This window comes from Amphiura filiformis, chromosome 10 (genome assembly GCF_039555335.1).
Source record: "Amphiura filiformis chromosome 10, Afil_fr2py, whole genome shotgun sequence".
In the NCBI taxonomy this organism is placed as follows: Eukaryota; Metazoa; Echinodermata; class Ophiuroidea; order Amphilepidida; family Amphiuridae; genus Amphiura; species Amphiura filiformis.
Genome location: NC_092637.1, coordinates 62,999,565 through 63,071,653, shown reverse-complemented (window position 1 = coordinate 63,071,653; position 72,089 = coordinate 62,999,565). Strand labels below are relative to the sequence as shown.

Sequence of the window (72,089 nt, the reverse complement as noted above, 5' to 3'; positions counted from 1 at the left end):
GGCAATACCAAAGAACCATTCCATCAAAGTAATAAATCAATGCAGAAAGATGCTTCCTTTACGAGTTATCACTCATTGAAAGTGCTACTTAGCTATACTTTACATGGAAAGCGGCCATCTTAAAGTCGTCATATTTCCTTAATTACATAACTGATCACGCTGAATTCCGGATATATGATGCACAGTTGAAAATTAATTTTTAAAAGATTTGGTGACCTCAGTCGACCTTTGACCTTGTATGTGACCTTTGACCTCACAAAATTGGATAAAGTATGTAGATCAAACAAATTGGGTTTTGTTACTTCTAATGTTGTTAGAAGCATGCTTTGTTAAAACTTTCAAGTTCAGAAAATCATTGATCATCATCATCTGAATAAACAAAGTGGGAAAGCATCTTGTAGGCCTATACATATTTCTTTAATGTGCATGCATGGTGCGAAAGTCGGAAGTAAAAGGAGGTCCGAAACTTTGTAGGTTTATTCTTTTGCACCAATAGAGCTAAATAGTTAACTAAATACCTTCTGAAGACATAGCATTAGGTGGTTAATAAAAAATATTAATGTGCATGAAAAATCTGCAAGTCAGAAGAAAATTATTTCGGAAACCATCTTGTAGGCCTATATTAAATAATAATTATTTCTTTAATGTGCATGCATGGTGCGAAAGTCGGAAGTAAAAGGAGGTTGGAATCTTTCTTTTATGCCTATTCTTTTGCACCAATAGAGCTAAACAGTTAACTAAATACCTTCAGAAGACATAGCATTAGGTGGTTAATAAAAACATTAATGTGCATGAAAAATCTGCAAGTGGGAAGAAAATTATTTCGGAAAGCATCTTGTAGGCCTATTAAATATTTCTTTAATGTGCATGCATGGTGCGAAAGTCGGAAGTAAAAGGAGGTCAGAAACCTTCTTTTATGCTTATTCTTTTGCACCAAAAGAGCTAAATAGTTAACTAAATACCTTCAGAAGACATAGCATTAGGTGGTTAATAAAAAACATTAATGTGCATGAAAAATCTGCAAGTGGGAAGAAAATTATTTCGGAAAGCATCTTGTAGGCCTATTAAATATTTCTTTAATGTGCATGCATGGTGCGAAAGTCGGAAGTAAAAGGAGGTCAGAAACCTTCTTTTATGCTTATTCTTTTGCACCAAAAGAGCTAAATAGTTAACTAAATACCTTCAGAAGACATAGCATTAGGTGGATAATAAAAACATTAATGTGCATGAAAAATCTGCAAGTCGGAAGAAAATTATTTCGGAAAGCATCTTGTAGGCCTATTAAATAATAATTTTTAATGTTCATGCATCACCGAAAGTCGAGAGAAAAACGATGTAGGCAACCACTTTAACAGACCAAGAAAGTGGTCAAATGATACCAGTAATTCAGTCGGTAGTCTAATCTTGCAGCTGTTTATCTTTTTAAGACACAACATTTTATTATTTTGGTCAAAATTCTGAACTCCGTATTTTTTTTTGGGTGACCGTACTACCCGTATTTATCACGCTTTTACCAGTACAAAATACGGTGAAACCGTACTAGTTGGCATGTCTGCGTGACGCTCGTCTGGCAAATTCTTAATGAATAAATTCGCTTCACGTAATGAGTAAGTCGTACTTAATTAGTCAGTTTTACCTCCGAGTAATGAAAAACTCTAACATGATCATGATTGGTCAATTTGGCTCCACGGAGCAAAAAGTCAGCTACGCGTAGCAGCTCCACGTTGTGGCGGTTGCGGCCTACCATATCAGTATCCCATATGATATTTCTATTGCAAGAAAATTTTATTTGTTGTCAGGTTTTATCTTAAATACACTAACTGGAAATTAAATACACTAATTAGTGAGGACCTGTATTTTGCTGTGGATATGTTTAACTGCAATTTGCGGGTAAAAAATTTGAAATCCTGAGTAAAAATTTTGATCATATTCAACTCTTTGAGAAAAAATTTATATAAAAGAATGCATGTAAAATCCAGCTGCAATACAATGTACATTATTGACACACTATCACTCTCTTTATCTACGGCAATAATAGAATATCGATTTCAATCGAATTGAATACGATGCTCAGTTTTGAGTTTGTAGTTGACTACTGTTTACCTAAGCGATCGATTGCTAGCCAATCAGATAGAACTCCTTTTCTTGCGCTCGTGAAATAAGAGTCGCCCGTCGCTCACCAACGGAGTATTAAATTTATATTTATCGAATAGGAAGTCGACACTGTGCGTTGCCAGCTTGAAGGTAAAGATACTGCACTTTGCATGGATCACTGACAGAGCCTAACCCACTGGACACTACAGGTCATTTAACAGCATTTCTGATTGGTTGATAAATGCTCATTTCAATTACCAATTATGACTAGGCTTTTAACTATTTATGGTCAAACTTGCATTGGGTACACCTCGTCAGTCCAAAACACTGTCTGTCCAAATTTTTTAGGGTTCGGGTTCCTAATTAACCCTATAGTGCAGTCCCCTTGGACACTACAGGTCATTTAACAGTATTTCTGATTGGTTGATAACTTAAAATGCTCATTTCAATTACCAATTATGACTAGGCTTTTAACTATTTATGGTCAAACTTGCATTGGTACACCTCGTCAGTCCAAAACACTGTCAGTCCGCACTAACCCTAACCCTAACCCTAAAAATTAGGACTGATGGTGGTTCGGACTGACAGTGTTTCGGACTGACAGGGAGACCTCCTTGCATTTGCAGATGATCTTATTAATACCCTCCTTGATTGGTTCATATTTGGACACAATCTTCATTTTGGCCAATTGGCATGTAGTTCTCATGGGGTTAATTCATGCACATTACATTGTTTATTTTTTACAGGTCGTAAGGCTAACCTGACGGATGTGAAGAATCCAGACTGGGTGCCATCATTGTTTATGGGAGCGTCAAGTGATGACAAACAACAAGACAGGTAGCTATGCATGTGGGTTTGTGGGTGGGAGTAGGGGTGACGTACAGTACACTATTTTGAAACATTCAAGAATCTTGTGATTCTTTAGGCCAAAAAAAAAAAAGGTTTGTCTCAAAGCTCACGAGTGGTTTGAAAACAAATGCGAAATGCTTTTTTTTTTTTAAATAAACATTAATTTTCACCAGGTTCGCCGTCGCAAATAATAAAGGAGACAAGGAGAAAAAGTGATCCCGCCTGGGAATCGGACCCAGGACCTCAGGTTTACGAGACCTATGCCTTAACCACTTGGCCACGGGAGCTTCATGATTAGGCTGGTTGAAATTCGAACCCATAAGCGGTCACTTAAACTTATCTCCTCCCATAAATAGCCCATAGTAGCTAGAGCCTTTTTTTTTTTTTTTTTTTTTTTTATTCCCGACTTTTTTTATGGTATTTTGAGAAAAAAGTCTGATTTTCGCTGATTTTTCTAAAAAAAAAAAAAAAATTTTTTTGAAATAAAAAACATTTCCGCGTTTCTTTTTTGTCAAATCGTGTGATTTTACAAATGCGCGAGCTTTGAGACAAACCTTTTTTTTTTGACCTTAGGCGTAACTTTTTTTTGAGCTGCAAGGCCTTAGAGCATGTTTTATATGATTTTGGTGCTTTGTAAATTATGATTGATGGATTGGGTCCCCCCAACTTAACACAAAAGTTGGCAACCATGAGAATTACCATATAGCGCAGAAACAGGATACTTTTTTTACCAGTAGCGAGGGCCGCAAAACTTCCAAAATAGGGGGTATAAAATTTGCACTGTCTGGGAATTTGACCGGGAAATCTGCAAAATAGGGAGTATTTAATTTACACTGTCCATGAAATTTGGATAAAAGGGGTACTTGGGAAAATACGGTAATTTTATGTCAATATTTAGTGTCATTGAAAAGGCCTTTGGGGTGTTTGAAATTCTAGCCATTGAAAACCACAAAAAAGGGGTTATTTTTGGCCAAATTTTGTCATCGATTTTGCATAACAAAGGGGGGGGGGGAAATTTGGTGAAAAGGGGCAAGGGGGTCTTTAAAAGATTTAGTAACACTCATAGTTACAAAGTTTTGTGTTGAGTTGGGGGCCAGGATTGGGTGGAGGGATGGGATGTCATAAGGCTAACGTAACAAAAGTGAAGAAGCCAAACTGGGTGCCATCATTGTTTATATGGTAGCAGAAAATGATAGCAAAATATCAAGACGGGTATATGCTTGTAGGATAGAAGTGCGTGTGTGTGAAGAGATGAGGCTGGTTATTGTGCAGATTGTGATCTGACAGATGAGAACCCAGACTGCATGTGATCATTGTTTATAGCAGCTAAAACCCATTGACTATTACTGATAAACCCGCATTGTAGTATACATGTTAACATCTACTCCGTCATGACAAGGGCTAATAAAATCTCTTATGTTCTCTCTATCCCATTCAGTGAGACAATCACACTGATTAAAGGTTTAGTAGCAAAGAAGATACAGGAAAACCAAGCTGTGGTGCCTATTAATGATAAACCCATTGCAGTATACATGTTAACATCTACTCAGTCATGACAAGGGCTAACGTCTCTTATGTTCTCTCTATCCCATTCAGTGAGACAATCACACTGATTAAAGGTTTAGTAGCAAAGAAGATACAGGAAAACCAAGCTGTGGTGCCTATTAATGATAAACCCATTGCAGTATACATGTTAACATCTACTCAGTCATGACAAGGGCTAACGTCTCTTATGTTCTCTCTATCCCATTCAGTGAGACAATCACACTGATTAAAGGTTTAGTAGCAAAGAAGATACAGGAAAACCAAGCTGTGGGTGCCTATTAATGATAAACCCATTGCAGTATACATGTTAACATCTACTCAGTCATGACAAGGGCTAATAACGTCTCTTATGTTCTCTCTATCCCATTCAGTGAGACAATCACACTGATTAAAGGTCTAGTAGCTAAGAAGATACAGGAAAACCAAGCTGTGGTGCCTATTAATGATAAACCCATTGTAGTATACATGTTAACATCTACTCCGTCATGACAAGGGCTAATAACATCTCTTATGTTCTCTCTATCCCATTCAGTGAGACAATCACACTGATTAAAGGTTTAGTAGCAAAGAAGATACGGGAAACCCAAGCTGTGGTGCCTATTAATGATAAACCCATTGCAGTATACATGTTAACATCTACTCAGTCATGACAAGGGCTAATAACGTCTCTTATGTTCTCTCTATCCCATTCAGTGAGACAATCACACTGATTAAAGGTCTAGTAGCTAAGAAGATACAGGAAAACCAAGCTGTGGTGCCTATTAATGATAAACCCATTGCAGTATACATGTTAACATATACTCAGTCATGACAAGGGCTAATAACGTCTCTTATGTTCTCTCTATATCCCATTCAGTGAGACAATCACACTGATTAAAGGTTTAGTAGCAAAGAAGATACAGGAAAACCAAGCTGTGGTGCCTATTAATGATAAACCCATTGCAGTATACATGTTATCATCTACTCAGTCATGACAAGGGCTAATAACGTCTCTTATGTTCTCTCTGTCCCATTCAGTGAGACAATCACACTGATTAAAGGTTTAGTAGCAAAGAAGATACAGGAAAACCAAGCTGTGGTGCCTATTAATGATAAACCCATTGCAGTATACATGTTAACATCTACTCAGCCATGACAAGGGCTAATAACGTCTCTTATGTTCTCTCTGTCCCATTCAGTGAGACAATCACACTGATTAAAGGTTTAGTAGCTAAGAAGATACGGGAAACCCAAGCTGTGGTGCCTGTTAATGATAAACCCATTGCAGTATACATGTTAACATCTACCCATGACCGGTGGAAAGATGTCAAAAAAGAGCTCTCTTTGCAGGTATGTTTAACCCCCTGGACACTGGTCATCTAACATTTCTGATTGGTTGATAACTTGCAATGCTCACTTCAATAACCAATTATGACAAGGCTTTAAACTATTTGTGGTCTAACATGCATTTGCAGATGATCTTATTAATAACCTCCTTGATTGGTTCAACATTGGACACAATTTTCATTGAATCATCTTTATATTAACCAAAAGAAAAAAAAAATCAACATTGCGTGTGGTTTGTGCATGCTTTACGCAACTGGTTTGCACTTGTATTTATGATCCTATCATTGGTAAATCTGTATGACTCCTAGTTAAATTGAGTAAAGAAATTTGGTTAAATGTAAACGCGGGCAGGAGGGTGAGAGTTCATAGTGACAATGTCGGGAACCATGTCACGCTATTGTTCGACCTAGGCTACATCATTTTTAACGCATGCGTGTTCGTCAATACAGCTTTAGTCTACTCCACCTTAGCAACACGGTGCGTGGAGTGACTGGAATCACACTGACGGCGGAGGAGAATACTAGCTGGTCAGACAGTTTAATTCTATCAAGCATATAATGCCTGAACAAGCACCGTCATTTGATCGATTTACTACAGAATATATTGTATACTCAAAATATAATTTAAAAATTTTAAAACCTGTTTACTTATATATTTGTGTACTTAAGTATAACGACACATGAATAACAATCATGTAGGATACAAAATGGCCGCTAATGGCTGCCTATTGTCTAGACCTAGGCTACATCTTCCGGTTTCGTTACGTCATTTCATTTGCCTATCCCGACTATTGATCCCTGACGCAGGACTAAATTGCATGCAGGGCTGTCAACTTTTTGGAATTGCTTGGTGTGAGACACTGTCACACCGGGATGGAATTATTGTTTGCCGACTACAATGTTCACTTTGACCCATGATTATTTGAGCCACAGCACCGAGAATCTAAAAAGGGCGGGGGGGGTAGAGGGACACAACTAATTATATTTACAACATGTGAGATTTTACTAATTTTGTAGCTCTTGCGTGAGATTTACTACCTTGGCCTTAGATTATGCTCTACCTTGGCATGCATGAGACTGAGGAAGTGCCTGAATGTGTGAGAGTTGACAGCCCTGTTGCATGGAAGAAAGAAAGAAAAGGAGAAAAACAGATATAACAAAGAAAGAAAATGGAGATAGTTACGACAAAGGATATAAACAAGTGTTCTCTGATCATGTCAGACATATTTACAACCCCCTTTCCAAAGAAATTAACAGCCCGTTAGATAGCTGCTTCCAAGATTCTTTCAGCCAAACCTAATTTTTCCAAATCAAGATGTTAAGATTTTATGTTTTCAGGGTGAAAATCTAAAGAAGAGCTTTAGAGGAGCAGTATGGGCATTAAAGTTTTCAGACCTATAGCGAGTCATAACCAAGAAGAGCAAAAAATCACTCTTCTATATACCATTCAAGGGAAGCTGTTTAAAAAGTCTTAGCTAGGATTTGACAGGTGCCCGTCATTTTCATCAGTTTTGTAACACATCTTTGCATTGTGCATTTTACTGTTTTGTCCACATGCAGAGTGATGATGCAGTAGCAACATATTTGCTGGATCTGTTTGAAGCTGGTCTTCATCCAGTTCAGTCTAGTGGCCATCAAGTGCAAGCTGGTGTTCATACAGTTAAGAAGACAACTGCATTTACATCTCAAGCCATGACCCCTCAGGCATCAACTAATAGCAGAGACGGTGAGAAAACTAGGCTACCAGAAGGCGTAAAAACTCAGCTACCAGAAGGCAGGAAAACTCCCACAGAAGGAGGGAAGACTAGGTTACCGAAAGGCATGAAACCCCATCTGCCAGCCGACACCCAACAAGCAAGCACTTCAAAGGTAGCTGATCAAGTAAGTGCTTCAGAAGTAGCTGATCAGGAAGCAAGTGTTTCACAGTTAAAATGTGAGAACCATCACTGACAGATTCTTATTGCTGCTGCCCCAAGGTCAAAAAACTGTTAATTCTCGGAATTTCAAGAGGATCCAATGTTGCATATTGAACAAGCAATCTTGCCATTAAATCCTAAAAACTGATGGGTACCAACCATTTTGATACAGCCTGTACACCCAACTGCAGTGTTTGCCACTTTGCTATTATTTTTCCGACACTGAGTGTACTCCCGATTCAAGAAAAATACAGCGCTAATAATTTGGGATTACCCTGTTACATGAAACACCCCAATCGTAATATAAATACTATTTTTTTCCTTAACTGCATACAGGTTGATGTAGCATCTAAGAAAAATGAAGATGAGGATACTAATACCACCGCATCACCCACGTCAGTTTCCATGGCAACCAGTAATGCTAATGATGTCATAGACATTTCGTTTACACAGTGCATTGGGGTCAAGAAGGAGAACGATACCATCCAGGAGTCTGTAAACAAGTTAACAAAGTCAGAAATTGTAAGTTCGGGACCACAAGTAGAGCCTATTTCGCCAAACAAAACTCCCACTGACACTAATGACGATGACAAAGTCCGAGTAGAGTGGCACCCTCCTAATTTACCTGCGACAGCAGGGTCGAGCAATGCGGCCGGGCCTCTGTTTGTAATTAGCAAGTCGTTTCTTGCAAAACTCAATAAAAAAAGTGTTGCTGTCAGTAATAACATAATGAAACCAGTGCATTATATGTGTAACTGCAATAAGAGGTTCCCGAGCCCGGAGTTGTTAGAGGAACACAAATTAGAAGTACATGGAACCGTGGATAAATATAAATGCCGGCATTGTTGTCTCACGTATAAGACTAGGAGCGGACTCACAAGACACAATGTACGCGATCATCCAGGCCCGGGAAACAAACCTTATCCATGCGCCACATGCGATAAATCCTTCACGGATAAACAGTCTCTGATACGTCACCAGAGAATTCACTCCGAACACTCAAATTTACAGTGCGAATTCTGCCAGCGAAAATTTAAGGATCGTTACAAGTGGCGTAAACACAAGGCGGAAGTGCATGTTAGGAAGGAAGACGACATGAGCAAAGTGACAGGATTTGAATGCAGTCAATGCGGATTTGTTTATAAAACTCAAAATGCACTGTCGAATCACGAATCGTCCAATTGCGAAGGGTGGGCGAAATTGAGGAATACAATGTCGTGCATGCAGTGTAAAATGAGTTTTGAAGATTTTAAACTTCTGAAGGAGCATTTGAAAGATGTACATAAAGAAGAACTCAACTTGGGGGATACAGACGCAAAAGATGTGATGTCCATCTGTGGGTGCGGGAAAGTTCTTCACGGTAAAAACGCTGCTGTTATACACATTTGTCCTCAACGTCAAATGTGTCCGCATTGTGATAAAACTTTCAAGCATGCTATCAGCTTGCAGCAACATATTGCGTGTAAACATTCTGAGAACAAGCCCGAGTACAAATGCAAGCACTGCGACCGGGTATACAACCGCCTCCATAACTTGCGATCTCACGAAAGAACTCACACGACAGGAAGAAAAAGTTACCAGTGTAAACAGTGTCCTAAAGCGTACATCGAGTAAACAGTCACTTATGCATCATGAACAGTATGTGCATAAAGGAGTTCTGTCTTTGTGCAGTATTTGTGGAAAAGGTTTCACAACGCCTACGATTTTAAATCATCATATGAAGATACATAGTAAGAACATGAAACACCGTTGCTCGTTTTGTAACAAGGGTTTCTACGATGCGTACACAATGAGGTGTCATATGAATTCGCACACAGGGACCAAATCACTGAAATGTAAGTTCTGTGATAAGATGTTTGCGTACTCAAGTTCGCGGTCGCTTCATCAACGAACACAACATACAGCTGAACATTATGCTGATCGTAAGAAATTGTGTGCGACAACAGCAGCACCTGAGGAGGAATCAGAGAGCATGGTGGATACGGCAGTACCAGAAGAGGAATCGGATAGTATGGCGGATTTACAGGATCCGTCTCAGGATTCGTCTTTGGTTTGGGATATTCTGTCCAAGGATTTGGAGGAAAGCAGTAGTGCCTCAGCTAGAAATTGAGGTTTTACTATAGAATTTTTTACCCAAAGAATACCAACTCATAATTCCCCTGTGTGTATTGCTATATGGTAATTTTTGTATTGATATTGGGTTATCCCAGTTGAAATCCATACACCCTATGGAAGACATGACCTTAATCTCCCACACAGGGGGTGTAGATTTCAAATGGAGTCACCCATTCAGGTAACCCCATTTAAAATTCACACTCCCTGTGTAGAAGATATAAGTTGTATCTTTCATAGGGGCAATATAGATTCAACTGGAATAACCCATTATATGTGAAATATGTTAAATAGTGCAATAGAGGATAAGTCAAGTTAGTCAACATGTGTTATTTAATGTACCATATGTGACATGATCTGGTCCATGGGGGCCAAAGGCAGCAAATTTGAAATTGAGATAAAGGCAAAAATATGGAGTAAAAAACAATAAAAAAACAATAAGAAACTAGATCTGGTTGCGGTCGCCTGCGACCGCGAGCATGCACAACCGCCAGGTATTTTAGAAGGTATTTTGTTTAACACGGAAGTGACCCTCATAACCTTTGACCCTAAATAAAAATCAATAATGTAAACGAGATCTGATTATGTTAGCCTGCATCATGAGGATGCACAGCCAGCAGTGACAAATGAGTTATGACTCGAATCTGTGAGAACCGGAAGTGATCCCTTAATTACCTTTGACCCATAAAAATATTACATAGTGCTTAGGATGTCATAAGGAATATTCCTGGTGAATTTTCAGCTTTATCGGAACTTATACATGGATTATGATTTTTTAAATTTATGATTGACCTTTTGACCCCTTTAATGACCTTTGACCTCAATGAAAATAAAACCTTATATACAACGACAAAAAATGCATTGTTCCACTTTTAATTAAAAATTCTACTATGTTTAGTTGTTGAGATAAAAATTCTTGAAGTTATTTAGCTAAAACAGGAAGTTACCCCTTAATGACCTTTGACCCCCAAAATAAAAAATACCATGCATACACCATGTAACACTAATTCATGTATGATGGGTATATTACTCTGGTTTGTTTACATTTTGAGATAAAAAAAATTTAAACTTTTTTGATAATTTTGGTTTTTGACCGGAAGTAACCCCTTAATGACCTTTGATTCCAATTTTGTGGTATAACTTTTAGACACTGGCTATAGATGATGCATGTGTGTAAGTGACGTCCACGGTGCTATGTAATATGTGGGAGGAGTAGCATTTTAGTGAAAATCCAAGTTTTGGCCATTGACCGAAGTGGATGACATTTGACCGGAAGTTGATCATGTGACATCTGTGGCACCACCAAACGGTTATACTGACCAAGTATGGTCAACATGCCTGAAAGCATGTGGCTACGATGGCTGATCATAGTGTTGACAGAAGAAGAAGAAGAAAGAAAGAAGAAGAACGCGGTAAAAAGAATGCACATCGCCGATGGCGGATGTGCAAATAGACATCACAAAACTTCATAACTTTAGAACCAAGTATGCAAGATTGGTGTTTTCAGTATATGATTGATAGCCTAATGTTTTTATAAGGTTCAAATTATAGTAACTCAATTGTCAAAAATGCCTCCTTTGGCCCCATGGACCAGATCATGTCACATAATATACTTAACAAGGAAACAGCACATCTGGATTTATTCATAAAATGTTATAAGGAGTTCAACATTTTATGGCGAAACATATCCATGATAACTGAAGAGTCTAACTTAAGGGGGTATTACTGCCCAATTTTGTGCGTATTTTTGCATTTTTCTCAAAAATTATAGCGCATTTGGTGGTGACAAGTACGATATGCATATTATAGGGGCAACGACTACAGCTACTGCATTGCAAATTTGATTTCAGTACAGACAACAGTTGTGGAGTTACAGTCAAAAATGAGGGAAAACCCATATTTGATCAATAAATCAATAACTATTTGCCTTGAATTGCTGAATTTTCAGTTCAGTAGTTTTAGTCCTTGCCCTAGTATAATATACATATCTTACTTGTCACCAATGCGCTATAATTTTTGAGAAAAATGCAAAAATAGGCACAAAATTGACCAGGGGTGTAGTACCCCCTTAACTGTGTAAAAGAACATTGTGATATATGTAAGGACAAGGTCACCTACCCAAATCCTAGTACTATAAACATTTAGTAATTGATACTGCTACCTCCACGGCTAGTTGGCCTGGCCAACGATGTTGCCTCTTAAAGAACACATGAATATGTAAGGTCAAGGTTAATGCATGTGTTCGTAGGCTCTGTGTTTTGAAGTGCCAAATTAGATGCTATTCCAGTGGATATCAAGTTCATAGTCCCTGGAAGCAAGCAAAGATCCCTTACCATAAATGAAGGCCTTCAATTAGCTGTTTGAAAGCCTTCACTGAACAGCCTTCAGATAGTAGCTGTTATTTTAATTTAGCATGTACTAAGCCTTCAAAATGATGAATTATGTAAATTAGGTACAGCTAGTGACAGCCTCCACTAGCCTTCACTAGCTGTTCAATAATAGCCTTCACTAGCTGTTCAATAATAGCCTTCACTAGTTGTTCAATAATAGCCTTCACTAGCTGTTCGATGATTAGCCTTCACTTAGCATGTACTAAGCCTGCAAAATGGGTCAACCACTGAGGAAGAAGGCTATAACTGGCTAACAGCTATAAGCCAAGTTCAAAAATCGAACAGCTATAGCTAAACTAGCTGTTCAAAATGTGAAGGCTAAATTATAACTGTTCAAAAATGTGACGGCTATAATTATAGCTGTTCAAAAATGTGAAGGCTAAATTATAGCTGTTCCAAGCATTTAGCAGCTACTGGCTGTTACAAACTTACAACTGCTGAGTAACAGCCTAGTTAATTAGCTGTTCACTTTGGTAAGGGATCATTGTACGAAGGCTAAATTTCACTATGTATATCCATATAACAAGCAACAAGGTCTCAAGAGAATAATTCTCCGTCAATGGCAATGTCACAATTTGAAACTAAACATCTCAAAAAACAAAACTAACCCCCTTAAATAATGGCCATTATTGAAAAAGGGGAATATTGTATTACAAATCTATAAAATGCGTTAGAAGCAGCATTTAATTTATTTCTGTGCATTTTGACACCTCATTTGATACGATAGTCCAGAAAACAAAACACCGGTCAATTTAATGTAGTGAGGTCCAGATTTGAAAGTTGCACTTACATACAAATTTTTACAATATAAAAACACCCAGATATCATTACACAGATTTCCTTGCATTACACCGAGTACAAAATCAATGTAATATACTGCAACTTTCAAATCTTGGGTTACATTGATTTAAATGTACGCTGTGACGTCAATGATTAGTCAATTGCTACAAATGAGGTGTCAAAATGTGCAGAAATAAATTCTGCTTCCAACGCTTTTTACAGATTTGTAACACAATCACCCATTTTTGAATAATGGTCATTATTTAAGGGGAGTTAGTTACTTTTTTTGAGATGTTTACTTGGTATGCTAGGTATGTAAAGATGAGTAAGATTTAATCTTTCCCTAGAGAAGTCCTTTTCAGAGGGCTGATGATGAACTCTATCGAATCTAAAAGCTCACAGAAGATGGCACTCGCTAGAACACTGAAAACTCAGTCTTAATCTAAAAAGGACTTCTTTAGGGAAAGATTGATGCTCTGTGAGCTAGTTATAGTCGAATCCAACGAGCCAAGTCATGGTCAGGATTTGGTCGGCCATTTTTGGGTCCCCGCATGCACCAAACAGGTGTTGTGAGTGCCCAATTGGGTGGATTAAACCCGCTTAAAATTCAGTGTTAGATTCTTTTGTGTTGTAAACTGTCATCATTCTTTTGTCTACGTGTAACACGGGTGATAGAATAAAATACCCTTCAAGGCCGCATCATTTCACATTTTAGGTGAGATAGCTGGGTTCCCGTCGCGGCTATGGCTGCCATTGAGGAGTAGGAATGCGTGAAATTGGATTCGTTTATAGGCTTCAACATACAATGTTTTGAGATATTTTCTCAAAATTTCAAGAACCATAGAACCAATGCTGGGCTTATTTTTACTCATTTTTTAAATGCATTTTTCATGTTGATTCCGAATATATGCTGATGAAAATGTGCAATCTGTGCTGAAAATTTGAAACTTGTCATCTGCAGTTGACACCTGTGTGGAGAGGGTCAATCCTACTCATGGCAATGTCAATTTATGAAGGTATTTAAAGCTACAATGCAATCAGGGTTACAGAAAGTTTTTGAGGAAATCCTATTAAAATAGGACATGATATAGTATGCAAATTCATTTGAGCAAATGATGAACTTGAGTGTCTGTCTCCTTGAGGAAGAAATAACTTTCTACAACCCTGATCAGGGTTCGAATTCGGTTTTATCGCATAGCAGTTTGCTCCTTATTTTGAAGCAATTGCAACCCAATTTTGCACTTGTATAGCACTTTTTGTAGTGCTTTAGTATATGGAAGTATCCTGATTATGATGGATTAGCCCAAAACTGCTACGCACAATTTTTAAACGAATTTGAACCCTGACCCTGATACATTCAAAATATTTTGTAAATTGTGATCATTTGTAATTCATGTACTTCATAATGTGAATGTCTCATAAAAATAAAACATATGGAAACATTATGTAAATATTTGGTTAACGATCTCTATCTTTATTCAATGCATTGTTCATTTCATACTATTCATAGATGAGGTTTAAAGCCATAATGTGTGACTTGTATAAAGAACCCATTCCTATTTAAATGTTAGTTTCACTGCTCACCGTGTCCCCTTTTAATTTTGAGTCAAACAAAGAAAATTGCTATTTCTTCACTCATACCTCCCGACACTGAGATCCCCCACCGGGCCCCCTCACACAAACAAAGAAACATACCAAAACACAATAAATTAGCATTAATTGTCGGTACTGTTATTGATCAGAGCACTACTGTAATGCTCCATGATTACCATTATGTTAAACATAATGAATCCATTACTACATAGAGTAGAATTGAATCTATTACAATAGTACAGCCTACACAGAATACGAACGCAGCAACTAGGGAGCTACGAAAACTCGAAAAACTTGGAACTTTTTATTATTATTAATATTTTGTATTATTGATAAAGAACAAGAAAATTTGAGAATGTAGATTGGCCCAGCCTAGTCACCCCATGCCAATCTGATGTTCGATTCTCCCTCCCGCCAAAATTTTGTGTGCCGAAATACCTTAATTCCCATAAAGAATACTAACCATCTTGAGCACAGCTACTGACGTGAAGTGATCTAACCCTGGAACAGCCCTTCGCAATCTCATTCCCGAGGACGTAATCGTGAAGAAGTTTAATTTATTCTAATTCAACGAGGGCAGTATCAACCGAATAAATTTCCAATTCTTTCCATTGCGTATTTAATAGCTCGCCGATGGTATTATACATTAAAAATTGGCTTAGTCTTTCACATGGTATTTCAGTATACCATTGGGCATTACAGTCATGCAAAAAATAAACAAATTGAGGGCATCACTCTGGAGCAAATAATTACTATGGCTTTAAAGCAGGATGTGGCCGTTCGGTAATGTATGATCTTTTAAAATAAAAATCACCTCCTGTGATTGGCATATATTATTTGTAAATATTCTAACCAGGGTTCCTGCTAGCTTTCAATTGTTTATATGACAGGCTGCATAATTTGAAAATTGACTTCCAAAAGAATTGTTGGAGCAATTAGTGAATAGGGTGCAACTCTAATCTTATTACAAGACTGCCCAACCCTAACCCTAAACTCTGTAAACGAGGACTGGACTCAAGTCTAGCAAGTTGCATCCTATTCTGTAATTGTACCGAATTGTTTAGTTGATGGACACTAATGGATTATTCCAGTTGAAATCCATACTCCCCCTGTGGAAGACACGACCATAATCCCCCACACAGGATTCACCCATTCAAGTAACCCCACACACCTGCCATGTCTTTCATACGGTGTATTAAGTTTCAACAGAAATAGCCCATATATGGACCCGATATATTATGAGGTCCACAGAATAATCAGGAAGGGATCCAGGTTTTTCCATTTGCCATTTTGGGGGGTTCTGGAAACTTTCAAAATCACCTACAAAAATGATAAATCCCCCACAGATAGGCCATGTTTGTTTCTTGCATTTTACCTCGATTGAAAATATTTTTGACATTGGTCATCTACTAACCAGCGTATTCGTTCCCAGTGGTTCAAAACCCCACAGGTTTTCTGATGCATTAGTATTATACGTGAATGAAGAGACTGCCGATTTCAAATCTCGCAAAAAATTAGTATACTTTTAAACAGAATTTGATATCATTCCCCGTTCGTCTGACAAGAAGCGGGGCATGTGCCCCCCTTCCAATCGATCTGAAATGTTAAAATATCCCACAGGAAAATTGCCGAAAAACAGCTTGTGCCCCCATACCAGGTACCCACCCCCTATCATGGTCTGTGCCCCCCCATATGATGACCCCTTCAAAACACATGTTCAACTTAAGACTTTGGAGCAATGTATACTATTATGGGACTGGTCTATTTAGTGTTAATGAATCTCAAACACATTGTGTTTTACTCTATTTGTGTTTTATTTATTATATAATATTAGTGCATTAATTATAACAAACTTGATTATGAATGAGAATACAGGACTATTATCAGCCTCTGTCGTGCATCTATTATGATCTATTAGGCTAATGAAAGTCAATTGTTTCCCGTTACCCTACTCTGCTCAAAACCAATTGCTGGCCAAATATTTCATTATTTTGAATAAAATGTTTATTTCTAACAAACTTTAACATACCAATAAATAATTGTGGTTTTAAAATATCATAATTCTCTTTCTGTTGATTTTCAGGGATTTTCTTTGCAGTAGGAGCATGGTATATGGTTAATAATGAATTTATAATGAATACCTACTCAATTCTATGTCCTGCACTTTTTGATTTGCTCTGATCTCATCCCGTACAAAATATTGTGAAACTTTTGATAATAGTTGTACAATCACCTTCATGTGGTTGTTAACTACATCTGTAAACTACAAACTGTGATTTATCACATGTATACATGGGTAGTTATTGGTTTACACCTGTAACAGATGCAATAATGAAATGGTATAAGATAATGAAAAATGAAATGGTCACCTACACATTCATGAAAAATTGTGTAACGGGAAACAATGAATTGACTTTCATTGGCCTTATCTCATATAATTTGCTGATACCATTATTTTCGGTGCACAATTCGGCCTCAGACCTACAAGAGGGTAGCCTGAGAAGCCTTTTTGTACAACAAAAATTACATTGTGAATATATACCTTAAAAAGTTTGTACACTCTTTAATACTGTGTGTGTGGCTCTTCAAATTCACTGGCCATCCCTGACCTACATGTACTTGAAATACACACATATACCCACAGCAGCTGAAGGGACTATCACATCATGCAATTCAGGGTATCTCCTTGCTCCTAGCGAATTTATTTTAAAATGGCAAGGACCGCTTTAGATATTGAGAGCTATGAATAGTTTCACAATACTTTGGGGTCATATTTTTTCAAACAAAGATTCAAGTGAGTAATTTAAAGTTGAAAGGGATTTTGTGTACATTTTCAATGGCATGTGCATGTACTCCAAAGCATAATGGTACACTCCTCTCAGCTGATGTGATATCACCCACTAGCCTTAATAATTACCATAAATTGAAAGTTAACATTTTTATCTTGTTCAAGAAAATGCAATACATGTAACAAATACTGTAAACATTCGCCTAATGGCGGTATGGGCTCCCTTGAAATAAGTGGAGTTTTAGGCACAACCTAAAAGTGCCCTCCCGTAAAATTCCCACCAGCAAATAAGGGCACGGAACTTTAATTCTTGTTGGGATTTCAGAGGAGGGAGCTCTCTATGATATTTACCCCAAGGCAAAGGAGCCCAGGTGTGCCATTAGGCGAACGTTTACGGTGTCATATCTATTGCAACTCAATGCCAAGATTGAAGTAGGATTCTCTACCATATTTCATGCTCAAGTAAATAATTGAAACAACTCAATATAATAGGTTAGAAAAGTTTGCAGGTGCACTAATAATTAGTGTATATATTGTTCAAATAGGATTCTACATGCCAAAAAGACCAATGGTTGTTGATAGAAATGGAACGGGAGAGGACTTTCTGATAGATGGTCAAAAGATCGAGGAGGTTAAACAATTTGAATACCTGGGTTCAGTGATAGACAACAAAGGTGATAGCACATCTGAGCAGTGTTCGAAATATGCCTCAAAAAGTTACCGGCCAGCCGGGCTTGACCTTAAAAGTTACCGGCCAGCCGGTCGGCAACTAGATGCCAGTCAGAAAAGTTACCGGCCAGGCCAAAAAGTTACAGGCCAATGGTCGGCTGACCGGCCCTATTTCGAACGCTGCATCTGAGATCAAAAGATTAGCTATGGCAAGGACAACAACTCGGAGAATGTCAAAGATCTGGAAGAGTCGTGGTTTATCAATCAACCTCAAGGTACGTACAGTTACTTTGTGCAACAGTTGTCTCAATTGCTACATACGTGTGAGAATCCTGAGAAATGACAAAGAATGGCAGGAGGAAGATAGATGCATTTGAGAGTTGGTGCTATAGGAGGCTGCTGGGAGTATACCTAATTCTTGGAAAGACGAGAAGACAAACCTCTGGGTCCTGGATAAGACTGGCACAGACTTAAACATCAGAAAGCCCATCATTGAGAGGAAATTGCGCTACTTGGGCCACATTGTAAGAAGGGATAGCGCAGTAAAGAAACAAATTCTTCAGGGAGCCCTAGAACGCCATCGTGGAAGGGGATGTCCATCAACATCTTGAACAAATGATGTGAAGAATGTTTCATCACACAGAATGTACAGCTAGTGCAACATGTTTGATTTTTGATGGAAGTAGATAGTGATAATGAAGACCACAGTAGCGCAATAATGTGCCATCTGACCCAGAGAGAGAGAGAAGATTCTACATGGAATGTTTAATTTGTGCATAACATATTAATATATAAAAATAAATATACATTTTCATTACATAAAACTATAATTGCCGACAATAAAATAGCACAACTGTTAAGAAATTCTTATGTCCATAATAATAATATTAGATAAAAAATGCAGACCATATTGATTCAGTGTTAATTTACATTAGGGAACAACCTCAAAGTTCGATGAAGTCCTATAAACGAAAGTTCTTTTGTTAGGGAGGGAGGGGGTCAAAAAGTCTGCTTACGTTTGTAAAAAAGTCGTTAAAACATCGGTCAAAGTTGATCTTTTTTTAAGGATTTTTATAAGTTTAAAATTTTGTACGATATTAACATTGTAAAATAATTTCAAATCAGTATATAGAGTGCAGCAACCTGCAATTTGTAACAGCTGTACTGCACTTTGATTCTTTTATATTTGAACATCCAGCACGTCGTGCCAAAAAAGTATGAAGAAAAATATTTGAAAATAAAATAGAATATTGGTTTCAATATCCTAGCATTGTGGCACCCCCTCCACATCCCCATTCACCACAGTGATGGCCCTGTATCATATGAATCTGGGTTGGAATTTTCGATATCTGACACTTATGTTAGAGGGGAGGGGGAGGGTGTTAGGCTTCTAATGAAATAACTTTCGTTTATAGGACTTCATCGAACTTTTGGGTTGTTCCCTTAGAAATAGAAATTATTATACTTCAAACTAAAATATTGTTACATTTTGTTACCATATTATTAGGCAAAAAAAAAGATTTGTCTCAAAGTTTGCGCGTGCGTTTGTAAAATCGTGCAATTTGAAGAAAAAGAAATGCGGAAATTTGTTTTATTTCAAAAAAAAAAATTTGTTTAGTTTTTTCTGGAAAAATTCGGCGAAAATCAGATTTTTTATCTCAAAATACCATAAAAATACCAAGTCGGGAATTAAAAAGAAAAAAAAAATCGCATTTCGCATTTGTTTTCAAACTGCTTGTGACCTTTGAGACAAACTTTTTTTTTGCCTTAGTACGCAATGGCAGGACCATGCTTTGGAAGAGCCTACTCTTTTCATTCGATCATATCTAACCTAAAATGGCTGTGAATATAACTTGATAAATTCAAGTCTTATTGAGGTATCAAATGCAAAGAATACAGTGAATCCTCTATTAATGAAATTCTTTGATTCATCTTTTTGAGAGTTTACTTCTTACTAATTTCTAAGTATCGCAATATTTTCATAACAAAATCAATGAGAAAAAAGGAATAGTAATTCTGGTATACCCTGTGCACAAGTATAACCCTAACATAACCCTATAATGAAAGACAAAGATAAAGACAATTTATCGCGTCTGACGTCACCTGTCAATCAAACTCGAGCACGGTTTGTTTACAAGTATCGTGATGATGACTTGCTGAACGCGGATTTATAAGCGGGCGCCTTATTGTTAGTTTTGCACTTTTCGACATGCAAACCATCTCAAAAGTTAGGTCTTTATAGTGGGAAATTTTCTTTGGTGAAGGCACCATGTCCACAATGCCTAGAAAAGCTGCTTTTTGCCTTGTAAAAGTACGAACTTTTTCGCCATTTACTGCTATTCCTTTTCTCCGATCAGCACCAGATAGATCGGTCTTCCTTTACTGCCGCTGATTAACCTGTGTAAACCAATCAAGGATCGTAAGTGACAGTGACATCAGACGCGATAAATTGCTTTTATCTCTGTCTTTAATTATAAAACAGGGTAAACCAGAACAGGGTGCGCATGGTAAACAAGAATTATAACGAGAAACTACATTTTACCAGGAAAAGTAAGGGGATAAGGCCATATAAAATTAACATTTTGGTTCCTGTCCCAACTCTCATTATTTTTTTGTAGTTGGTTCATTTTTTTTTCCAAGTATAACCTTTAATTGTAGATCATCATTTTCCAAGAATGCATCGAAAAAAGGTTACAACTGCAAGCAATAACAATTTTGCAATTTATGACAATCCTCCGGATGAGAACCAAAATATTAATACGATGTGACCTAACACAATTTTACATTCACAACTAATTTTGTTGCTCAAATTCTCACACCAACCTATATTACCCAAATTTCACCCTGTTTGTCAACTTTTTTTTAGCATTTTCAGCTTCTTTCACTGAAGATCAAGTTCACAGGTCTGAATGTAGAGGCCACTCAAATTTCATTGTAAAACTTAGTCTTTAGGCTGATATAAAACTTCTTAAACAGATGGTGGCACAGACACTAAAACAATTAAAAATTGCAATGTAAAGCTTTAAAAATAGATACAAGAATTTTTAGTGAATGCATTTTTTTGACTACCAAAAAAAAAATATTTGGTCCCTGTTTTAAAAGCATTGAAAAATAAGATTGAAAAAAAGAACAATCTTTATTAACTTGCCATTCCCAACTGTCCTGAGATAAGCGGGACTTCGCATGCATGCTATTCTAGTTTTCAACAAGGTTCCTCAGCGATCTACCAATCTGGCATTGTTTATACATGTAGTGTAAACTTAGGGATTCAATCATGTTTCACCGTTGTTCATCACCGATTAACAATGATGCGTCCGCGTCGTCTGCGTGGTTTAACCACGCAGACACGCCGGACGCGAGTTGTTAATCGGTGATGAACAATGGTGAAACATGATTGAATCCCTTTCAACAACGAAAACAAGCTAAAAATCGTATAATTCACATGATTATTTCCCCGATTATTTCAAGAGGAATGTCAGTTAATCATTGACAGTCAGCCTAACAAAAAGATCTGTGATTTCTGTTGATATCAGCAATAAAACTGAATGAAATGGCAATCTTTATCCGATACTTCCAAAATACTGAATTCAACTTGTAAGCGTGATACGCACAGATTCCAGACATGATTTAATTTTACGCTACTCACGCATAACGCGGTTAGTCTTTGGCTGGCGTCACAGATACGCTTACTGCAAAAGTGTGGATTCATCATGGATTAACAACGGTTGGCTCCTGTACAAAAGTATAGGAAGAGTTGTTGAAATATAGGCTAATTGAATCATGTTATCATCACATGAGCACCCATTCGCTGTCTAGCAACGCGTGACCCAGTTCTTGTTACGTGATAAATCAGGAAGAGCAGTTGACAACCACTGAAGGAATTTGCTGAATACTATAGTATAGGAATTACAAAATGTATTGGCAGCTAAAAAGAAATTAACATTATCAGTTACACCATAAAAAGAAGCCCCTAAGCAATTAAAATATTTGTTTCCGGTATGCGACCAAGTTTGATCATTGTCTGCATACCACCTATATTTAATGGTGCACAGATGTCCAATAAAAATGTTCTAAAACAAGTAAAATCCTTTAAAAATATTTAATAAATGCTAACAATTGAAATAATGATAATAATCTGCAATTCTATATTTCATAAATATTTTTCACCATATGGAAAAAATATATTTTTTATAAATTGGAAGACGTTGGCAGCTAAAAGCAGTTTTATCAGTTCAGCCTTAAATAAAGCAGTTACAGATTAAGTTGGAAGACATGTCAAGAACAGGTGCAATTGATAACGCTGTTCATATGTGACGTGTCATGTCAAAAGCAGACACTTTTGGGCAGGATCGTAAATGGAGAAATAGCCAAAAATCTGTCTGGGGTGATTTTTTCACAATTTGGGTTTGTTGCGACTTTGTGATGTTATTAATGTTTAAAATATTGTCTGATAGTTTCAGACTGGAATATAACTGGCATCTGGTATTTTTTAAGACATTTTTCAAGATAATTCCTACTCTTAACATTGTCAATAATATTTTTAAAGGCCGATATCTCAATTTCCAATTTTATAATACCATAACTTACAAATTCAATATCTTCGCTTAGGAATGTCCGTTGTGGAGCAAAATATCTCTATATTTAAGATATGTAAAAGCTTCAAAATTGATAACCTGCCCAAAAGTGTCTGTTTTTGACATGACACGTCACATATGTGATACGATCAAGCAAAATCAGTCGGAACTTGGCAATATTGATTTTGAGATATAGCCATACAAAGGAAATATTTCCTTTTGTTTCCTGTTGTTTTGGAAACTCTTTAATTGCTCATATGTTTGGAACCAGTTGTTCAATTTCAATGGTGTTCTCTGCAAAATCCAGATTTGTAAATGCTTTTTACTATCCTATAAGAAAATGAAAATTTTATATTTCCAAGTTCCGACTAATTTTTCTTGATCGCATCACATATATCAAATGTAAAAACACATCCAAAAAAACAAAACAAAAATACCCCCTTCATCATGAGACAATACAACTCAAAATCTATGCATCATAATTTTAAAACTGAAATAGCAAAAACAAACCCAGTTGTGTTCTGCAAATTTTGATGCCTCATTTATTGTCATGGCAACCCTTTGAATGAAAAAGATGCAGATTGAAAGAAGATGTTCAGACTTTTGTTGCTAGAATCGATAAGGCGTTCGACTATGGTGCGAGAGGTTGCGGGTTCGAACCCTGGGTGCCTACTACGCTCACGTGGAAAAATTGAGTTAGCTTGAAATTCCCCTGGACAAGGAACTCACTGCTAATTTGTCTCGTTGTAACCCGTACGAAACTGGGGGAGCTGATCCTGGTTGCGATGGTTATTTGTGGAATGTCTAGGGTGTGCGCTCTTGAAGCAGCAAAGTCCCTGGTTTGTTGTTTAATGGTTTGTGGAATGATGTGGGGCTGTATTGGTCAGCGACAACTTGTAAAGTGTGCTGAGGCTTGTGGATTAACGTCTAGGCGTTGTGCCTGTGCGTAGCGCACTATAAATCGCTGCGCTTTTTTTTTTTTAGAATGCCTGCTTGTCACTGGACAGGTCATCCTTGACCAGTCATGTAGAGAATGTAACAGTACACTAGCTGGAGTAGCTTTTTAGTGCAACTTTTGATTCTGCATGAAAGTGTTATTCCAATAAACTTTGACTTGATTTGGTTTGTATTCAAGGAATCGCCATGATGGCTACACATTTTAAGCTATATTCAGACAAATGAGGCATCAAAATGTGCAGAACTAAAATGGGTTTCTTTTTGCTATTTCAGTTTTAATATTTGATACACAGATTTTGATTTGCTGTCTCGTTATAAAGGGGGAGGGGAAAGGGGGTAATTACTTTTTGGGATGTGTTAATATAAGTGGCTGCATGTGCTATAATTATGTGTACTACCAGACCTAGGATGGTGAATTCTCAGAATGGTCTACCAAATTAGCCCTCTGGCCTTTGCCCATGCCATAAAGTCTTTTCTCACTACTTTTGATCTGCCACAACATCTTTGGTTCTCCACCCTTTACACATGCCACATTTGGCAGAAAACAAATTTCAAACTTTCAATCAAGAAAGCAAGAAATTTGGTCTATTTGAACTTTTCCAAACATTTTGCTACACCTTTTTAGGGCATAATATCAAAATGGTGCTCATAAAATCTTCTTTCTTTTGACTTGCCAAAATATGCTTGCCTCCCCATTCTTAGCCAGTCAAGAAATATTTGCCCTCCCCTTATAATTCACCACCCCCTGGGTAAACATAATTATTGCACCACCCCCAGCCAAGACCTTGTTTTTCTCATATTTTCGGTGTCGTCAAAGCAGCAGCAACCGTGGGTGGCACATCGGTCGTATCTGGACTGACTTGGATGTTGGTAATAATGACTTTTGTTGCAAATGCTAGTGCAATGGCAGCCATTGTTGTTACTATGGTAGAATAATTCAACTCAAAACCATAAATCTGTAATAAATGAAATAACAAATGTAAGAAAGGATTATTTATTTTCATTACATGTATAAAGATTATTATCTTTGATATGCCATTAAAAATAACACCGTTTCTGGCAAAACCATGATATATAACACACTTTTCCAGATGCTCAATAGCCATACATGTAGTTACTTAAAGATATTGATCAAAACTGTTTTAAAATGTCAGAACTCTCGTCTAAGACTAGATTTTGTTAACTTCTTGTACTGGGCTTTCACCACATGGGAGACATGACCTCAAGTTTTCCACATGGAGTGCGAATTTCAAATAGGGTTAAATAAGTTGCACCATGTTTTTTCATCACTTTTTATTTTTGACCTTTTTAATTTTAAGTAAATAAACACATTTCAATACATGTTTTATGCTTTAGTGATAAAAATACCCATTTACAAAATTTCATGCATAAATTTAAGAAAAGTAACATTTTCTATGTACATATATGCTTTTTGTATATACATGTATACTGCGCCAATAAAGTATCCTTACACTTGGAAAAATAATCACAATTTCAAAACTGAACAATATTTGGGTAAATTTGTTTTTTTAATATATGCACTATCTAATCCTGCACATTATGACACCACATTGAATCCAATGTGACCTCAAGAAGTAAAGTTACAAGCAATTGAATAGACGAATGTCCAGTTTTAAAAGTGACAAACTGGCCTATACAAGGCGCAAAAAGATTCCAACAAAGCGCAACAAAGAGACAACACAGTTTCTTCAATGAAGCGTTATTTAAAGCAGTTTTTATTTCAGTTTTTACTTCTCTGTACTTTCATAACTTTCATTTTATTTGTCAGTTCTTTTGTTTCAGTTTTCTTTTGTTCCTTTTGTTTTAAATTAAGCCAAACGCATAAATTAACCATTCACCACTCTCAACCCAGATTTGTGGCCTGTGGAGTTTTGAATAGGCCAGTTTGTCACTTTAGAAACTGGACCTTGGTCTAATCAAATGCTTGTAACTTTACTTCTTGAAGTCACATTGGATTCAATGTGGTGTCATAATGTGCAGGATTAGATAGTGCATCTATTGAAAAAACAAATTTACTCCAATATTGTTCAGTTTGGAAATTGTGATTATTTTTCTAAATGTAAGGATACTTTATTGGCGCAGTATATATTAAGTTGTGTTTGAGATGGAAGAAACTTGCTTACTACTTCAGCTACAATAACTTGCTATTACAAATGTACATGCAGCTAGTGAGAGAGCAACAATTTGTTCTAATAAACAACATTGTATGTTTTTGTACTTCATAATACTTTTGTGTGCAATATTGTTTATCAAGAGAGACCTTCATAAATTTACAGCAGTTTTCTTGCGATAAGACTGGCTCCTGGCATTTAGTGAAATTAATTGAAATGCAACATATCGTCGGCCGCATCACATACTGACGTATTCGACATTTTTAACATTTTTGAGAAAATTGGTATGTTAGTTTGTTATGTTCTACTCTATATACTCACCAAAAATCATGCCTCAAAGTGGCTTAATTAGTAAGATATTAATTAATTTAATTATGTCATATTTACAAAACCTTGAAATGTCTGCATCACATAACGACGTATTTGCCGATCCCCTATACTGCGCGCAAGCCCAGTATATCGTATCTGCAATTTGAAGAATTTGCCGTTTCACATACTGACATATTTGCGCGACATATTTGCGCGACTCTGTCAATGCCCGGCAAAATTGCTGTTTTGTCCTTTTCACATACTGACGTATTTGCGCAACTGTTTCACATACAAACGTATTTGCGCGAAGTATTTGTCATTTGAAAGGGGAAATTGACATTAGTCCTTTTCAGATAGTGACGTATTTTATTTTATTATTGATATTTTGCAGAATAAGTTATGCTCTGATAGTGATAAGTGAATTATATTGAAAATATGGTATATTTGCATTACTGTTAAACTGGTTTTAATCGACATTCGACAATAATATTTTCATCAAGATTATCTAGCAAATAAGAATCAAGTTTTCAAGTTCGATTTTCTCGAAATGCGTATTTTGCAAATACGTCAGTATGTGATACGGCCGACGATATGATACAAATATTGGATATAGCAAGCCCGGCAGCTGTGGTGCACGCTGTCAATGCAAGTGATCTGAAAGTCTGTGCCTCAATGAGCAATCTGTGTATAACTATATGTGTACTCACAGTTATTGCCAATGGTGACTGCTTAATAAAACCAATTATTCTCAGCCGTTCCTCGGTTGGCACAATACTCTGCAATTAAAAAAAATACTGAAGATTACAAAAAGGAAGAGTTGTGATGAAATAAGAGCACACTTCTTTCATTTGTGTACTTCTGTAGTGATAAACAGCCAGATTTTGAAAAAGTGGACCTTTTTTCCAGGGAGGTACATTTTGTAAAAAGTTGACCTTCTTCCAAAAATTTGAACCTTTCTTGCCCTAAAAAGCCTGAAAATATCTGATTTCTTTTCTTACTTGCTAATTATCAAATTGGGGTTTGGGTTTTATTTTAAATACTTTTGCAAATTTGGGGTGTGTGGCTGTACCTCATCACTGCGTACAGGACTGTAAATGCCAGTGGTGTAGTGTGAGCATATTTTGAGCACATTCCATCTTCTCAATTAACTGTACAAAAGAGATGGCACTCCGTCCTGTGAAATACTCCTTTTTTATTATCCATAAAATGTCATTTCCAAATATGATTATTAAAAACTTTTGATATCTGCTACAAGGAAGAGAGATGGTCAACATGATCAGTAAAGCAGAGCAGGAAATTTGGAAAAATCATGTGATTTTTATTTCATTTTTCCAAAAAGTTTAATATCTGTATCAAGAAAAACAAGGAAGAAAAATGATCAGTGAACAAACAAGGAAACTGGTAAAATTATGTGGTTTTTGTTTCAAATTAGTTTCATTTTTCATTTTGCTCATATGTAACCAAAGTTGTGATTTAATACAAATTTCCTTATTACAATAAAATGTTCAATTTCAAGAAAAATTCCCTCAAATACCACCTGGCAATAAAAATTCTCTAACTACAACCCTGAATATAGATTTTAAAAATACTGAATAAAGTATCCATGTAGGTATACCTTTACTGGACTTACACTGCATTAATTGCAAATTAAAGGGGACAAGAGAATAGAAATTGCACCAAATTTATAATAGGGTATCTGTTTGAGATGTTTAGGGAGCAATTTGAGACCAGTGCCGATGAAATCTGACCATTTTTAAACTTTGACCTCTTTGACATTCTAGTATTCAATTTCTGAAAGTGAGACCAGTGGAATTTACTACCCCCGATTGTTGCTAATCGAGAATATAGTATGTACTCCAGAATTTATGAGTTACAGTTGGTATTCCTCAAGGCTCAATCCTTGGTCCCACTTACCCTAGATACTCGTTGGCCTTCTCCATTAACCTCTGTAGGACCAGAACACAGCACAGGTAACAGGACTAGTGGCACAAAGAATATGATCATGTCTAGTATAGTGGCGTCATGGTGTATCAAATAGAGAAGATAATATGTACTCCAGAATTAATGAGGTACAGTTGGTATTCCTCAAGGCCTAATCCTTGGTCCCACTTACCCTAGATACTCGTTGGCCTTCTCCATTAACCTCTGTAGGCCCAGAACACAGCACAGGTAACAGGACTAGTGGCACAAAGAATATGATCATATCTAGTATAGTGGCGTCATGGTCTATCCAATAGAGAAGATAATATGTACTCCAGAATAGTATGAGCACTATCCAGGTTGAGATCCATCGCTGGAGAATCTTGGAAGTTGTACGAAGACGAGCCTGTATATGAGTGAGCAAAGTGTAAAATTCAACCAAATGTTGAATTCTATATCCCATGATTATTATATAAACATCTCAAAAAAAAGTAACTAACCCTCCTTAAATAATGACCATTATTCAAAAACGGGTGATTGTATTACAAATTTGTAAAATGCATTGGAAGCAGAACTTATTTCTGCACATTTCGACACCTCATTTGCAGCAATTGACTAAATATTGACGTCACAGTGTACATTTAAATCAATGTAACCCAAGATTTGAAAGTTGTAGTAAATTGTATTGATTTTGTATTCAGTGTAATGGAAGGAAATCTGTGTAATGATATCTGAGTGTTTTTGCATTGTAAAAATTTGTATGTAAGTGCAACTTTCAAATCTGGACCTCACTACATTAAATTGACCGGTGTTTTATTGTTTTCTAGGCTATCGTATCAAATGAGGTGTCAAAATGCGTAGAAATAAATTCTGCTTTCAACACATTTTACAGATTTGTAATACAATCACCCGTTTTTGAATAATTGTCATTATTTAAGGGGGGTTAGTTACTTTTTTGAGATGTTTTAGTTACTTTTTTTGAGATGTTTATATCTGCCCTCCTAAAAATGCAGTATCTGCAGAAATAAATTACAAAACACCCATGATGCCTTTTCCCTTTGAAATTACAAAATACTATGAGACAGATGGTTTTGAGTTAGTCAGGGGGGGGGGGCACTCACACTTTAGAGGTGATGCATATGCAGGGCTGTTAAGACCTTCTTTTCAGCATCCCTGGCACCCAAAGACCCCACAATTTTTTATAAATATTTGTCACCCAAAACCCCCTTATATTTTCATCCAATCTACCACCCAAAGGCCCTTGTTTTCAATTTGAACTTTCACTTATCACTGATTTTATTAACAAAGCCATTTAGAAGTTGGAACTAGGAAGTCAATGTTTGATGCTTAATCTTTTGGCTCTCACCCTAAGGCCCTATTATTCTCACCCATTGCCCCCCTAATTTAGGTCTAAATGGTCCATCTAACTGTCTCTCACCCAATGACCCCACATTTTGCTCTTACCGAATGCCAAAAATTATGCTCTCACCCTGCAATGACCACATATTTTCTTATATTTTGCTCTCACCAAATGCCCCTTACTGTGAAAGTGTCAGCCCTCTACACCTATATCCATTTCATATTGAACTGCCCCCGGTTAGTCGACGCTGCACCAAAAAGTCAAATCTACAAGTATACTTGGTAGATGTTTTGTTTATTTAACAGCTCTTCGTATATACCACTGTACACGAATCCACACCTTTACAGTAGCGTATACGGTAGGGTGGGGCTGAAAAACACTTTTTTTCTCGGATCGACTTAGAACTCTCGGAGAATTTTACTAGGGTACATACTACTATTGTGCTAAAATATCAGAAATATCGCAGCATGTTTCGCCCAGGCAGTAGATTTTCACAAAATTCCTACTTATTTGCTATTTCTTACTGTATAACTATAGAGAAATCAGTAGAAACAATCTGGGAAAAGTAGGCATTGAGATGACATCATAGACAATATTAAACAATTTGGGTAGTTTGTTTAGACCCTCCAGAACATCACCAAATAGCAAGCAGTCTCCAATTGGTTACCATTATTTTTTGGTAAAGATATGTATTTAGTTAAATATTGATGATATTTGAGTTGGTAAATTAAGGGGTAGGGGTAGGATTATGGGGCATTTCCCCAGTTCTACTGAGTCAAATTTCACAATCTTGGTCTTGTTGGGTAGATATGAACTGCAAAAGTACAAACAATACATGAGATATGATTTTAGAGCAGCTCTGACTTGACCAGGTGTTAAAGGGTCATGTGACGCCTCATTTGTAGTAATTTTCAAGGCTGTGTGACCTTTTGACCTCTGGTCAAAACATGGATAGCCGAAAATCATATATCATTTATTTTTGGTAATGCTGCAGTTCATTATCTATGAAACAATACCACATTTGGGAAATTTGACTTAGTAGAACTGGGGAAATGCTCCATAATGCTACCCCTACCCCTTAATATAGCAACTCAAATATCATTAATATTTAGCTTACATATGTGTCTTTAGCTAAAATAATGCTAACCAATTGGAGACTGCTTGCTATTTGGTGATGTTTTAGAGGGTCCAAACAAACTACCCAAGGTGTTTAATATACAAATATATACTGCCATAAGAGGTTCTGGTTAAAACTATTGATCTCAGCGAGGGACCATAGTTTTAACCAGTACCTCGAATGAAGGCAGTATATATTTGTTTTATATCCTTCATTCATAGATTTTTTGTTCATTGATTGGTTAAAAGATTACATGAAAACTCCACCATGTTGCGAGAAAGGCCTAGGTAGGACCTATGCACAGTAGGCCGGTTTAGGCGGTCCATGTTCATGGTTTTTTAAGCTTACTCATTGTCAGTGTATATTTGTTCAAGTTGTATCTTCAATCCACTTTGCCTTCATTCGTGTCATTCATAGATTATTTGTACACAGATTAGTGAAAAGATGTACATGTAAAAAGATTTACATGTAGGCCTAAACGCTAAAGACATCATGCATGTGTCAGTGTTTGTTTTTAAGCTTACCATGTCAGTATTGCTCTGAATCTGACAGTGTTGGTCTAAAACATATTCCTGCGCTAGAACTGGTAACAATTCAAATTAAACAGCTGAAATCGTGAATCTTCTTCAGCAGTAGCAGCCCACTCCAGCTTGATTTATATTTCGCCATTTTTGTGTTGTCGTTTCTCGGCAGTGACAAGATACTCTCATAGTCAATGTCGGCGTTCAATGTTATTGTTATGCTTTATGGACTGCGACGTGGGTATGCTGCTATCCGTAAATAGTAAATATCCAGAAGTACTATTTACGGCTTGAAGGTACTATTTACGGACGTAAATAGTACTTTTTTGCACTTCCTCACAGAATAGTGTGTTCATTTTTGATCATGTGACACACTTTTAACCAATCAATGAACAAGAATCTATGAATGAAGGATATAATATTGGTTAGGATGGCATCTATTGCCTACTTTTCCCAGATTGTTTCTACTGTTATCTCTATATAGAGTTATACAGTAAGAAATAGCAAAAAGGTAGGGATTTTGTGAAAATCTACTGCCTGGGTGAAACATGCTTCGATCTTACTGATATTTCAGCACAATACTAGTATGTACCCCAGTAAAATTCTCCGAGAGTTCCAAGTCGATCCGAGGAAAAAAAGTGTTTTTCGTCCCACCCTAGTATACGGGAACACACACAAACGGTTCATCAGATATAAACAGCAATGCAAATTTGCAACATACCACATATTTTATTTTTTTTAATATGACTGAGTGGCATAAAAATATGTGATGCAGTTGTTTATTTCTGATGAACCAAATTTGTGTCACTTGAGTGAATCCCAAATATATTCCGTTTAGATGTTATGAACAAAAAAGTGATAGCGCCATCCCAAATTGTGGTATACAGTGCCACAAATATAAAGTTTTTATCAAGTAAAAACATGTTTTTAGTACATAAATTCCACAGAGGACTACAGAGCGCGTACCACTAGTCAAAGTCTCCGCCTCATCCGATAATGAGGGCCGATTGTTCCATGAAATGCGACAGGCGAGACTGCTACGCAATTACCGCATATTTTTATGGTCTATCGCGTAATCGCGAAAGCACGCAAGGCTCTATCGCGTGTACGCGAAGGCATGCAGCGCTGGCGTGATTGTTTGACACGGCACGATCGAACAATCGGCCCTCATGAATATGCGAGAACTGGTAGCATACAATACACGGGGACTTTGACTGGTGGTACTTTCTCTGTTTATCTCTTTCCTGTATGATAAATTCTTACTTGCAGTTTCCAAAACTTGTCTAAGATTTCATCATTACCCAGCATTCTGTTGACAGGAAGAGTGTAGCCAGATGCATTCAGCCATGCCAAGGTCTATAGTGAAAAAAACAACAACAAATAAACAATTGAGAACAGGAAGAGTGTGTCCAGATGCATTCGGCCTTGGTTAAGATGTTCTTTTAGGGAGGTTAACATTTTCTTTTGGAGGGTTGAGTTCACCAAATTGAAGTTTTTGACCTAACTAACAAATAAACAGTTGAGAACAGGAAGAGTGTGTCCAGATGCATTCAGCCTTGGTTAAGATGTTCTTTTAGGGAGGTTAACATTTTCTTTTGGAGGGTTGAGTTAGCAACTCAGAGGGGGTTTAACCATACACCCTTATCCCCATTTCAGTAAAGGGAGACAAATTCGTCGGTCGCAACACATAGTGGCGTAGAGTGATTTTCCAAATTTTCCGTTTCACATAGTGGCGTATAGGTTTAGAGCTGGCTATTATCCTATAATATTTATTCCTTGTTAACTATTAAACATTCAGTTTAATAGTTTGCACCTTAATCTTCAATTTCAAATGGAATCGGGCCACTGAGAGATAATAGTGGAGGAGTATCGACTCTGTTACTTGTAGCATATCCTTCAAAAACGTTTTGCTCGAAGCGTATTTTGTCCTTCACGTCGCCACTATGTGTTGCGACCGGCAATTAAAACCCATTTCCTATCTTTGCCTGAGCTTTTAACTTTCCAAATTGCACTAATGCACAATTTATGTTTGGTTAAGGTACTTTTCTGCACTTTGCAAATTTTGAATTATTTCATTTGCATCGAAATATACACAAAAGGAATTCTGTATAGCGGGAAATGTTCCCGCATTTTTAATTTTCTCACTTTTTGTGGTCTAACAGGCAGCTGCAAATTTTTTAACCCCGCAGAAATGTTTATTACACATAGTACACGGTTGTTTGATGTATATAGAATTGGCTTCATTATTAACTAAATGCAAACTATAGATGGCACGGTGGCTCAGTGGTTACGGCCTTGGACTCATAATCTGAGAGCTTGCTCGACGTGCGTGGGTTCGATTCCCGTCCCACCACCGTGTTGCGGCCTTGGGCAAGGCGCTTTGCCTCGCTTGCCTCATCCCACCCAGGTGCAATGGGAAGCTGTTAGGGGTAGTCACAGTCGTTGTACTGATGGACCCTGCGCCACTTGTAGGCTGCAAACGTGGTTCCGACATATTCTAATGACGGCGGAATAAATGTAAAGCGCTTAGAGGCTGTTTACGGCATAAAGCGCTATATAAATGTCTACATTTATTTTTTATTTATTTTATCCTAAATCATATTTCTCTATTTGCAAGAGGTAGGTGATTAATACTGCCATTAAAACAGCTGGAATAGTTGAAACAAGCAACAAGGAAATTTTATAAACATATTTGATCAAACTATAAAAGGAATTATTTGTATTAAAAGCTTGAAGAGTAATTTCCAGTAACTAAAGAGCGCCACCAATTTTGTCATTAAAAGGCACATTTGATATCCGAAAAAGCTTTAAAAAATGCTATAAAAGTGAATAATTTTGTAAAAGAGGGGAAATTAAAGTTGCGAATGACTCAAAAGCATCTGTATACATAAGCATGATATCGCTTTTAGCTATTTAAGTCTAAAATTGGGATGTACATTATGTTTTGTTTGAAAAACTAATAAATGATCCCATCAAACAACCGTGAGTACATGTACTTAATGTGAATATATTCGGAAATGTGAATTAAACACCCACTGAATTGATCAAATCATGAAAAATTAACCAAGAGATAATATCCCACTATACGTCGTATATAGCATATTTGTGCATTGATATTTTCACGCTCCAAGCAGTTACCGCACAAAAATAAATTCCACCGTGAAATGTTACCATATTTATATTACCTGTTGACTGTGTTGTTGCATAAACTTTGGCTCTACAATTTCATGAGCACCAGTGTTATTCATTCCCCCTGGCTGTCTAGACCCATCAGCCATGTCTACCATGACTTGAGGAGTGGTGTTCAGGCTATTGTTGTAGAGTGATTGGAAATGACCGGACACTGAACGCCGACGACGTTGGATTTCACTCTCGTCCCACTGATCTACAAAGAAATAATGATGAGTAAGAAATTAATAATGATATTCGCCCTTTGCACTGATCCTCCATCTCGCTACCAAAATGAGGTTCTGCCTGCAAATGCATGCGCATTTTTGTTTTTCGTGCCAGAAGTATATAGAATCAGGTTATGTTGGTGTAGCTGGAACCCTCCCTCCCCCTCCTGTTCCCTGAGCCCTCTCCATCCCCCAGGGTGTAGTAAAACTACCTTCCAGTTTCTTCCAAGCATCATTTTCATGGATATCTGATGCCAATACTTTATACCTTGGTAGAATCAGGTTATGTTGGTGTAATTGGATCCCCTCCCTCCTCCTCCTGTCCCCTCAGCCCTCTCCCTCCCCCTCCCCAGGGTGTAACCACCACTACTGTCCAGGTTCTTCCAGGCATCATTTTAATGGATATCTAATGCCAATAGATGTACACACATATACTTTGGTAGAATCAGGTTATGTTGGTGTAGTTGAATCCCTCCGCCCTCCCCTCCTGTCCCCTCAGCCCTAGCCCCCTCCAGCTGCAACATACCTTCTAGATTCTTCAAGTCAGCATCATTGTTATCCAAATCTTGCGCCAGTATCTGGGTGGAATCAGGTGATGCTGGTGCAGTTGCTGCTCCATCTATGACATCAGTAGGTTTACTACTTTTCTTGCCTTCATATACCAGAGAATCTTCTTCTAATATCAGGATGAAATGTCGGATGCCTTTTGATGAGAAAAAAAGTTAGATTAGGTTATAAATCTTTTCAACTGGACTTACTAAACTTATATCACTGGAAACCTCTGGCTACATGATGTTTATGTACAAAAAATTTCTTGCAGATTAATTCGTTTAGCAAAGATATCGTGAAATTTGAATTTCGTTCTGGTATACCGTATACAAGAACGAAATTAAAAAATACAACACATTGTCTATGGAGCAGTGTAATACACATATTAAATCATGCATAACTAGCAAACACAAAATCGGAATCAACTGAAAATTTGGGAATGCGCTTTTTTCGTGGATATCTACTGAAAAATGTCATGAATAAAAAGAGGATGCTAGGATCACGAAATACTCCTTTAATAAAGGGATTATCAGCCATTTGTAGAATAGAGTTTGTTTGATATCTCAAACATCATTTTAAGTAAGAATAATCACATACATGTTAAGTGGCAAGTTGATATTTACTTCCAACAGAAATTTACAAGCATATGTAGTGGGACCCCTGGCAAAATATTTGTTTGTAACTACTGTAAGCCAGTCTTGGGTAAAATTTGAAAATCTAACAGCTCTTTTAGCTAGTGTTTATTTGTGATTGAGCACTAACTAAAACTAAAATATTTGTTGTGTTGCCCTCAAGTGGGCAAAATGAGAAGGTTGCGTCAGTCGGTCAATTTTTATTATTATTATTTTTAATAAACCTTCAGTTTTTAAAAATAATGATTCTTCCAATAAGGACATATTTGTCAATTTTGACTGGTGGATACTTGTTAGATAATCAATTTAAGTATATAGTCTTTTAATAAAATATTAATAAAAAACAAAACCATTGATTTTTTAACATATAAAAATAATCATTTAAAAAGAAATTTGCGTACCCTGATTCTTTTAGTGTGCCCACCCCCATCCTTACAAATTATACACATTTATTGACTTACTGATTGTATGTGTTCTACACACTGACAGCATCACCGTGGCAACCATAAAATTAAATACAAATGATGTAATGGCTAAACCAAACTGACTTGGCCATCGAAAACGACAAATCCATGGCGTCAAATTAATCTTCAGGCAAAAATCATCTTCAAAGTTGAAATAAGTCTGATAAGAATAAAGTCCCATAAACATAAGTCCAATCACAGCGAGTACTACGTTTGCATTGACTGAGAAAACGGTTTTTGAATGTAGTCGTACACTTTGTAAAAATATGCGATTTGTGAACAGTTTATAAGCAAGCCTATTGGCATAGACCGATATGGCAGAGAACCCCAATGCCATAAGAAGGGTAATGGTACCGTTTAATACATCATATTTTGTGTTTAGTGCTTGGATGTCGTATATAACATACCATGCTGTGGTTGTCAGGTATGTTAGCATGCATGTTAACATAAGGCAGTAAAATATAGTTGCGAGCCATGGTTTGTCTTTTTCGTGAGTTTTTATTCCCAGCGATTTAGCGATTATTAACCATAGCCACCGAGGTAGAGGCTTAGATTGACGTAATGTGTATGTGTGACGTTCTGGTTGTAACATGATGATTGGATGTGGTGTTCCACAGGGTGGTATCCTTGGGTCACTTTGTTCAGCTTTGTTGCATTAATTATTCTTCTGTGGCTTCTCATTCACAATCTGAAAGTAACAAAATTACAAATTACCAGAACTTTGCAAGTAGAGTAATTTAAAACCCTATGGGAAACTTAAGTTTTACAAGGTGCAGCAAAAGTAAAACTCATTTACCCATGCTGAGAAAAGGGATGATTCCATTGTTCCAGGTCGGATCATTGTTGGGCAGTTGTTGTTGTTGGCAGGGACCATGAACCAATGGGAGTCGCCGTCTTGTGAGGACGTTGGGGCGCCATCATGGTTTGATTATCATTGTTGATTTGCAATCAAACAAGCAACATCGGGAAAATTGGTGTTGATTCAGAAACAAATTCCAAGTGCATAATAAAGGGTGACTTGTTTGATTGCCATCATGATTAGCAAAACAGTTTGTGTCATTGTCCTTTTTGGTTTTCTCTGTCTAAGGATAATTACAATTCACCGCATTAATTAATTATACCCTAAATATATTTCTTATTTACATTATGATACAAAGTGCAAAAATCATGATACATCAAAATTAGTTACACTAAAAAGTAAAAATGCAGAGCTGTAAAGTTTTGTTGTCATGGTTGTAATTCTGTGTTTTTGATAGCAATTAAAGATCGAGAGATTTTGGGTGTACAATTCAGCAAATTAAATTACTGTAAATTTAAAACTTAGGCATTTGATCCTTGATTTGGTTTCAAATGGGTGTTTTAAGGGATCTAAAATGAGCGTTTATTGCGTTTCGATAGTATTTTTTGTGGCACATGAGAGCACCTCAGACCTATCGAATTGTATTCTGAATACGAAGCATGTCTTTCTGATATCATATAATTTTCATTTTTTGAAAATCACAATATAATACAAATTTTATGACAAATCATAAAAATTTGATATTTTTCAATTTTTTTATATATAACAGTCCTCGAAGTAAATTATATAAATCTAATGATATATTCTTAACGTGTATGTAGCAGGAGAGGAAAAGCCGACGGTCAATTGAAAATTTTGACCTTTCATATTGAAGATATGGATTTTTTCCCAAAAAGACCTAATTTTTTTGGTGTTTTGGGAAAAAAATCCTTATCTCAATACGAAAGGTCAAAATTTTCAATTGATCGTCGGCTTTTCAACCCACCTACATACACTTTAAGTATAAATCATCAGATTTATAAAGTTTACTTCAAGTACTGTTAAATATCAAAAATATCAATTTTTAATGATTTGCCATAAAATGTGTATTAAATTGCGAATTTCAAAAATTCAAAATTATTTGATATCAGAATGACATTCTTCGTATTCAGAATGCAATTGATATGTCTGATGTGCTCTAATGTCCCAAAATAAATACTGTCCAAACGCGTTCATACCCCAGCCCTTAATATCAAGCACTAATTATCAATATTGTGGCAGAATCTATCTGGTAGCGGGCGTCTATAGCTTGGTGATATGGCGTGGGCATGCGGCCAACCCACACAGTTGTGAAGCTATTAGTGAGCAAATTTTGTGGCTAGACTTCCCGAGCAACTTCTAGTCTGACTCAATAGTAGTGTGACCAGTATTCTTAAGACTGTGCAGATTGGCCACACGCCCACACCACATCACAAAAACGCTCGCTACCAGATAGATTTCGCCACAATATTAAAAACATAAAATGTTACTACCTGGTACCTGTTGACCTCATTATATTAAAAAATATATAAAAAGTCTCAAATTGCTGAGAGATTTTAATACATTGAGTGACCGACTTGCAATCTCAGACCTAATAACAATCAGTATATATATATTTATTTATTTATTTCAACTTTCTTTATACAGGGTAGCTCCTTCAGTGTAAAAGCACCAGTATTCTTGGAGGCCCTGTGACATAGAGGGTATAATTTACTTACATGTATTACACAAATAAAGAAATTACAAGAATCATGAAAAATTGTACAAAAGTGAAAATCAATTAACAGTATGGTTTGTGAGAGTTCTTGATTTAAATTCACTTAGGCTTTTAAGGAAATATAATTAGTGTGAGTGTCATCATCAACAGAACTATTCCACAGATTTGTTGCTATCGCCTGAAACAATCTCTTACCAGAGTTATTGGTTAAATTGAGGAACAACAAGTGAATTGGAGGAAGTACCTCTTGTGTCATGATCGTGTGTTGATAGGTATGAGAATTGGGTTATTCCTTCATGTAATTTTACACAAAATTAGGGTTAGGGTTTAAGGTTAGGGTTAGTTTAGGATTAGAGTTAGGATTAGGGTTATGATTAGGATTAGGCTTAGGCTTAGGGTTAGGATTAGGGTTAGAGTTAGGATTAGCTTACACGAAATAATTACATGAAGGATCGACCGAGAATTGAGTCTATAAAATCTGAAGAGTGTGGCATCAAACATTTACTACCAGTACATTGTACATGTTCCTTGCGAAACCTAGCTCACATCGCATGTGTTGCAAAAAAGACAATGCTGATCTACTGCAAATGAGAACAAAGGACTCTAGCCTCGAATGCATAATTATGGTGTGCAAATTCAAAGCTAGAGTTCTTAGTACCGGTAAAATGTTAACACATTTTCCATTTTGTTATTCAAAACAAATATAAGGTAGTGTACATGTGCAACGTCCGTGATTCGGAAGTCACATACATGATATAAAGCCGTTGGTCCCGTGTTCAGGAAGATTCATCCCTGTGCACGTTAAAGTGTCAGAGCTATTCGAAAGAGAGGAACCATCCCGGTTCTGATATCTGCACTCAACCCTCTAGGTTCAAGAGGATTGATTGCAGATATCAGAACCGGGGATGGTCCCCCTTCCCTTTTCGAATAGCTCTGACACTTAACATGCATCTGTACTTAGGTTGAATACTGTGTATGGTGTACATTTGAAGTCTTTGTTGAATACAGAAGGGAATGGTGCCTCATGCTCCTTCCTTTCCTTCCTTCCTTCCATATATGTGACTCCTCGCCACAACTGAGCCCGGATGTCGCCAATCATCATTTTTGAGATATTCAACCAAAATAGTCTGCTTGAAATTAGCTTTAAAATGATGTATATCATGTCTATAGTACTTGACATTTAAGTAGTGAAAAATCAATAAAACAGTCAATAAATCCTTTCTTTCCTATTGTTTATTGTTAAGTTCGATGGAGCATATCTCAATAGTGGCACTGGCGACATCCGGGCTCAGTTGTGGCGAGGAGTCACATATGTGCTTACCTCAAATGGTTGAGTATCAACGCACAGGCTTTACGTGCACAGTTTACCTATGATGCACAATCCTGGAACCTAGGATTGATTGCAGATATCAGAACCGGGGATGGTCCCCCTTCTCTTTTCGAATAGCTCTGACACTTAACATGCACAGGGTTTGACTCTTCCTGTACACGGGACCAACGGCTTTACGTGACTTCCGAATCACATACATGTACACTACCTATATCTGCACGTGCTAAGCAGTGTATGGGGGCGAGAAGAAATTCTTCAATTAAATAACTGAACTTAAATAAAAGGGCATTTCGTGATCCACAGCCTCATCCCCCCACTTTTCTCAAAAAAAGTTGAGATATTTATATCGCTGGAAACCTCTGGCTACATAATGTTGTACAAAATATTTCTTGCAGATTAATTTGTTTAGCAAAGAAATCGTGAAATTTGAATTTCGTTCTGGTGCACCAGAACGAAATTACAACGCATTGCCTATGGTGCAGTGTAATACACATAATCATGCATAACTCGCGAACGCAAAATCGGAATCAACTGAAATTTTGGGAATAGGGTTTTTTCGTGGATATCTACTGAAAAATGACATAAATAGAGGATGCTAGGATCACGAAATACTCCTTTAATTGAAGGATTCCCGACCACATTACTTATTATAGAGGGCGACATTCAATCCGAAAGTTTGGACCACAGTAGCTCACAGTCAATGGCTTAACTGTGTAATCCTCATAGGGAAATACAAAAATTTGAAATTTCGACACCAGAAACTTGACGACGTAGTCTAAAAGTGCTGGTACTTTATCCTTGATACAGAAGTCAGCATGCAGTGAAAGTTAGATTTCATAAAATAAAATCGCCTTTGTTTAAAATGGATCATCGTGGTAAAAAATGATGCATTACATGCTTTTTTTGTACAGTAAGTCATTGTAAGGGTAAGGCATTGTCAATGATGGTCGCAGAAAAGTGCAGTTTTTTAAAAACAGACATTTGCCCATAACTTCGTTAGTTTTTGACCTACAGACATGGTTGACCCCTCATTTTTTAAGTTAAATAATCACCTTTTTAAACAAAATAATTTCCATGTGAAATATCCTACTTGAAAATTTTGTGAACATGCCTACCTAAGGCAAGCCCAAGGCCTGAACCCTCGTCGATCGTATCTCCCGGCCGGCAGTGCAACGCCTTAACCACTCGGCCATCTCAATTCTGGCAGTCCACAAAAATCCTGCAATTTATGTAAGATTTATTTATTGGTTCCATTCATTTTCAAGAGTCAATCCAAATTTTGTGAATTACCACGAAAAGTAAAATACCACACCGCACGTCACATGCCAAGTGGTGGCCGCATTGCATTCTCTAAATTCAGGAAATTTTCATCGTCAACCATGTAATTGAATGGGATTATTTTGAAATTTTAAATATCACAAACAAATAGGCCTATGTTGATAAATAATATAAATACAAGCTAAAAAACCATTGGGGTTCGATAATGAACTCCACAAAACTAACCGACTATATTGGAAAATGTGTTAAATGCATACGGCCGGGCGGTTTCACAAGCTGCCGGCTCGATCATGTCATCCGCCGCCTGTCACATGCCAAAAGCTCTCTTTCTGTTATCCACCAACAGTCATGACAGTACACTCACCACTCCCAACTTTTAATAACATGTCATGCATGTATAGTATAGAATCAAACTTTAGATGACAGTTTTTGTTTCTGCTGAGATCACTACATTTTTTTTTTTAATGATTTAAATTAATTTAAGCTTACCCACTACATACATGTATACCAATGGCATGTACCTGACAGTGTGAGTGTGAACACAACAATGCAATGATTCTGAACATTGACATGAACCGATTGTTCACTTCCACCTAGTTCAAGTTCACATACAATACATGAATACGAGTACCACTCACGCAGCATCCCATTCTATTATTCTATACATGGATTACATGGTTACAGGAACTGTTGTCCTTGATAATTATGACAATGCAAGCTGTGACAACAAGTCACTCAAGTTTGTAAAGCTAGCTGGCAATCAGGAAGTCAGCTGACAGGGAGGATAAACAGCTGTTATTTAATCTGACATCCTATAATTGCAGATGTGGTATTTCATAGCAAAATAATGTCAGCCTTACGTATTTGAATCCAAATGTAAATACGGTGTCAAATTCTTTATATCCGTGTAAATATATGTTAACCAAAAAAAACATTAAAAGAGTTTTTTTTTTGGTTTAAACAAGAGATATTTAGAGCTTTATTACAGTATAAATACAATTTCTTATAAAATATGTACATTTAGTTACAGATCTGGGATAACATTGACATTATTGAGCATAATACTTTTAGCGAATGCTAAGAAGTAGTCTGTCACTCATCAAACATGGCGACTTACACCGCAAGCCGTGCGTTTCGTCTGCTGCAAGACATAGGAAATGCAGCGTAAGTTGATGATTAGTTGCATAAGTTTATTTTCCAAACGTTTAATGAAATTTACACGATGATAGATGCTCACTTTGTCCGAACATCCAGCGCCGACTGTACTGATTTGCTGAGCTCGGCTACTGTGCACATTTTACTGCCAGCCGGCCAGGCTGCCGGCTGCAGGCATTTTGCCATGACTGCAGTGCATGATCTGCAGAATTACATAACATTTGCGCAACTCACGAACTAACTAAGTAAACAATCAGTACCAGTAAAGTACCAATCAATATGTTTCGTTTCTCCTATATTTTTAGAACATTTTCTGGATGGTTAAATGACTTACCATGTATAAATGTTTCCTATATATTAAAATTATCATGACATTATGATTATGTTTTCTACTTTTTTTTTTTCATTTTATTTTTTGAAATTTGTATGGTAATACATTGAAATTTGTATGGTAATACAAATTTACGGGCTCATGAATAGTTGGAGTGTCCGACACATAAATCATGTAATTTAGATACCGGGTATGCATATTGATCATGATGTTGTATTGTTGCAATGCTAGGTATGATCATCAAATGTTCAAGTAGGATATTTCACATGGAAAGGTGATTATTTAACTTAAAAAATGAGGGGTCAACCTAGTCCCAGTAACTGAGAATGTGACGACATTTACATTTACATTGGGTATTATCTGCTTAAACTAGGATAGGGCTAAACAGCCTGAAAAAGGGGTGATGTTTCAAAAAACTTAGTCCCTCATCTTCCTGAGCATTTTGATAACTTAAAAAAATTGGTTGAAAAATGAGATGGTACGGGCCATAAAATGGGCTTAGTTTTTGACCCACACCTTACACTATTTTAAATATTATGGCAATTCTCTATATATATTGTTCAAAATTAGATTGTGATTTTCCAAAAATAACAATAAAAACTGGCTAGTATATTTGCCAAAAAACAATCAAAGCATCCATGATGCTAGTACTGGGATACGATGATTTGGGAGGGGGGTGTATCTAGAAAGGATAAATTTAAATTCAACATGTACCGTATTTCGTCAAATAAACCCATTTGGTAAAGTAAAAACACACGCTAAAATGACGAACTATGAACTAGAAACACTGACTTCTGGCTCACTTCCGGGTTTCTGATCCAGATTTTCGCCAATTATTGACACTATTATCGACCATGTGCGCAACTTGGTAAGCTTACTACACAAGATAGCATGGAAATATCGGCATTTTTGATACATCTTGGTTGAAAAAAGTGGTGGGGGCGTTTATTTGAGGGGGCGACTATTTGACTAAATACGGTACATTTCTAGGTATGACTTATTGTACTACGGTACCATTTTGCTACCAAACTTGTAGACCTCATTTTAGTATAAAGTTTTAAATCTCACATTTTGGTCTAAACATCCATCTTTGAGTGAGTGAGTAATAACAACGCCTTTTACACTTTTTTCACAAAAGTAATGAAATTACGGTAATGAAAAAGTTACCGTACCTGCATTTGTCTTCAGAAATTATGTGATGATTGACTGTAGCCTAATACATGGCGTTCAGCTTAACCACTAGCAGGTTATGTTAGCTGACACTAACAAGGTGTATTGCTGCATAATAGTGTTACCAATACCATTGTGCAATTTACTGGAGAAATTGGCGCAGCTGTAGACTTGTAGAGTTTCGATATATATGTTTAAAAAACAAATTTGGGAGGCTATAAAGTCTTCCTCCTTTTTTATGCAATACTTTTGAATTATTTCCTTTTTAGATGTCGGTGTCCAGCGCATTCACAGTCCTTTGGAATTCATCCGGGTCTATTGTCCAAGGCTCAGCTGCCTTGCTCAACCGATGCCAGCCCACCACCAGAATATGCATTTGAGGTAACATTCCAGATTGTTTGTTGTGTCAGATGGCAGGATGACCTAGTGGTGTTTACACTAGAAGTTTTTCCCCAAGAGCTCTTCTCACAATATATTGTTTGTAATAAACGCCCCGGGGGCGTTGCATTTTTCCAAAGGGGGGGGGGGGAGGGCGTTTATTGAAGGTGATTGCCAGTGAAAAAAACTTTAAAATCAGGTTAAATTTCCCGATGGTGCTCCTGTAGAAAGGAGGGCTTTACGGCTATACTAATGGCGGCATACATAGAAAATATCATTTTGTGGTAAATACATCAAAATTACACCCGTATTTGCATCATCAAGCAAGAATCTGGTGAAATTGTACCATAATTAGGCAATGGAATGGATGGAAGCGCAGCAATGATCCACCGTTACATATACATGTAAGGGACTGCGCACTAGAAGTTTTTCCCCCAAGAGCNCTTCTCCTGAGCGCAGAACATCCACTACCGGAAGTTCTGCGGAGGGGCGCAGGAGCTCCACTGGTGGATCACGTACATAACTCGTAGGTATTTAAATTTTAAACAAAAGCATCAGTAATATCAATAATCCATATATATGTTATTTTATTTCCATAATTGCTTTGATTCCCAGATGGCGTGTTCTAATATCAGAGTTGGTGTGGGTGTTACCCAAGAAGTAGGCATGGTAAGTTAACTCCGAGAGAATCAGGTGGGGGAAGGAGGGGTAGGGATTGGTGGGGTGTAAAGTGCCCCACTACCCTCAGATGGCTTGTTCTAATATCAGATTTGGTGTGGGTGTTACCCAAGAAGTAGGCATGGTAAGTTAACTCAGAGAGTATCAGGTGGGGAATGGGGGGGTGGGGATTGGTGGGGTGTAGAGTGCCCCAATACATTCAGATGGCTTGTTCTAATATCAGATTTGGTGTGGGTGTTACCCAAGAAGTAGGCATGGTAAGTTAACTCAGAGAGAATCAGATGGGGGAAGGAGGGATGGAGATTGGTGGGGTGTAGAGTGCCCCACTACCCTCAGATGGCCTGTTCTAATATCAGATTTGGTGTGGGTGTTACTTAAGAAGTATGCATATATGGTAAGTTAACTCAGAGAGAATCAGGTGGGGGAAGGAGGGGTGGGGATTGGTGGTGTGTAGAGTCCCCCCTACCCCCAGATGGCTTGTTCTAATATCAGATTTGGTGTGGGTGTTACCCAAGAAGTAGGCATGGTAAGTTAACTCAGAGAGTATCAGGTGGGGAAGGAGGGGGTGGGGATTGGTGGGGTGTAGAGAGCCCCACTACCCTCAGATGGCTTGTTCTAATATCAGATTTGGTGTGGGTGTTACTCAAGAAGTAGGCATGGTAAGTTATCTCAGAGAGTATCAGGTGGGGGAAGGAGGGGTGGGGATTGGTGGGGTGTAGAGTGCCCCACTACCCTCAGATGGCTTGTTCTAATATCAGATTTGGTGTGGGTGTTACCCAAGAAGTAGGCATGGTAAGTTAACTCAGAGAGTATCAGTTGGGGAAGGAGGGGTGGGGATTGGTGGGGTGTAGAGTGCCCCACTACCCTCAGATGGCTTGTTCTAATATCAGTTTTGGTGTGGGTGTTACCCAAGAAGTAGGCATGGTAAGTTAACTCAGAGAGTATCAGGTGGGGAAGGAGGGGGTGGGGATTGGTGGGGTGTAAAGTGCCCCATCCCCACTACCCCCAGATGGCTTGTTCTAATATCAGATTTGGTGTGGATGTTACTCAAGAAGTAGGCATGGTAAGTTAACTCAGAGAGAATCAGGCAGGGTAAAAGGGCTTATGCAGCCAGCCGTGTAGGGGGTGTTTTACACACCTAAATTTATACACACCCGGTTTTTGCCCACGTGGCCTGTAAGTTGTGCACAAATCTTTTAATTGACACACCCAGGTTTTTGAATTTACAGGAGAAGGAGGGGGTGTGGGATGGGTGTTCGTGGGGTGTAGACTGCCCCTACCCGGCCCCGGATGGCTTGTTCTAATATCAGATTTGGTGAGGTCTTGATCAGAGATAAATGGTTCAGGCATTGGCTTCTGGTTTTAATTTTGACATTTGTTTTTCTTTAGGATATACAGGGGATTACAGGGGTGAACATAACTGGTACCTTTGCTGTACATGTGTATTACTAAAGTTGTTCTTTTTCTCTTTGAACATGTTTTAGGATTTCAACAACATGGGAGCCAAGAAGGTCTGTGTCATGACAGACAAAAAGGTAATTAATAAGACTTACATTTTTCATATCAAATTTAGTGATTTCATGATCAAAATCATTGTAATAAGAATACAAAATCAGCAATTTTACTTTATATTTCAAGGTGGAAAACAGTAAACTATTGTTACATAAAAAATTGAAAAAAAAAATGAAATAAATAACAATAAATTCATTTTGTTAATTTATTTACCAGAATTTGTTTTTTCAGGGCTGATATGACAGTTGAAGTCTGGGGAGAGAGAGATTGAAAAATTTGCTTAAAATGTTGCATTTTTACCCAAAATAGTGGGATTTTTGTGCTTTTAGTGCTAATTGGGTGTGACTGGGTCAGGAGAGGGGTGGGGGAGGAGGATGCCCCACCACTGTATTTGACCTGCTATAATATCATTCCTGTTGACCACTAATAACCAATGTAATATGATTTTGTATACAGATAGCAAGTCTGCCAATCATGACACCTGTCTTGGAGTCTCTTCAGAAACACAAGGTTAACTATCAAGTGTTTGACAATGTCAGAGTTGAACCCAATGATATTAGGTAAGTGGCGGGTCTTTAAACTGCAAGGTCCGTATGCACAAACGAGTTAGACCGGGTCTGAAGTTAGACCTGGTCTAAGTGGAATTTAGTCCCAGGAGAAAGGACATTTTCCTTTACATTTGCTTGTAAACAAGTTATTTTGTATTATTTTGAACTTTTCATTTAAATCTTTAGAATTTGCTACTACTTTGGGAAGGAAATAAGAGTAAAGGACCATTCCTGATGGAACTAAATTCCACTTAGACCAGCTCTAATTTTAGGCCCGGTCTAACTCTTTTGTGCATACGAACACAAAACTTTAAACTTTAGTTGTTCACTGCTGTGTACCGACTAGGGGAAGGGGTAACATCCCCTCTCTGGATCAAAATACCCAGTCGACATTAATGGGTAAATTTTCTGGGGTAAATTTTCTGGACATGTGACCCGTGCATATCAATGTGAGTATAACCCCGAGCCTGGTCTCTGACACCTGACGTTGACCTCGCTATTCAAGTCTTAGTCGTTTTGAATTAGAATAGTATTCTTGGCCGCAATTTCAATAGAAATTAGTGCATAGCAGATATTTATTTCTTCACTATATCATCAAAATGTACGGGAAAATGTAATTAAAAAATATCCATGTATCTACCTATGGAAAAAATATTTATCTACGGATACTCTTACCATAACATCATTAACTTGCTACAAGTAACATATTTTGCATCAAAGGAGGAATTGTTCCTATTCAAATGCATTGGTAGACCACCCACTGTGCTTGAAGTCACATTACATAAAGCTAATACATGTATGTCTGCGCCCATGGGTGTCACATGTCCAGAAAATTTACCTGAGAAAATGTACCCATTAATGTTGACTACCAGGAAAAAATTGTCTAAAACTTGTGATGTTCATCTTTCTTTGGGCCTGTTTCTGATCAAATATTAAATTTTCACAAGCAGTTGTACAGGTAAATGCATGATGGGAACTGTACAGCAGTTCCCCCACCCCCATCCCTGGAAATACTGCTGGGTATGAATTATAAATAGGATAACTACATGCAGTCCTTTTGTATTACAAGTGTCACAATTCATGGACCAATTTGACAAGGTGGGGGGGGGGTCCTTTAACCACATGGACACTGCCTTTCTTATATTAGGGGTGATAGGCCCAAAGCCAGTACAGAGGGAAAATAGTGAGCCCTATTCCCCCATATAAACCATGTTTTATTACACCGACCTTTGACTATGGGGATGCGTTGCGGTGGTAGAGAAACATGTCATTTGCGATTGACCAATTTAGTCACCTGATTTACTCATGATTATGTATGAGGTGTAATAAAGTTTTTAATTTATGTAGACAAATCCAAGTTCTACTCACTGTTTAGACAGTTTAAGTCATCGGTCGGTTGACTTCTTCAGTTATCACGATGATCCGCCTACTCTCCCACGAAGTAGGCGGATCATCGCATTACTGAAGAAGTCAACCGACCTGATGACTAAACTGTCTAAACAGTGAGTAGAACTTGGATTTGTCTACATAAATTAAAAACTTTATTACCCTATATACAATCCTGATGAATCTATTCCAAGATGAGGCATAATAGTTGAACATACACTCTCATTTCACACTATTCATTTGTCTGAATAGAATCCCTACTTATTTATTTTTGATCCTGTAGCTATTCATTTTGATGAGATATATTGTTCATTTTGATTAGGTATTATCACTTTGAACTGACAATCTTATCAAAATTAATAGTTTCTGTTTTATTTTAACAAGTAACTATTTAAATTGAAAAGATCTCCAACTCATTATTTGCCAAGATTATCAATTTTGGTTTGAATAAGTTCTCTTATATCTCCCTCGGAGAAGATAAACTATTCAAATTTAATTTTGTTTGGTCATTTTGATAAGAACCTATTCATTTGCGACAAGAACCTATTTATTTTTTTTTTTAATGATAAGGCAATCTTATCAAATTTGATGAGTTTCTATCCAAATAGTTTCCTTGTTAAATTTAACAAGTTCTATTCAAAAATGAGTAGATCATTTTAAGAGTGTATCTTTGTTATTTTTATTTTTCTACTAGTTTCCAGGCAGCGATAGAGTTTGCTAAGCAGGGTGATTTTGATGCCTACCTGGCAGTAGGTGGTGGCTCTGTCATGGACACATGCAAGGCTGCTAACCTATACGCATCCCATCCAGATGCGGAATTCTTAGACTTTGTCAATGCTCCTATCGGCAAAGGACTTCCAGTACGTGGTGCCGTCAAGCCTCTTATTGCAGGTAAATAAGATTATATTGCCCTTCATCCAGATTCACATAGTTAACAATTTAACATACACAGATGCATTCAATCTGACTGGCTCAAAATACTTGAATGGAGCAATACTATAATTATTGCCTTAAATATACAAACATAAAGGCGATCATATATATATACCGAATAAAGCAGTCAATATTTGTTTTATATACCTCATTAATATAGATTTTTGTCATCTGATTGGTTAAAAGGCCTATTTTATTGTTCATAGGCCATGGTAAAATTTACAAAGAAAGTTTTTCGTTATGAACCGATCGCGTCACCGCAACTGGCAGGCAGCGCGTTGGTGCCGCGTGCATAATGCGAACACGCCATCGCGCGTGTAGAGTTTGATCGGGGCGCACACCAATGATGTGAAAATGACTATGCCGGGAATAGTCTTTTTAAAAGACTATTGCCCAGGAATAGTTCAGTTTTTACGTAATTCTTAAAAAGGAGGGCATAGCTAATTCAATGACTGCACTTTTAACCAATCAGATGACAGGAATCTATATATGAGGTATATAATAACAAATATTTTATTGTTATGGTTAAGGGATCTAAAATGAGCGTTTATTGCGTTTCGATAGTATTTTTTGTGGGACACGAGAGCACCTCAGACCTATCGAATTGTATTCTGAATACTGAAGCATGTCTTTCTGATATCAAATAATTTTCATTTTTGAAAATCACAATATAATACAAATTTTATGACAAATTATAAAAATTTGATATTTTTCAATTTTGATATATAACAGTCCTCGAAAGTAAATTATATAAATCTAATGATATATTCTTAAAGTGTATGTAGCAGGGAGGAAAAAGCCGACGGTCAATTGAAAATTGTGACCTTTCATATTGAAGATATGGATTTTTTTCCCAAAAAGACCTAATTTTTTTGGGTGTTTTGGGAAAAAAATCGATATCTTCAATACGAATGGTCAAAATTTTCAATTGATCTTTGGCTTTTCAATCCACCTATATACACTTTAAGTATAAATCATCAGATTTATAAAGTTTACTTCAAGTACTATTAAATATCAAAAATATCAATTTTTAATGATTTGCCATAAAATGTGTATTAAATTGCGAATTTCAAAAATTCAAAATTATTTGATATCAGAATGACATTCTTCGTATTCAGAATGCAATTCGATATGTCTGATGTGCTCTAATGTCCCAAAATAAATACTGTCCAAACGTTCATACCCCAGCCCTTAATGTAATAGTATTAAACATTTTGTCACATTTTTGTCACATATAGTGCCTACTACAGCAGGGACTGGGAGTGAGACTACAGGTGTTGCCATATTTGACTACACACCACTCAAGGCTAAGACAGGTGAGCTCATATCACAACGCAATGTAGGTATCATACTATACAACGGCAATGCAGAACATGTTTAATTGGTATGTCGTGTTGTTTGCATACAGTTTGTCGCCCAATTGGGCCACCATATTGTAAGTTTGGCAATAATCACTATATAGATTTTATGGTAATTAACAAACAAAGGCCATCGGTTTAAGAGGCGTTTTACTGCCTCGTTATTGATTTTATGGTCAACTTGGTCACCGTCTATCAGGTTCTAAGAGGCAGTAAACTGGTTTAAGCCATACAAAGGTCTTGGTTTATTTGGTGTTTTTATAAGTCCATTAATTTTGTATTTTAAACAAAGAATATATGCACAAGATTTCATCCTGTGCATATTAGTAAACAATAATAAAATAAAATCCAAGCAAATCGTGGTTTTATTTCTAAGCTGCACATACTTTAAGCAAAACAATTGCAAAGTAAATCTAGCAAGAGTTAAAATTAGAAGCTTTTTACAAAGTCATGCCAAATAAGGGACCCCGTCGTTGCTGGCGCCCCAAAAGGAAAATACACTCTGCTGCAGTTTATCACTGCATTAGAGAAGCAAGTTTTTAAAAATTTTTTTTGTAAATTGAAAGTAGTTAGACAGATGTTGAAACATCAAGAATATGGCCTAATGATTAAGAGTCTTGCCTTTAGTGTCTGAGTCCCAGGTTCAATGCCCGGCAGTGATACCTTGCTTGGGTATTGAATTGGAAAAAGGTCATTTGTAATTATCTAAAAATTGGATTGGCAACATCTGTAGATCAAATTCAGACTTTTGCTCACCCCATGGTTTATTTAGAATAGGGTAAGTGAGCAGATGGGACGTTAAGCCATCTCATGTATAAAACAACATACATGTACCTATATACAGTGATGAACTTGCCCAAACGCCAGGGGCTGGTGACTTTGCCGTCTGGGCTGGTGACTTTGCCCTCGGGGCTGGTGAATGTTCAGAAGTACCTATGTATAGCGCATAATAGCGGGTATGAAATTGAGGATGATAAACTGGTAATATCGCAAGCCTGAGCTGAACCGCCAAGCTCACTCTGGGATGTGATTTGATATGTTTTATCTTCCTTCTCCCATGCATCAATAAATCAAACAGTCGCAACATGGTCAGAGTAAGTTACATTTTTCGTGTAAATTGTACTTTTTTAGTATTCTGACTCTCTAAAAAAGTTAGAGCACTCCCCTGCCTATGACCATCCACGACGAACCCAGTGTTAAGTCGCTAGTACAGATTTAGAGATATGGACCAATAAACCAAACAGAAATAAATAGAAAATAGAGGAATTCTCTGACCAAATTTTGTTATTTGAGTAGCTGTTTTTCAAGCAATTGTGGCATGTGATATATCATTTTAAAGCTTGTTTTAAGGAGATTTTGAATAATCCAAATCTAAGATTCTGAAATGTACAACTTTACTCTGGGTTCATTGTGGATGGTCACATACATGTATATCAGTCAGATTTGAAAAGCTGTTTGGACATCCACAATCTCTAAGGCTTCTACTTGTAAAAAGTGATCAGATTTTAAAATCACCATAAACAGCAGCATGCTGTGCTTTATAGAGCACCGCCAATGTGCTATGTAGAGTAACATATCAATGCTTGTAATAAATGTGTACATCCATATCAAAAGGATGCACTTGTTGGCAGCTGTGTATCTCTTCTTACATATATATCTAGGAATAAATACCAGACTCATCTCAAGTGGAGGTCACTCCAAATCATCTCCAATGGTTTAAGAATGTTCTCTGTATTCCTAAACCATGTGACTATGGAACACACTAAAGTAGCTGACAAGTGCATCCTTTTGATATGGATGTACACAAATAAGCCCTGGATATGAATCATGGCCAAAGAGTCAGATTCTGCGATTGGTGCATGTCACTCTTGGAGTACATTGCTTTCTTGAGGATTATCTTTGGATTTCTTGATATCTTTTGCACATCAAGGGCAAGAATAGATTCTTTCAAAGATTCTTGTAAATAAATTTGCATGATCTGAATCACACTTGGTTATCATTTAAAACTTGTTATACTCTGATCAGCTCGTAATAGGCAGGACTTTTAACATTGTGGATTGATATAGAATGCTGTACACACAGCTGGGTGCAGCATTTACGCGAACTGCATTTCGCATTGCGGGACTGATGCACACTTTTGATAAAAGTATAATGTATAAGTTTACGTACAATAAACTATTGCCAACTTTGATTCTTGCAAAAGGCTCTACTCTTTCAACACAATGACTAATTTCTTTTTTGAATAAACAAATACCGTAAAACCCCGTCTACAAGCATATATAGTGTTTTTTATGAAAGCTAAATTAATTCGAACCAAGTGTAAATATACCAATACAATAGATTGGTCTTAAAATAATACTTGTTTGTATATGCTTGGATCCGTAATTTATTTGCTCAAACTCCATAATGGCGCCTGGATTAATGTAGCTTTCATCAGAAGCACTCTATATGCTTGTAGACGGGGTTTTACGGTATAGGAATATATCTTTTTACTATCCTCTACCGTGTGATAGACGACAGGTAGGTCCAAAATTTTAAGTAGTGGATGCCACTAAAATGAAATGTTGGACTTGCATGTCGTCTATCACATGGTAGAGGATAATAAAAACATGAATTATTATAAATCGATTATTCTCATTCTTAGTCTGTTAAATATTATTTTAATTTAAAATAACTTAACAGACACTATTTTATATAGTAAAAATTAAGTTACCAAAAAACTCCCCTTTTTCTGAAATGAACGAAACTTGTTTACCCTTTTAGTTGTGCATACTGCGATCTTTTTCGGCTATTATTATTATTATAGAGCGCTCTACATACTTGCATTTCTAATGTCGACAACACGGTTGCTGCCGTCCACCGTGTGATAGACGGCATGCAGAAACCAATGAAATTTAGCGCTATAAGCTAAGCCACAGCCACTGACTTAAGAATTTCTGATCAATAATTTTTATCATTCTTCACCATATCCAGGTATAGGAAACCGAGCCATCCGTCCTACCTTGGGTATTGTTGACCCTCTACATGTCAAATATATGCCAAACAGAGTGGCTACATACAGTGGCTTTGATGTGCTTTGGTAAGTATAGCAATATTTTGTCTTTTAATTTTCGATGTGTGAGAATCATGTTTTGGGGATGGTTAGCAGCACCAATTTGCTGGTGTAGTGCATGTTAGAATATGACCGTTGCTCTAGGTCAACTGGCTCACGCTTTCTTTGTTATGAACCACTGATCGAAATGATCACAATACAAAGCCTCTATGGCATATCATAATTCAGAACAGGTGAATGAGTCCAGGCTTGAACCAGTACGGCAGCGAATTGGGGATGAAATCAGATGGGCAAGTGCAGCTTTGTTACTGAGCAGACGGTATACTTCCAAGAACTGGCAGTGATTATATATTAAATGAATGAAATATTTGTATGTTTGACAAAATTCATGTGCAAATTTGTATTTTAAAAAGTGTTTATATTAATGTCTTCCCATAGAACTGCATGTAAAATGGCCAAAATAACCAATGAGATTTCTTTCACTTAACCTTGTTGTTTCAACTTAAAATGGACAGTAATCCTTCCTGGCAGTTATTACTAATATTATTTCAACATTTTGAATAAAGAATAACAAAATTTTGATTTGATGGAAAGCGTATATTAAAGCTTTAAGTCTATTAGTCTTTTGGAAAGACATGTACACAAAAGGAGGGAAAACTTCAATCTGGGTAAAACCCGGAAAATTCAAAAAACTTTACCCACTTCGTGCAGCGCCATCCTATTGTGTCCGCCATATCTTGAAAAGGCTAATGGAATGCATGACCTCAGATTTCAATCCAATTCAAGCAAAAAAAACCCCATCTTTTCATTGTTTGGTAGTCCAAAGGAAAAGACCGTATTTGGCATCACAACCGTGTGTCGGTCAGCCTGTGTTGTGTTTCAGTTAGATTGTCTTTGTGTGTGTCAGTCAACAATTTATTTATTCTGTTTTTGCAGTAATAGAAATAAAGGTTGCTGCCTTATCTTTTACACCCAAAGAATGTGTTATCAGAAGTAAAAATATTTAAATAATGGGTTCAGCACCTCACCCATTATTTACATTATTGCCTCAGACAAAGATAGGGCATTACCCTTTAAATTGTAAATAGATGTCTTGATGACTATTATCCAAGCCATAATCTTACCAATTTTTTCTCCAGTCATGCATTAGAATCCTACACAGCCATTCCATACAACCAGCGTCGACCCCGCCCAAGTAATCCAATAGAGAGGCCTGCTTATCAAGGAAGTAACCTCATCAGTGATATCTCAAACTATAATCTATTTATTGTTTCTCTCCAGTCATGCATTAGAATCCTACACAGCCATTCCATACAACCAGCGTCAACCCTGTCCAAGTAATCCAATAGAGAGACCTGCTTATCAAGGAAGTAACCCCATCAGTGATACCTCAAACTATAATCTATTTATTGTTTCTCTCCAGTCATGCATTAGAATCCTACATAGCCATTCCATACAACCAGCGTCAACCCCGTCCAAGTAATCCGATAGAGAGACCTGCTTATCAAGGAAGTAACCTCATCAGTGATATCTCAAACTATAATCTATTTATTGTTTTCTCTCCAGTCATGCATTAGAATCCTACACAGCCATTCCATACAACCAGCGTAGACCCCGTCCAAGTAACCCAATAGAGAGACCTGCTTATCAAGGAAGTAACCCCATCAGTGATATCTGGTCTTTACATGCACTCAGAATAATCAACAAGTACTTCAGAAGGTGAGTCAATTGTGTACATAATATGCCATTGCCATATTAGACTGGTTCTATTTGGGAAAAATTGTGTTCCTATCGGTAAGTTAGCGTAAAGTTGGCAACTAACTTATTTTTGTTAATTCGGGTATGCTGAACTCGTATCTGCTGTCTGCCAAGCAATATTTTGAGACCTTGACCCTCAAAAAGACACCCAAATAACCCCATTCGCCACTTGCACGGTTCCGCCATTATGCACTATATGCGGGGAGAGCCTCGAACTGGCAGCATACATGAAAGGAAGAATTACGTAACCTTACACAGAATGTTATATGACTGGTTCAATTCCCATTCATGTATGCTGCCAGTTCGAGGCTCTCCCGCACATAGTGCATAATGGCGGAACCGCAAGTGGCTAATAGGATCGTATAGGGGCAAAATTTAATTTTTTTCCAGTAACACTTTCAAATATGCAAATAATGCGTCTGGTCCCATGGAATGTAATGTTTGTGCGTGTACGACCTATCGTGGAGAAGTTATGGGGCACAAAAGGTTGTGGGTCGACTTGCTTGTTGTGTATGGGTCAAAAGTCAAAGTTGCTCCAATTTTCGTAAAAGTTCAGGCAAATTGATCGCTTAGTTTTGAGGTTTTGCACTATCTGCAATGTCTACTCCCCATTCCAGAAAAATACAGAACTAATTTTTTTGGATAAAAAAATATTATCCTGTTTTGCCAAATGAAACATAGTTAAATCCTAATCCTTTAGTTAGTCCTAACTGTCAATAAAATTTTAATATTTTTGCAATTTTAGGGAAAATGGTCCAAAAACATGCAAAATTGCATGTTTTCTTACAATTGTAGTCACAAAATTGTAAGACTTGGCACAAGTCTAAGCATTCAAAATCTTGAGTATAGGGTAAGAGTTAGCTCATAATTTTAATATTATATGTTATTTTTGCTAATTGGTTATATGAAAAAGATTGGAAAGTGTGTTTTCCAAAAATTAAAACGCATAACTTGAAATTAGTCTTTGTTCAAGTCTTTGGGCTTGATTGTCACAGAATTTGCATTTATTTATCATCTATCTTCTAAACTTGACATCGCAGATAGTAAAAACTATTCTTTTCCTGAATCCCTTGAACATGAGGAACAGTTTGCATCCATTTTTATGAAAATCAGAGCCACTTTAATTTTCACCCCTGTATAACATGAAGATTGACCTTGGACCTGTTAACTACCGTATTGTTTGTAATAAACGCTCCCCCTCTAATAAACGCCCCCTCCAATTTTTGTGTGAAAAATTGACAAAAATGCAAACATTTCCATGCCATATCGTGTAGGTAAGCTTAAAACTTGCATCAGTAATGGCAGTCACGATCGCTAAATTGCATGGAAAAAACCTATTTTGACTCAACTCCCATCCATTCATTGTCTAATTATGGTAAAATTTCACTAATTCCATGCACTTACAGGTGTAATTTTGTTGTATTTCCCACGAAATTGTAATTTTCAGTGGGCGCCACCATCTTGTATGGTCGTAAATCCCTCCTTTTAACAGGAGCACCATCGGGAAATTGAACCCGATTTTTAAGCTTTTTTCACTGACAATTCACTTCCAATAAACGCCACCCCTTTTGGAAAAATGCAACGCCCCCGGGGCGTTTATTACAAACAATACGGTATATGTCCTACGCGCAAATGAGTGTGTATTGGTGTTTGACAATGCAAGTTTGAGTCCTGGTGCAGTCTCTGTTTATTTTCATGGCTACTTACGCTAACTTGAAATTCTGGGTTAGGAACTAATTTCACAAAAATGACCAAAATCACTGTACGCCACTATGTGTTGCGACCGACCAGTTTATGTATTTGATTAATATGTTAATCTGATTTGTTTCAGATCTGTCCATGATCCTGATGATACCGAAGCTAGGACTGCAATGCATTTAGCCAGTGTGTTTGCTGGCATAGGTTTTGGTAATGCAGGTGTACATTTATGGTAAGAATAGTTTTTCCTTTTTTTAGGGAATTTAAACTCGCCTTTTTTTGCAGGGGGTGTGAGACTACCAGTTTTGAACTCGTCGGTCAGACCAAAAAGGGGGTCTAGGGAACTGATCATCGGCCAAATACGGTGGTCTCGGGAATTGATCCCAATGGTGGTCACTCTCAAAATCATTGATTTCCGTCAAGTCATCATTGGCTCAAAAGTCCTGACTATAATATTTTGCAGTAAACCTTTGACGAGAGTGTATTTTAAGCGTACATCGCGTATTTACTGCTTTGAAACGCACTTGTCTCTGATTAAGGACCTAATTTATAAATGAATCTTGCTTATAATTAGGGTAGGTAAAATAGGTCAAATGCATTGGGCTATTTTAGTTGAAATCCATACACCCTCTATGGAACACAAGACCTTAATCTTCCACTGGGTGTAGACTTTAAGTGAGGTCACACATTCAGGTAGCACCATTTGAAATTCACACTCTCAGGAAGTTTTAGGTCATGCCTTCCATAGGGTGTATGGATTTCAACTGGAATAGCCCATAGTGTATATGACATACATGGATATGTCTTTTTTTATTTAGAATATGTGTATTTTCTTTTTATTGACAGCCATGGCATGTCATACCCGATAGCTGGCTTGGTGAAAAGTTTCAAATCTAAAGACTATGATGATGATCATGCAATTGTGGTAAGTTGGTTCGATTCTTGGGTATTTTGTCATGTACAGTCCAGCCTTTTTTGTCCAGTCATGACTGTCCCAAGTACTGAAATTGGGGCAATTAATAAAAGATTGTGGTAATGAGGCACCAGACCCAAAATTGTTTGATCTTTGTATCGACCCTTGATGCTGCTTCGATGCTTGTTATGTTGTTAGAATTAATGGTAAAATTGTATTGGACAATGCATTATGTACAAAGATTAGATGTTATAACATCTAATTAATTGATACTTCATAAATAATAAGGATAGACCAAGCATCGATGCTCGATTGAAAGATCAAAAAAATTTGGTTTTATTGCCTGGGACTTTAAGGCTTTATGTACCATAGATATGTCATTCTAAGCTTTCAGAGTATGGCATTAAAATAAGTGTCAACTCATATGTTTTCCTGTGAAGATATCACAGCCAGATGAGATAACAAAGAGAATTGTTTGATTGACATAACAAAAAAATCAGGGTAAGTACGTCCTAATTTTTTTATTATGCAAGGTTGTTGATTCTTTTTTTTATTTGTTTTTTAAATCAGATTTTTAAAAATTTAAATTGATTTTTTTGATTCCAAGAACTGCTATACCCCATGATAAAGTACCAGTGGAATGCTAGTCATATGCACAATCCTACCAGGTATTTACAAAAAAATCAAAACATGTTTTTACATGTGAAAATTTCAAAGCAATTATAGATAAAGTGACATAGAGGTATTTTAATTGTATCCAAAAGTTGTAGAAACATAATGAAGTAAAACAGTCAATTTAAGAAAAAAATTAGCTCACATTTATCAAAAAAGAATGTTGATTTAAATCAGTGTTTAAAAAAAAAAATCAAGTGATTTAAGGCAGCTGTGTACTCTCAAACATGCATGTAGTAAAAGTGCCATAACTTCGTAATTATTCACGCAAGACATATAAAAGTATACATTTTTATAAAGGCAAGACATCAATGAGTCTCAATATAAATACAGATTTGATGTAAAAACAACAATTATGAAGAAAATCACAAAAAGTGAATTTTTGGCAATTTTTGTTCGGTACATCATAACAAAAAAATACTTTTTCCAAAAATTTTTGTTTTGTTTTTATCTTAGTCTTGAGGCACCATTCCAAAAACGTTTTTTTTAGTTTTTTGATATTGGCCTTATTTTTTGAGATATTGACCATATAAGGCATCAAAATGAACTTTTTAAATTTCACAAATGCCTATTTGCACAAAATGATGCCTAAAATCGGAAATAGACCAAAATATAAAAAAATGAGAAAACCGTTTCTTAAGTCGATCATGCTTTTTATGATGAGCATAATTGCTTACCTATAGATGCTGTATTTATTGAGTTATCGTGTACCTAAATCGTCATTTTACCGAGAAAATGAACATTGAAATAAAGGCCGTTGAAGTTTAAAGTCGTCACATTTTGATTGAAGCTCACAGGAAAATGCGGCATTTTCTACCTTACATTACGTGAACATCGGGTAAATCCACAGCCCCTTGAGAAGTTTGGGCGAAATCTTTTTATATCTTCATATTTAAATCGGGGAAAGAACTTGAAAAATTCACATTTTATCAGCTAAAAGCGGAGCCATTTGACCGCTAGGTTTTTGTGAAATCAGTGCTTCCGTGGTGCTTCCATAAGATGCGCCGCGCATGCAGATAAGCGTTATGCGTGTCGTAGTGTATCTGTGCGTTAACAAATTGCGTGACTACAAAACGCGATGCATTGTTGCGTAGCGTGTAACCCGTGGTACAACAAAGATTTTCTTTCCTTTTAAATTGCGGAAACAAGTGAAATAGTAAGATAAAATCCATAAAATAAAGCAGTTAGAGTTAACAAATCTGGATTTTCTTTCCTTGTATTTATAAAAAACATAACAAAGTAAATACATTTCAAAAAAGCTCAATTTCGCGAAAGAAACAATGTCTAGAGTACACAGCCGCGTTAAATAGCAATTTATAGCAATGATTTAAATCGGCGTGATTTAAATCAAACAACCCTGCACTAAAGCCTACTTCTTTTTCCTCCTTCAAAATATATTTAGAGTATATCAGGTTATGACACAGTCAAACAAATATAATGTATAACTCTTCCTTTGTTGTATCTGACAGCCCCATGGTTTATCAGTAGTAATGACAGCACCAGCGGTATTCCAATTTACATCGCCTATGTGTCCGGAACGACATATTGAAGCTGCACAGATACTGGGTAAGAATTTGAATTTATTAACTATATCTTAAAGGAGTGTTTTGTGATCATAGCATCCTCTTTTTATGACATTTTTCAGTACATATCCACGAAAAAAGCCTATTCCCACAATTTCAGTTGATTCCGATTTTGCGTTTGCGAGTTATGCATGATTATGTGTATTCACTGCTCCATAGACAATGCGTTGTAATTTCAACGAAATTCGAATTTCACGATATCTTTGCAAAACGAATTAATCTAAATAAACATTATGTAGCCAGAGGTTTCCAGTGATATAAAAATCTCAACTTTTTTTGAGTCAAATTTGTAATTGGGTAAAATGAAAAAAAATTCCTATTTTAGCTGTGGAGCTCTATGGGGGAATTAATGTTGGAAATAATAATAAGTCAGACAATTGTCCTGAACATAAGTTCTGGGATAAGGGTTGGGTTGGGGGTTCTTAGAAGAAAGATGGACTCTTGATGTGTGTCAGATTTCTTTGTGCATTTTTAAGTTCTCAGATTTAGACTCAGGTGTAAATTAACAAAAACAAAATGGTTTAAAGAAGAGATGCCTTTTAAAAAAATCTGAAAACAGTTGCAATTTTGTCATTGTTTGTCAGCAAAATTTGTTTAATTTGCCGGTGTTTTTTGGCAAATTTACCTTAATTCTGACGATAAATGATTTATTCATTTAATTTTAGGTCTTTTTTTTTGTAAAGTTTTGGTATATTTTCACTAAGTTTTTCAGAGTCCCATCACATTCCAACCCAAACTGAAGAACCCCACCCCCACCTGGGAAAAATTTCCATGGCATACAAGGCCACAACAAGGACATGGCAAAACAATCAGGAGGTACAATGGTTTATTCCATACGGAAGACATGACCTTAAATTAAAGCCAAGAATTTTCCGCGTTGCGGAAATTCCGCGAAAATCGCGGAATTCGGAGGTAAAGCGGAAAACGCATTTCTGAGAAAAAAATAAAAAAAATAAGCAAAAATGACCTAGAAAAAGAATAAAATGCAATTGAAAAGAAATAAATAAAATACTAAATGAAATGGGTCTTCAAAATTCATCAAAATAAAGTAAAATCCGTCATATATTTACCGTACAACGCCCCATTGCAGCCATGATACCCAATTACCCATCCCAACTTTGCAAATCTCAATGATCGTCACAAGATTCTTGTGAAATTTTATTATGTCAGAAATGTGCTAAAATTACAAAGTGGAGAAAAGCGGAATTTAGCATTTGTAAAGCAGAAAATTCTTGGCTTTACCTTAAATCTTCCGCAGGGTATAGTGTGAATTTTAAATGGGGATACCTGAATGGGTGATCCATTTGAAATCAATCTTTACCCCTGTACTAGCGGGATACCCGCACACGGTTGTTTGATGTATATAGAATTGGCTTCATTATTAAGAAAATGCAAACTATAGATGGCGCTATTTATCATAAGTCATATTTCTTAATTTGCAAGGGGTAGGTAATCAATACTGCCATTTAAACAGGTGGAATAGGTGAAACAAGCAACAAAGAAATTTTATAAACATATTTCATAAAAAAAAATAAAAGGAATTATTTTTATTAAAAGCCTGAAAGAGTAATTTCTAGTATCTAAATAGCGCCACCTATCTTGTCATAAATAGATACATTTTATATCCAAAAAAGCTTTAAAAAATACTATAAAAGTGAATAATTTTGTAAAAGAGGGGAAATTAAAGTTGAGAATGACTCAAAAGCATCTGTATACATTAGCACGATATCACTTTTAGCTGTTTAAGCCTAAAATTTGGTTATACATGATGTTTTGTTTGAAAAATTAATAAATGATCCCATCAAACAACCGTGCGCACTTCGCGCGGGTCCCCGCTAGATGAGTAAATGGGAGCGTTCACTATAACAGGAAGAATTACTGAACAGGTAGAATCATTGAAAAGGTACATTTTTATTTATCTAAATCTGTCTCCTCTTACATTTTCTTTTTTTAGTTTCTTCTGCTTAGCTTGTGATTTTCCGTTTCCATGTTATTTATTTATTTAACCCGTTCCCATTATTTTCTAAATCTGTTCTTTCTTACATTTCCCTTTTATCATCTTTTTTTATTTGCTGCTTGTGTTTTCCCGCTTCCATGTTTTTTACTCAATTCTATTCTCATTATTTTAGCTTCTTTTTTTCTTACATTTCCTTATTAGTTTCTTTCCTTCTTTGTTTCTTTTCCGTTTCATTTAGTTACTTTAACCCGTTGGCCTAATTACTCGTACCTTTTTGTCCTCATTTTAATTTAATTTTTCTTTATAGTACCGCTTCATGTTGTTTATACAATACACATCCTTTTCCCGTATTTATTACGTCTTCTCATAGCGTGTCTGCGGACATGTTCACCCGCTATCATAATCCCGTGACCCGTCCATGTACCTTTTTGTTCTTTATTTTTCCTTCTTAATTTCCGTATTATCATGTCCACTGGTCTCTGGCTCGCAAGTCGCGTGGCTCTGGGCTGTTTACACGCGCATTGGCGTAGTTCGCATTACGCACGCGGCGCTTACACGCTGCCGCCAGCTGCAGCGACGCGTAGGCTGGCAACTGATTTTCATAACAAAAACCCCGTTTTTACCCATATTTTCACTGTTTTTGTAGCCAATTCTTGACCATTTTCAACCAAATAAAGTGCATTACCGTCTCAGTCCATTCCTTGATCTCCCGTATGAATTTGGCGACATTTGGATCGAAACTGACGGAGCCTTTATCCACATACCCAGATAGATACATAGATACATACAACATTCCCTATGAGATTAAGGTCATGTCTTCCATAGAGGGTATGGATTTCAATTGGAATAGGCCAGTATTTTGCCCTGCATCAGAGCTGATAAATTTGATATCAATTATCTTACAGGTTCAGATAAGACTAATGTGAGGAATGAAGATGCCGGTGCAGTGTTAGCTGATACCCTGCGTACATATATGCAGGATCTACAGGTGGATGATGGTCTGAATGCACTGGGATATACCAAAGATGATATCCCAGACTTGGTTAAAGGAACATTACCACAGGTATATAGTATATCCTAAGTTTCATAGGAGCCTGTTCCTCAAAGCATGGCTAGTGGTCAGGATTCGTAAGTCATCAGGCTTAATGTGGTACTACACCCCCTTATAAATTTTGTGACTAATTTTGCATTTTTCTCAAAATATAACTACACACTGGTAACAAAAGTTATATATATTTTAGGCGCAAGAAACCAATTACTTCACTGAAATGATTCAAGACAAGTGGTTCATTAGATATGTTAAGAAATGAGGTACATTATAGCGGTACCTCTTTTCTTATCATAAATATGTACCGCTTGTCTTGAATCACTGAAATTCCAGTGTACATGTAGTAACTGGATTCCTTGCCCCTATCATATACATAACTTTTGTTACCAGTCTGTTAATATTCTTTTGAGAAAAATGCAAAAATAGTTACAAATTTATCAAGAGATGTAATATCACCTTAAGCCTAATTAGTCCTATACCATTGCTTACAATTTCACATCATACATCACCTAGAAAGATAAATCAATAAAATGGATCCGGTATTGGTAGGACTAGCATGCTGGCTTAGGAAGCCTGACCACTAGCCAAGCTTCAAGAAATTGGACCATAGTGTACACATGCATGACTAGGAATTTGCAAAACATACCTTAAAGGTCTAGATCATTATGTGCCCCAAATGAAAGGTGTGTCTGGTTTATGTAGTTACAATAACTAGCTGATGATACATATCCACCACAAAGTTGCTAGCCTTGACACTGGCTAATGGATATACATTAATCATTTCTATGGGTAGTATTTATCTCAAGGTGACCACAAAATGTACTCAAACACATATCACCTGTCATCATGATGGTTCCAAGTGCAGTCTAAACTTAATATTTTCCAGATTTTTACCTTGCGCTTTAAATGGAAATTGCTCTTTTGAACAAAAAAAACCGCTAAACAGTAATTTAGCATGGTTTTGTAACAAATTGAACCCCCCAGAAATGAATTGTATCTGAAAGTACCCCAAAGGTGGATTGTATCTGAAAGGTATACCGTTACAGGTTTTTGTTAAGCTGCTTCACTTCAACAAACTCCTTTCCTTTTAATATTAGCAACAACAAAAAAGTTTAGAGCAGACATGCAGTCCAGTGTAATCAGATTAATGGATTTCTTAAGAGTGCCCATTTAGGAAGAAATTCCCTGTATCAAAAGAAAAGGCTAGAAAAGGCTAATAAAAGCATGTTGGCCTTGTATGGATATGGCTAATGTACTTTTCCAAGATATAAGGGTCAATTCCAAAACAGGTTAAGATCCTCTGCTCTGAATTATAAGTATAAATGCCCACATGGACTCAATGAGACAAGTCATCAAATAGAATTGAAATAATTGGGAAGCCAGGGGCACAACAAGTGGCCAAATTGGCCTCTAAGAACTATTTTGATTGGTTACAAAGTGAACTATATCATGTATTAAGCCAATCAGAGATATGGTAAGAATAGTCAGTAGGGTGGAAGGGGATTAAGCTTATCTAAAAGCCCTATTTTGATTGAGTACCGGTATTAAGATGATTACCCAGAGGGAGTACTCAAGTTTGGTTTGGGTAGGGGTGTGCCATTGATAATTTGAAAGGAGCCTATCAATATACTAATTTGTCAAGAAATTTGGACCAATCGATAAACCAAAATTGGCAAAATATTGGCAAAATTGGGCTATTTTCCAAAGCAGTTGAGAAAATTGTGAAAAAAGCACCCCTCCATATACCAAAATTGGCCTAGAAAAAGGGATCATTGATATACCAAAAGGCTGAAAATGCCACCCATGTTTACAGCACATCCCCTACCCCCCCTTCGATGATTATAACTTGTAATTAACCAATCAGGGGCTATGTAATGTATTCATTTTGTTTGTTTGTATTTCAGCATCGTGTTACCAAACTTGCACCCCGTCCACAGAGTGAAGAGGATCTAGCCAATATGTTTGAGAAATCAATGAAAGTGTACTAAACAAGGTTGGCTATGTACCAGGATGGGCAAAAAACAGGTGGCAATTACTGGTATATACTGGCAAATACCACCATGTCTTTTTTAACCTACATGGGGAATACTTACATTGTAGTACTGGGAAAACTTGCATTTCCAAATGATATTTCACCCTGAAATGAACTAAAATTCATAAATCACACATTTACCCAGGAAAAAGTCACTTAATTGGTACCAGGGAGTGATATGGTTTTTACTTGGAATGAGGCGTTGACAAAATATAGTTTTCAGCTATTATTTTAATAGCTGAAAAATTATTTAAAAACTAAAGAAATGAAATCTGAGGTGACATTCCAAGAAATGAACTAAAAACAATAAATTACACATTTACCTAGAAAAAGGTCACTTAATTGGTGCCAGGGAGTGATATGGTTTTTACTTGGAATGAGGCGTTGACAAAATATGATTTTCAGCTATTATTAAACCAAAGAAATTAACCAATTTCAATATCCATTGAACAGTTATTAACCTGCCAAAATGGTTGAAACCACACAGATTTGATGTTAACATCCTTGGTCTTGATTGACTGTATATATGAGACCCACTCCCACAAAACCAGACATAAGTTGAAAATTGAGTTTTTGATGTCATTTAGTATAGGTCTTCAGCTTTCATGTGATACCAAAATTATGTTTCTGGGACATTTGGACCTCATTCTACGGTCTTTCAACAGGAAGGGGGGAAGCGACACATAAAGAAAAGGCAAATGCAAGAAAAATGGCTTTAAAGATGTAAAATGACATGTTTAAGGACTTGGTTTGGCTCAGAAAATGATAGATTTGGGTGTTTTAGATGTAAAAGAATATTTTGTTTTCAATGGTAGGTTAAAGTAAACATATTGAGGAATCAAAAAAATAAGAAAAACTGAAAAACAAAATCTGCAAGGTTTTTCACCCCTTTCCCAACTTTGACTCGCTGTATCTCGAAATGGCTGAGTGCGACTTATGGCGGGTTTCGTCAGAGCAGGTCACATTCAGTTCTTGTTATTGTCCAGTATTTTCAGGTATAAATCTCAGTATTTCCCTCCTAAGCAGGAAGTACATGTACTAGTATATTAAGTTGCCAACCCCAGCTGGTACCTGTACTGGAGTCAACAAATGAATGACACTTGAACTCTGCATTGTAAATTTACTATAATACAAACAGTCATATATAATGTAACTGAAACACAAAATACTGAATTGATTTATAGTGGTATGATTACAATAACCATTAGGCCAAAAAAAATGTTTGCTTGCCCTCCACCGACCGACCCAAAATTGTCCAAAATTTAGGTGATTTACGTTCAATTTTATTTTTAAAGCCCAGCTTGCATGTTTTTGTAACACTCCTGACACTTTGCTACATTAACTGCATAGCCTCAAATATATAAATTTGCAAATCACATTTTCTAAAGTAGTTTTTGTAACTTTTGTTGTGCTATTTTTTCATTTGTTATAGTATTTTGTGTTCTGATTGATTGCTGACATTATTTACCAGCTATGTAAATGCATAGAGTACCACAAACCTCCCAAATCGCTTTCCCATTCATTTATTGCTAGGTACGTGTATATAGTACAGAGTTTAATTTTTCTAGCTGTGTATCAATTTAAGCTGCATGTGATTGTACTGATACTTATTTTAATTTCCATGTTATCCATGTTTAATGAGTTCATTTGATAGAAAATTTATTATTTGTTTGCCAATAAGTTGTTGGAAAGTATAAGCGTTCCTATTTTTCTTTTAGGATTTATTTAGTTTATCAATTATGCTAATATGCACATTTGCATAGTTAAATAGGTTTTGCTAATTGATTAATTATGCAAATATTCAAATGAAATACCGTAACCACTCGGGTATAAGCCCACCCCCCTAGATGGCAGATTTCACTTCAAAAATGGGGGTGGGCTTATAACCGGGGTAGGGCTAGTGCTTGAATTTAAAAATAAGAACAATCACCCCCATTTGTATATGCCCAATGTACCAGTAATTTCTATCTTATATGTCAATTTTCTTAAAATTATAAGTGTGGAATGTTAATTATCAACTAATATTTTTTATATTTGTTCTTAAATGTGAGAGCAAAACATTGATTTGATTTAAGAACTAGCTGGCCAAAATTTAGTACTGGGCTTATACCTGAGTGCACCCTTGTTCCCAGAATGTTTTGAAAAATAGGGGGTGGACTTATAGCCGAAGGTGGGCTTATACCCGGGTGCTTACGGTAATTGACAGATGAGATGTCCGATAGCAATATTATGTCTTCAAACACAGTTTCTTAATTCTCCTAGAAATATTATTGAAGGTGTACCCTTCACTTGTATCAAGTGTATCATTGATTCGATCTCAATAAAATGTATCTTTCAAAAGGGCTAAAAAGGGTTAAATGTAGGATGAATAACAATTTGATGTGCTTATTGTCAGATGTGCATTGTAAGCTACTTTATTAAGATATTCTGAATACTTGTAGCAATTTATCTCATTTAGTATATTTGTTTCCAAGTAAAACAGCATTGTCTAAGGAAACCTTTTGGTTCTCCTAGAAATATTGCACTCATTAATTTTGATCAAGACAAAGGTGCTATATTCTGAATACTAGTGGTGATCAATCTCATTTAATATAATTTATTCCAAGTAAAGCAGCATTGTCTGATGGAAGCTGTGGTTTTATGATGTATGTGCTTTTTCAAAGGTATGAACAATCACATCAATTAGAAAATTTCTTGTGAAAGTGATATTAGTTATTATATACCTCATATATAGATTCCTGTCATCTGATTGGTTAAAAGTGCAGTCATTGAATTAGATATGCCCTTCTTTTTTAAGAATTACGTAAAAACTGAACTATTCCCCCGGGCAATAGTCTTTTAAAAAGACTATTCCCTGGGCATAGTCATTTTCACATGCGTCCTGATCAAACTCTACGCGCGCGATGGCATGTTCGCATTACGCACGCGGCGCCAACGCGCTGCCTGCCAGTTGCGGTAACGCGATCGGTTCTTGACGAAAAACTTTCTTTGTAAATTTTAATACGGCCTATGAACAATAAAATATGCCTTTTAACCAATCAGATGACAAAAATCTATATTAATGAGGTATATAAAACAAATATTGACTGCTTAAGTTTATTCGGGTCATGGTTAAAATTATAGGCCCGCGGTGATCTCAAAACCATAGCATGGTTTTGAGATCACCTTGGGCCTATAATTTTAACCATGACCCTCACAGCAGTCAATATTTGTATACTATCTTGGATGTGACAGCATTTCAAAGTTATGGCCAAATTGGAAGAGCAAAATTGACCAAAAATAGGGATTTTTCAACAGCACAATAAGGGAATCAAATCCAACTCTAAATGTACCAGCAAGTTATGTGAAGTTGAATAGTGTCTATTTAATAATAAATCATGCAAATATTATTTATGTAGCATGTTTATAGGCCAATACCTTCTATTTAGCCTTTAAAATGAGAAAATACTGTCATTTTCACACCAATATTTGACTAGTGTTACCATACCATGGCATGAGGACCACATGGTTCCTCATATATATAGATGATAGGATAAACATCTTGACCTCAACCTTGACAAAGTTTCAGTCAAATTGCACAAACTTCATTGTTTTATAATTTATGATTTTAAACTTTTGATCTCAACACAAGATTAGACATACCTCAAATTTTCGGTCGTAACTTCGACCTTCATCGGGAGACTGGCAACCCAAGTTTGGGATCAATGACCTGTTGGACACTTGACCCCAACACTTGGTCGTAGACTCTTGGTAGCTGGTATCGGCCCCCATCACGGTTAAGTGAAGGTTGGTTGACTCTGATGTAGATGGCCTCCTTGACACCCCTTTCGAAATACTTAGGTTCCCGGTCGAGGATCTTAACTTGCTCCAAGTCGACTTGGTGCCCCGGGGATTCAATGTGGATGTGTTTGGAAACTTCTGACGAGCTGGAACTTGGACAATGGTGCTCAAGGAATCTGAATCTGGCTTTCATTGTTTTATTTTGTCCGCCCATGTTGGATGGATCTGAACCCTGATTCTTAAGACATCTCAAAAATCTCTTTTGCTTTGGTGTCTTTTATTTTACAGTATTTTACAGTAAATTACAGTATTTTACAGTAAATTACAGTATTTTACAGTAAATTACAGTATTTTACAGTAAATTACAGTATTTTACAGTAAATTACAGTATTTTACGAAATTACCCGGTAAAATACCATTGGTTTATTTTACTTACCGATTTAGAACACTGTAACCAAATGTTGAATGGAAAGGACATCAACCTCAGGGTTTTCTTTAAAAGCTGAAGAGCTTGAAATTGATATAGTGTAAAACTGGATTATGTGAAATATTGAAAATTTTATTATAATTAATGTAAAATGACTATAATGAACATGATGAACAGTATTTTACAACCAATTGATTATTTGTGTTTAAAAGTAGTTGAGAATAACCAATTTAATGTATTTGATGGAATGACTAAAGCGCTCCACGGACTCCGAGTATTACACGTACAATATTGTATGTAACATATCTACCTTATTTAATCTATTGCCATTCTATTTCCAGTAATGTTTAAGTTCTAACGAATGTTTGACGACGAAAAATCGATAATATGTTACATATAATATCTAGTAGAAATATATTATCGATTTTACGTCATCAAACATTTGTTAGAACTTAAACATTACTGGAAATAGAATGGCAATAGATTAAACAACGTAGATATGTTACATACAATATTGTATGTGTAATAAAAAGTCTGAATACTGCTTTATGCCTTCTTTGGACTTTTTCAGTGAATTTTTAATATTGACCAATTTGGTAAAAATCGAATCATTACTATAGGGTAATGAGTTATAATGAGTATCAGAGTGTATTATATTTTCATAATAATGTATTCATAAATCTTGTTGAATAAAATTGTATACATTACATTGATATCAGCATAATTATTAAAAATTATATTTTAATCAGAAAAATGTGTTTGTATTTTGATACCCGGTTCTGATTTCAGATTTTCTTTACTTGTTATTATGTGTTTTATATAAATTAGTTTTAGCCTTTCCAAAATGTTTTAGGTCTTTCTGGAATCTTTATGTATATCTTCCATATGAAAGGTCTTTGTAGGTCTTTTGGGAAACTTCATGTATATCTTCAATAGGAAAGGTCAAAATTATCATGTCTGAAATTTCAAAATTAACATGCTCAGTACATACAATGTCTCTTGAATACTTGTTGGCAAAGTTATGAACCTTGTATTTGTCCATTTTCTTATCTGATCACATTTATCATAAGATTAATAAAGTTTACTTCGAGGATGTTAAATGTCAAAAATCTCATATTTTAAAAATTTGACATAGAATTGGTATCATTATCTTGAATTTCCAAAATCAAAATTATTAGATATCAGAAGTACATACCTCCTATTCAGAATGCAATGTGGTGTCTCTGAGTGTGCTCTCAGATCAAAATATAAAAATACAAAATATACTGTGCTAAGGTTGGTCACTGAGATCTTAACATTAATATAACAGTGCTCCCTTTTGATGTTTTGGGCTATTCCAGACATTAAAGGCATCCCCCCCCCCTAAAGAAGACGTGGGATTCCCAAAAATTTTTCACCAGGTCATTATTTTCACAACCCTAAAGAAGACATGGGAATTCCCTAGGAAAGACGCCTTTTTATTTTAGGCTTGTCTTATTTTTAGCGACACTGGGAATTCCCAATTTTTTAATCATTTTATTGTCAAAATGGGACTTCCCATTTTTTGGGGGATAAAATTTGGGTCTGGGAATTCCCAAAAATTTATGGTACAAACTTGCATGTCTTCTTTAGGGGGAGTGCCATAAATTTCTGGAATAGCCCAATTGGGGCTGGTACCATTAAAGTCATAATGAAATTGTGTTGGGGTTTTTTTTAACCTGATATCTTGTTTGGCATATAACGTTTACACATGTCCCAACTTGTACCTAAATGGAATCGGCCACATTTGTTGTGTTTGTAGGTCTACAAAGCAATTTGGACATAAAGTCGAGCTATGACATAAAACAAATTCCCTCATAGAACTCTGTATTAAACGGCCCAAATAGCCAGTGGGGGCTTCTTTCACTTTCTTGTTGTTTCAGCTTAAAATGCAAATAAGACCTTCCTGGCAGGTATTACTAACATTATTTCAGCATTTTGGGTAAAGTATAACTAATGGCTTTGTGATTTTTAATGGCGGATTGGTAAGTTAAGGTGGTATTGGATGCATTTTCTAGAAAATATTAGAAAATGCTTTAAGCATGTTTTAAACAAATATATTGAGTAGGGTAAAGTACACTGATCAATATGCCTTTTGTTTGGAGCAAATCGGACATACGGTTTCCATAATATATCAATTTATATTTTCTTTGTATGCTATTGTTTTTGTCAATAATCAATATTGTTAATGAGCTAAAAGGACTGGAAAGGCTCATTAATATGTAATTTTTGCCAATATTTTGCTAAAAATCATTGCATAAATGTTGCCCTGAAACTTGGTCAAAGTGTTTCTAATATGTTCTAATGTATTATATAATGAAGCCGCCCTCTAATTTGCATATTTGCATAATTAATGAGCTAATTTGCATAAATGCTTCAAGATGTGAAATTTCAGTCCATCAGGCCAATATTTTGCCCCAAAATCAGTTCTTAATTTCCAGAAGTTCGCTGCATTCCCCTACCAAGATTTAAGTTGAGTGCCCCCCCATGCAAACCTTACCAACAATTTTGGAAATGTCTTCCACAGGGGTGTATGAATTACTCGATTTGAAATTCGCCGTCCCTCTGT

The 72,089-nt window shown here is 36.5% G+C and overlaps 3 protein-coding genes across 5 annotated transcripts in view; 2 read left to right on the top strand and 1 right to left on the bottom strand.

Annotated features, from left to right (window-relative positions):
* The window catches only part of LOC140163144 (uncharacterized), a 23,018-nt gene extending 12,751 nt beyond the window's left edge, over positions 1–10,267 (top strand). Inside the window, exons 3-6 of the mRNA XM_072186523.1 lie at positions 2,841–2,931; positions 5,667–5,817; positions 7,374–7,694; positions 8,066–10,267. Coding sequence (XP_072042624.1) covers positions 2,841–2,931; positions 5,667–5,817; positions 7,374–7,694; positions 8,066–9,343 — 1,841 coding nt within the window. The 3' untranslated portion in view covers positions 9,344–10,267. The remainder of the gene's footprint in view (positions 1–2,840; positions 2,932–5,666; positions 5,818–7,373; positions 7,695–8,065) is intronic.
* A 12,798-nt stretch (positions 10,268–23,065) lies between these two features.
* Positions 23,066–41,892, bottom strand: LOC140163143 (uncharacterized). Of its 3 annotated transcripts, none has more exons than XM_072186520.1 (8): positions 41,623–41,892; positions 35,989–36,679; positions 34,873–35,049; positions 34,137–34,336; positions 32,215–32,307; positions 28,147–28,359; positions 26,741–26,809; positions 23,066–24,548 (listed from the first exon to the last, which is right to left on the bottom strand). In XM_072186520.1, the coding sequence occupies exons 2-8, from the start codon at positions 36,581–36,583 to the stop codon at positions 24,387–24,389; spliced, it is 1,509 nt and encodes a 502-aa protein (XP_072042621.1). In that variant the 5' UTR covers positions 36,584–36,679; positions 41,623–41,892; the 3' UTR covers positions 23,066–24,386. The 3 variants fall into 3 exon arrangements, with proteins under 3 accessions (XP_072042621.1, XP_072042622.1, XP_072042623.1); XM_072186521.1 differs by having other exon boundaries at positions 41,655–41,892; XM_072186522.1 differs by having other exon boundaries at positions 41,772–41,892.
* Positions 41,893–42,189: 297 nt separating this feature from the next.
* LOC140163142 (hydroxyacid-oxoacid transhydrogenase, mitochondrial-like) lies at positions 42,190–65,349 on the top strand. Its single transcript, XM_072186519.1, has 14 exons — positions 42,190–42,297; positions 44,059–44,170; positions 44,783–44,836; positions 46,330–46,380; positions 46,814–46,917; positions 48,986–49,182; positions 50,463–50,540; positions 53,556–53,661; positions 55,201–55,353; positions 57,224–57,322; positions 57,937–58,015; positions 60,145–60,241; positions 63,121–63,278; positions 65,168–65,349. The coding sequence occupies exons 1-14, from the start codon at positions 42,239–42,241 to the stop codon at positions 65,249–65,251; spliced, it is 1,431 nt and encodes a 476-aa protein (XP_072042620.1). The 5' UTR covers positions 42,190–42,238; the 3' UTR covers positions 65,252–65,349.
* Positions 65,350–72,089: the final 6,740 nt, after the last annotated feature.

What these genes read in the sequence shown, in the direction of transcription:
- LOC140163143 (XM_072186520.1), bottom strand. Translation starts at nt 36,583, where the DNA reads ATGTTACAACCAGAACGTCACACATACACATTACGTCAATCTAAGCCT. An exon ending in TGCAACAACACAGTCAACAG is followed by an intron (nt 32,308 to 34,136) that starts GTAATATAAATA and finishes TTTTCACTATAG; the next exon opens with ACCTTGGCATGGCTGAATGC. An exon ending in AGTCACCATTGGCAATAACT is followed by an intron (nt 24,549 to 26,740) that starts GTGAGTACACAT and finishes CATTTATTACAG; the next exon opens with ATTTATGGTTTTGAGTTGAA.
- LOC140163142 (XM_072186519.1), top strand. Translation starts at nt 42,239, where the DNA reads ATGGCGACTTACACCGCAAGCCGTGCGTTTCGTCTGCTGCAAGACATA. An exon ending in ACCACTCAAGGCTAAGACAG is followed by an intron (nt 50,541 to 53,555) that starts GTGAGCTCATAT and finishes CACCATATCCAG; the next exon opens with GTATAGGAAACCGAGCCATC. An exon ending in ATCAACAAGTACTTCAGAAG is followed by an intron (nt 55,354 to 57,223) that starts GTGAGTCAATTG and finishes GATTTGTTTCAG; the next exon opens with ATCTGTCCATGATCCTGATG.